This window comes from Aotus nancymaae, unplaced genomic scaffold, assembly GCF_030222135.1.
Source record: "Aotus nancymaae isolate 86718 unplaced genomic scaffold, 86718_ANA_hifiasm-v0.15.2.pri h1tg000058l, whole genome shotgun sequence".
Lineage (NCBI taxonomy): Eukaryota > Metazoa > Chordata > Mammalia > Primates > Aotidae > Aotus > Aotus nancymaae.
This window is the reverse complement of record NW_026988472.1, coordinates 20,367,352-20,439,440: the sequence shown is the minus strand read 5'-3', so window position 1 is coordinate 20,439,440 and position 72,089 is coordinate 20,367,352.

The window sequence follows — 72,089 nt, the reverse complement described above, 5'->3', positions numbered from 1 at the left end:
TTGGAATTGAGTCTTCTTCCTGTATAGCTATCTTTTTCCAAAATAGTGTAAGAAATGCAGATTAACTGTAGGAGAAATAGGCAAAATAGAGACAGGATATCAGTCTGGGATATGTTATGGATCCATCCTTCCATATTGTTGAATATGAGATGTCATACCAATCCTTGTTCACTTTTACTATTGGCGCTCTGAATCCATGACCATACCACTTTTGAGTTTATTTTATAAGAACTACAGAACTTATCATTTATCAATAGTTGACAAGTTATAACATCATTTATCACTCTAGTTGATACAGTGAAATGTATGCTTGGAACCAGACTGTGGTAGACACACTTCTAAATGGCTCCTATTGATTCTCACTTCTTGGAATTCATGTCTATGTATAATCCTCTTACCTTGAGTGTGAACTGGATCTAATGACTATTTTCAACTACATCTAATGACTATTTTCTATCCAGTAGAATATAGCAAAGATGATGACAGCACACTTCCATGATTATGCTACAGAAGATTGTGACTTTTCTTTTGCTAGCACACTTTCTCTCTTGCTGGCCTTGATGAAGCTGTCATGTTGGAAAGGCCTGTGTGGCAAGAAATTGAGGATGGCCTCTGACCAACAGCCAGTGAGGAACTGAGGCCCTCAGTTCAACAGCCCTCAAGGAACTGGAGTCTGCCAACAAATATATATATGAGTTTGGAAATGGATCTTTCTTCAGTTGAAACTTGAGATGAGACCATAGCCTTGCAATACCTTGATGACAGACTCATGAGAGACTCTAAAATAGAAGACCCAACTAAGCTGTTTCCAGATTCCTGATCCATGAAAATGGTGAGATAATAAACGTGTTGTCTTAAGCTTCTAAAATTTGGAACAATTTATAATGCAACAATAGACAACGAATACACCCACAAGCCTAGATTTTAATCTGGGATTTACCTGTAATCTATTAACACTGGCAACCTTCTAGTTTCAAACAGATAATCTTAGAGATAAATGCATGTTGAACTGTTTCTGGCACCCATGAAACGATGAACTTCTGGAAAAACTGCCCTATCATACCCTTCTGATTACCTAATCCATTATTTAGTGTGATGAAACCACTACATGTTTGTTTAAAATCTTAGTGATGTTTTAAATTGTTTCTGAAAAAACAAACAAACAAACAAAAAAAACAGGGAGAGGCAGACAGAACTAAAACAGGAGTATTGTGTTCCAGATTACCTTGGCTGGAGAAACCTGGAACTTTCTCCATTCACATGAAAAACAGAAACAAAAAACAAAAAACAAAAAAACAGATGCTCAAAGAGAAACAGAGAACCTCTAGAAAAGTTATTTGTGCCTTCATCACAGTCAGTTGTCCAGTTTCAGGAGATGAGTTAGGGTTAGTATAAAGAACATAAAGCAGCCTGTTGATGAAAGAGAGGAAAAGAGAAGTAAACACATTTGGAAGGTCTGGCAGCAATGAATTCACATTCCTTCAAGCCAGCTATTGATGAAAGCTGAGGAGAAGGTGAAACTTTCTGGATAGAGCTTGAACAATTAGTTGTTCAATTAACTACCTACTGACCCCCAATGCTGAAGTCATGTCAGTCACCATCTCTCATAGTGCTTATAATGAGTGATTCTTTTCCCTGTAATTAGAAACATTATTTTTTTTCCATGTATCTGCTGAAAGCCTTGTCTGTGTGTGGGGTGGGCATGTGGAGGGAGCTGGAACACAAGGACCACATGATTTCAAGAAACACAAGGTGGGGGCATATTTCATAGTGGAAGTGGAAAGTTGGGTGATTAAAAAGAAAATTCAAGTCCTGCTGTACTCATTGATGTTAGCTACTTGGTCCCAGAAGGCATTTTACTGGGACGCCTGATTTAACCTCTCTCCACTTAAATATCTTCATCTCAATAAAGTGACTAAGATAGTTGAAGCTTAAGGTCTACGCTGCCCTAATGTTTTATGACTCAGTGATTCAGAGAGTGGAAATTCAGGCCAGAAGAAAAGCCTGTTTAGAAGCTTTCCTTAAAAGAAGAGAGATGGCTGATTGGAGAAAAAAATATATATAATTAGCTTGAATGATGTTGCTGTAGGGCAAGTTAAAATTATGCTAGATGATGAAGATTCACTTTAATTGAGCCCTTAATATAACCCTGATATCATTCTTGTTTGGCTAAGCAAAACAGAACTTTCCCAGTTCTGACAGCTGAACCTAGTCCTAAGAAAAGATCAAAAGCTGGAATCAGCCTTTTCCCCAGTGACTTGGCATTTCTCAAGTGCTGAGTCACTTGGAAGAGACTGAGGGTGCTGAAAATATCCAGTACACCAGGCTAAGTCCCTTCTTAATTTGACACTCATCTATGAGCAGATCCCAACATGACTATATTTCCAAAAAGATTTTGTTGAAGTGTGTTATGGATCTCTTTATATTGCAACTTTATCCATGTGCCTTAAAAAAAAGATTCATGGTAATACTTTTGTATTTTTTTCTCTCAGTTTTGATTTTTACTTCTCCAAACAGCCCATTTTCACCTGACATTTAGACATATACATGTCTTTCAGTATTTATATTTAGTTGGTCAGAAAGTATTGAACTATTGATGTTCCTCACGGGACTCATTCTTGTTTCTCTTGTCTCTGCATTCAGCATACATTCCATGACTTATTTTATCCCATGGTTTAATTTACAATTTATATGCAGATATTTTCTGCAGGCTTACTTTGTTTTATTGAGCTTCACTTTATTGTGCTTCACAGATATTGCGTTTTTTACAAATTAAAGTTTGTGGCAGCTCTGCCTCAAGCATTCTATGGTCACTATTTTACCAACATCGTGTGCTCACTTCATGTCTCTGTGTCACATTTTGGTAATTCTCACAATATTTTAAACTGTTTTATTATCATTATATCTGTTAAGGTGATCTGTGATCAGTGATCCTTGATGTTACCATTATAATTGTTTTGGTATGCCATGAATTGGTTTATGTTATGTATATTCTCACTGCTCCACTGACCAGTCATTCTATGGTCTCTCTCCTTTTCCTCAGGCCTTCCTATTTTCAGAGACATACTAATATTAAAATTGGGCCAATTAATAACCCTACAATGGCCTCTAAGTGTTCAAGTAAAAGGAAAAGTCACACATCTCTCACTAAATCAAAAGCCAGAAATTATTAGGATTAGTGAGGAAAGCATGTCAAAAGCTGAGATCGGTTGAAAGCTAGATCTTTTGTACAGGTTAGCCAAGTTGCAAATGCAAAGGAAAAGTTCTTGAAGGAAAGTAAAAGTGCCATTCCAGTGAATACACAAACGATGAGAAAGCCAAACAGCCTTATTGCTGATGTGAAGAAAGTTTTAGTGGTCTGGATAGAAGGGCGAACTAGTCACAACATTCCCTTAAGCCAAAGCCTAATCCAGAGCAAGGCCCTAACTCTCTTCAATTCTATGAAGGCTGAGAGGATGAAGCTGCAGAAGAAAAGTTTGAAGCTAGCAGATGTTGGTTCATGAGGTTTAAGGACAGGAGCCATCTCCATAACATAAAAGTGCAAGGTTAGGCAGCAGGTGCTGATGTAGAAGCTGCAGCAAGTTATCCAGAAGATCACTGATGAAGGTGGCTACATTAAAAAACAGGTTTTCAATGTAAACAAAATAGCCTTCTATTCTAAGATGATGTCATCCAGGACTTTCATAGCTAGGAAGGAAAAGTCAATTCCTGGCTTCAAAGCTTAAAAGGACAAACGAATTCTCTTGTTAGGGACTAATGCAGCTATGCAGCTGGAGACTTTAAGTTAAAGTCAATGCTTATTTACCATTCTGAAAGTCCCAGAGCCTTAAGGATTAGACTAAATCCACTCTGCCTGAATAATTTTAGCCCACTGTTGAGACCTACTGCTCAGAAAAAAAGCTATTTCTTTTAAAATATTACTGCTTTTTGATGATTCACCTGTTCAGCCAAGGGCTCTGATGGAGATGTACAAGGAGATTAATGTTGTTTTCATGCCTGCTAACTCAACCTCCATTCTGCAGCCCATGGATCAAGGAGTAATTTTGACTATCAAATCTTATTATTTAAAAAATATATTTAATAAGGTTATAGCTATCATAGATAGTGATTCCTCTGACAAATCTGGTCAAAGTGAATTGAAAACCTTCTGGAAAGGATCCACTGTTCTAGATGCTATTAAGAAAATTTATGATTCGTAGGAGGAGGGTCAATCATCATAGAAATGTCAAAAGGAGGTTAAAAGTATTCCAACCCTCATGGATGACTTTGAACGGTTCAAAACTCCAGTGGAGGAAGTAACCATAGATGTAGTGGAAATAGAAAGAAACCAAAATTAGAAGTGGAGCCTGAAGATGTGACTGAATTGCTGCAATCTTATGATAAAACTTTAACAGATGAGGAGTTATTTCTTATCAATGAGCAAAAAAAGCAGTTTCTTGAGATGAAATCTACTCCTGGTGGAGATGCTGTGAACACTGTTGACATGACAACAAGGGATTTAGAATATTTCCTAAACTTAGTTGACAAAGCAGCAACAGTATTTTAGAGGATTTACTCCAATTTTAAAAGAATTTATATCATGGGTAAAATGCTATCAAACAGTATTGCACGAAATATTTAGTGAAATGAAAAGTCAATTGATTCAGCAAACTTCAGTGTTGTTTTAAGAAATTGTCACAGCCACCCAGTCTTCAGCAACTGATCAGTCAGCAGCCATCAACATCTAGGCAAGACTCTCCACCAGCAAAAAGATTAGAACCTCCTAAAGGCTTAGGTGACTGTTAGCATTTCTTTTAGCAATAAAGTATTTTAAATTAAGGTATATACATTATTTTTTAGACATAATGCTATTGTACATTTAATAGACTACCCTGTAATGTAAATATAACTTTTATAATTCACTGAGAAGCCAAAAAAAATCTATGTAATTTGCTTTATTGTGAAGACCTGGAATGGAACCTAGGTCCATTCTGAGGTATGCCCATAAATGTCTCTCTCCTGTTACATATGTTAAAATGTACCTCTACTTTAATCACCTCCAGATCCTTTGAACTTAACAAGCCTCAAAGCAGGATTAATCATCTCTCCATTCAACTTCCCCTTCCTGACATCTCTATTTCAGTGAATGGCACTATCTTTGGCCAGGTTGTCACCCAAGACTCTTCCTTTTCCCTTATTCTTTACACCCATTTCCCACACTCTGGCAGTTTTTCTTTTAACCATTTCCCGATTATGTCACCTCCTCCATTCTTGTTTCTTTGTTCCAACTCTTATCACCTCTGACCTGCATTATTTTTTCTTTCTCTCTTTCTTTTTTTTTTTTTTTTTTTTAGTGTTTTATTTCCATAGTTTTTAAGGGGAACAAGTGGTATTTGGTCACATAAATAAATTCTTTAGTGGGGATTTGTGCAATTTTGGTGCACCCATCACCAGAGCAGTATACAGTGAACCCAATTTGTAGTCTTTTGTCCCTCATCCCCTTCCCACTCTTTCCCCCTAAGTCCCCAAAGTCCACTGTGTCATTCTTTATTTTTATGCCTTTGTATCCTCATAGCTTAGCTCCCACTTATGAATGAGAACATATGATGTTTGGTTTTTCCATTCCTGAGTTACTTCACTTAGAATAATAGTCTCCAATCCCAACCAGGTTGTTGTGAATGCCATCAATTCATTCCTTTTTATGACTGAGTAGTATTCCATTGTGTTTGTGTGTGTGTGTATATATATATGCCACACTTTCTTTATCCACTCATTGATTGATGGGTGTTTGGGTTGGTTCCACATTTTCGCAATTGCAAATTGTGCTGCTAAAAAAATGCATGTGCAAGTGTCTTTTTAATATAATGACTTATTTTCCCCTAGGTGGATACCCAGTAGTGGAATTGCTGGATCAAACGGTAGTATTACTTTTAGTTCTTTAAGAAATCTCCACACTATTTTTCCATAGTGGTTGGACTAGTTTACATTACCACCAGCAGTGTAGAAGTATTCCTTTTTTTCACTGCATCCGTGCCAACATCTATTATTTTTTGAGTTTTTGATTATGGCCATTCTTGCAGCAGCAAGGTGGTATTGCACTGTGGTTTTCCAGAGCATTTCTCCGATCATTAGTGATGTTGAGGATTTTTTCAAATGTCTGTTGTCCATTTGTATATCTCCTTTTGAGAACTGTGTATTCATAGCCTTAGCCCACTTTTGGATGGGATTGTTTGTTTTCTTCTTGCTAATTTGTTAGAGTTCATCGTAGATTCCAGATATTAGTCCTTTATCAGATGTATAGATTGTGAAGATTTTCTCTCACTCTGTGGGTGTCTATTTACTCTGCTGACTGCAGAGTTTTGCCATGCAAAAACTCTTTAGTTTAATTAAGTCCCACCTATTTTGTTTTTATTGCGTTTGCGTTTTTGTTTGTTTGTTTTGTTTTTTGACCTGTATATCAATGAACTCTTGGACTTTCCTGTGCCACATACTTCAGAATGAGGGTAAAATTCAGGGTCAGAGTATCTGTCACAATACTGCCTTTATCTTGCGCTGTCCCCAAATTTCTGCTAGAATTCCAGATCAGCTCAATGGGTTTACATGATGTTGACATTCTTCAGAGAGCATTTCACATGGAACTGAAGACCTTCTTTGCTTCTTCTTGGTTTCTACACAAGAGTTTTGTAGTCTTCTTTGCTACTACACAAAAAAGTTTTCTATTTCTGTGCTTTGGCTTGCTCTAGTGATAATGCATTGTCATTGTTATTTAAAAAAAAAATCCAATCCAGCAGTTGCCTCACTGCTGCTGATACCCACAAATGCTGGAGACCTAGCCCACTAAGCCTATTGAAGTGTAGCCACTGGTACTGATGCCAGAGCCAAGGGCATTGCTCACTGCCTTTGTGGATATTCTGGACACTAGTGTTGCTGAAGGTCAAGTTCTTGCTGCCACATGAGTATTTTAGTGAACCAGATCTTTTCTAAGAGTTTACATTTTCCTTAATGTAGCCCTCTTACCTTCAGACTTGGGTATGAATCTATGGAGTCTGAGACACAAAGCAATCAAGTGACAGATTTATCTTTCCTTACGATCATTACCCTTTCCTTACAACTTTTTCCTATTTCTATTGAAATAGGAAACTTGGCACATCTATTCTTTTTTTTTTTTCTTCTTAAGGGTGGGTGGTTCCCAGTATGCACTCCAATCCCTCAAAGGTATCTTAGGTTAAATAGTCCCAACCCCTCTTACAACCCTCCAAGAAAGCAGGCCTGAGCAATGGAAGAACATAGTCTACGCTCAATCAGGGAGGCTTTTGAACACCCCATCACTCTCCAGTGTTGAGAGTCATTGTTCTAAAGATCAAAACAGCCTTTTTTTACATCCTTGATTAAAAGTATATCAAAATTAAAATCCTCAGTGACTTCTCAATGCCTAAAGAACAGTGTAAATTCTTCAGAAAAAGCATATAAAACTCTTCAGAATCCAGTTGTAGCCGTCTTATCCAGCATCATCCCTGAAACCAGAAAAAGTTCCCCAAACACAAAAGGTGCCTTGATCATTGTATGTTTGTCCATAAACAACCTGCAATATCACAAAGAGATTAAGAGTATGAGCTATAGGTTCAAACAGGTCAAGATTCAAGTCCTGCCTCTGCCTTTACTACCTGTGCAATTTTAAGAAAGTTACTTAACCTCTCTGAGCCTCAATTTACATATCTGTAAAATAAGGATACTAATAGTCCCTGTTATGTGGGGAATAAATGAAATTTATTCATTTATATATTGCCATGAGGAATAAATGAAATTGAAATAAATGCATATAAGGGCAATTCCTGATGCATGAAAATCACAATAACACAATAAATAATAACTAATGTGATTACCTGAAATACTATACTACTTTCCGTCTTCTTTAACTGCTGAGCAATTATTTATTCTTCATGATCCAATTGAGCAGACTTATCACAATAGTCAAAATATGGAAACAATCTGAGAGTAAACAAAATACGGCATTTCCATATGATGGAATATTACTCACTCATAAAAAGGAATGAAGTACTGACAAATGCTACATGAGTGACCTTGAAAACATTAAGCTAAGTTAAGGGGTCCAGGCACAAAGACCACATAGTTAATGATTCCATTTATACTGAATGCCCAGAAAAGGCAAACACATAAAGACAGAATGTAGATTAGTGGTTACCAGAGCCTGCAGTGATAGAGAAATGGGAAATGACTGCTAATGAGCATGGGATTGGTTTTGGGGATGTTGGAAATGTTCTGGAATTATATAATTTTCTATAATATGTAGAGGTGATGGTTGTACAACTTAGTGAATATATTAAAAACCACTGAATTGAGTAGTGTTTTAAAAGGATGAATTTATGAAATGTAAATTTTATCTTGATTTTCAAAAACAAACAAATAGATGCAACTGAAATACCACTTCCTTTTTGAAGCCTTACCCAGACATAGTCACTTCATATTCTGTGTCTGGAAGGATCTTGATACATACCCTTTCACAGCATTAATCTGGTAATTATTTGGCTTACATGATTATTGCCCTCATTAAACTTTAAGTTCCCTAAGGGCAGAGGTGCTACATTTCTGGAATTTGTCCACTTAACATGTTATTTTGTTTTGGGAACTGTCTCTTCCCTACCTGCCTGGCTGCCAATTACAATGCCCCATTTCTTTCACTGGGTTGACACAAGACCTTGCCTAACCTACTTGACTTCTCTATCCCACTGGCCATAGTAATTGGTTCAGGGATGAACATGTGACCCAAACCAGGCCAATTAGAGTTCAGCAGTTTTACTGGAATTGTAAACTGTAAGAACCATGTAAGTAAACAGTGAAAGTGCCTACCTTTGCCTCCTCATTGATATAGGTATGTAGGAATGAAGCCAGGATAGAGGAAGGCAGGGCTGAGCTGAGCAGTTGTGACTGGTATTCTACTCCCAGACTTTTTGGCCAGCTAAGACAATTGATTCCCATTTTTACTTAAAATAGTTTGAGTTCAGATTTAGTTACTTGAAACAGAAGGAGTTTCAATAAAACAAAATTACATATAATAGGTATTGTGTCTTAGTGTTCAACATAGCTATCTTAGAACCTGTAAGGAGTAGGATCTCAAACAACGTTTTCAGAGGAGTATAGGATGCTGTTCTCAAACACTCCTTTCCTTTCTCTTCATCCTAAGAAGAATGGGGAAATGTTTAGTAGCAATGATAGCTTCTGTCTTTTATTTTCTTTTGTCCATGCACCACATTCCCTGATATGGGAAAAACAGAGGAAGAGAGTGTAATATTTCTTGAAATTTTAGCATTATTTAGAGGCTTTCCATGTGACAAGTCAGAAAAGCATGCTTTCTTTTCCTTCATCATTGCAAATAATTCCCTTTGCTCTCCCTCTTCTTACCCCTTCTCTCTTCTGCTCAACCCCATCTATGCTTGTAGAGATAGGAATTTTGCTTCTCTTGAAAGAGGTGAAAAGGAAAAAATTGTCCACAGTCTGAAATTCTTTATTCTCACAATTCCTTAATACTCTGTCATTTTTCCATGGGGACTATGTTGCATTCTGTGATGGATAATACATTCTGGTGTCCTCTACATTCTACCAGCAAGACAGTTTGGTAATGCTCTCCCAAAAATAGGCCTACAAATCTCTATGATGCCACTCACGAAGTCGAATTGGGACCACAAATCGCCTACTATTTCTCCACAAGTTCTACTCTCCAATACTGACATTTTCTCGTGTCACAAGTAGAAGAAATAATATTTAATTATAGCCTCCTCTGCTGCCCCCTGTGGGGAAGGCTCCATTGCTTTCTTGGTTCTGGGGCCTCTGCTAGCTACTTAGGTAAGGAGGGGTGGAAAGAAGAATGACAGCACTATTTGTGAGTACAGATGGGGTAAGAAGAGAGCTGGGGAAGGGAGAGAGTAAGACAAACCAGCATAAGGATAAGGGATAGAATCGGGAGGGGTGGTGAGAGAAAAAGACAGATTTTGGAAGAACAGTGTGTAAGTTAGATATTAATTAGTATTTCTGTATGTTTCCTGATGTAATTCCCCCATCACCATCATCTCAAGAGATCGTCAGTACTTTTAAAGGCTTTAGCAATTACATTTTTTTTTTTTTGGATATATCACAGTGCTGAGACAAAAACAGGCCTCAAGGCAGCCCAATTTTATTTAGGTTACACTTAAAACAGTCAGGTCACCCAGGGCTGCAGGGTAAATGACCAGTTCCTCTCCAGGGGAGCCAAATTGTGACTGAGTTGAATATAATTTACATAACTTTCTCATTTAACAATTTTGTTAGTTGTCTTTATCTTTTAATTTAAGAATTCAGAAAAAAATTCAGGATGAGAGCCAAACTACCTGTGTTCAGATCCTCACTTTTCACTTAGAATATGTGAAAGGTTGAGCAAAGTATTCAAACTCTCCAGGCCTCAATTTCTTCATTCAGAAAATAGAAAAATAGTTTATCTTGCAAAAGGTTGTTGTGGGAATTAAATGAGTTAAAATATGTAAAGAGCTTAGAACATTTCTTGGCATATAGTAAGAACTCCATAAAAATTAGCTATCATAGTATTTTCAGCTATCTTCCAAAATAGGTAACTCAGTTCAGTGCATACAATAGGCACTGAAAGTCACTATATACACACTATATATTTGCATGGATATGGTGTATATATACATCTCTATACATATTATGTACGTATATATACATATATATGTGTACATACTATACATGCTGTGTACATACTGTATATATGTGTATGTATACACATATATAAGTATGTATGCTGTATATACACATCTCTATGGATACACATATATGCATACACACACACACACACACACACACATATATATATATATATGCAGACAGACAGAGAGAGAGAGAGGAGTGTGATACTTTAATAGTTACCCTCAAGAGATAGTTCCAATATTTATTTATTCATTCATCCAGCAGTTATTTCTAAAACAACTACCATGATCCTATCTAAAACGGCAAGACTGTAAGTATGAGCATACCAAGTGTTGCAGTTGCTGAGGTCAGCACCATCTCAGAGCTTAGAAAACACTTCATGATGTTATCAGAAACACAAAGAAAGATCCGGGGAGAGGATGAAGTGAGATGGTTTGCCCAGAGCCATATGTTTTACCAGCACAATTTTTAATACAGCAAGTCAATTTCCTAGTCCTTTATTCTCTCTTCTTTTCTACCTGTGCAATGGAAACAATCACAGCAGCTTCATAAAGGGATTGTGAGGATTTGTGAGTTATATATGAACTCTTGCTGGCTCAAGGATCATCTTCTACATTCCCTAAAATAATCTTGATTTTAAGGCAGAGGAATAATGACAGAGGACACATTTTCTTTGTGCCTTGCATAGGTGTTATAGTCACGTCCTGTTTTCTATTAGCACTCGTTCTGGAGTGCCCTTGGAACTCACCTACTTGTTCTATAGTTGAGGTGTGCTCTTCTGGGGACTGGAAAGCTACAATGAAAATTCAAGGGTGAGCACAGGAAAACAGGAATGAGAATTCTGTAAACTATTGATGTGTTGAAGGCCACTTTAATAATGTATGTGTGGAAGAAAACCAATCATATACTCCTCTGGCACATGAACCTTTTGTTCATCAGCATCCTGTCTCTTGAAGTGTTTGCAAAAATATATGTGAAGGCCTTGTGTACTCAAAATTTTTGCTTCTGCATGGTTAGATTGAGGGCAGCCGCCAGCCCTGGTTTATTCAGAATTAGACTTAACCCTATGATAGTGAAGGTGGGGAGTGAAAAATAAGAACTATCTTTATAAAATCTTGACTGTGGCATCCTCCTGAAAAGATTATATCCAGGAGAGCACAGCCAATGCTGCTTTTGCAATTTCACACCTGTAATGGATATTTTGTATGGGAAAGGGTGCTATCTATGGTAAAACAAACCTGTGGTCTCTTTCTTCTTTCAAACAATCCTCCTGCTGTTGCCTCTTGTCCTCCCAAAAGGACATCTCATCTGTGTTATTGCCTTGCATACAAACGTTCGATGGCTCCCTTTTTCTTTTGGAATTAGTATTTCTTCATATTGCATAACACATTGTACCTTTCCAATGCCACCTCCTGCTGTGCCCCTCATACACTCAGTGATCCAACTAGCCAGGACGACTTGGGAATTAAATGAGGCAGTCCCCACAGTGTCTCAGATTGTAGGTTTTGAAATCAGACTCTCTTGGCTTCAATCCAGGATCTCACTAGATGTGTAGCTTCAGACAAGTATTTACCTTTCTGTGCTTCAGTTTCTTCATCTATGAAATGGGGGAAATGATATTATCATAAGACTACTGTGGTGAGTAAATGAGTTAATGTAAATTAAGTGTTTAGGATAGTATGATAGTGCCTGACACATGGCAGGCATTATAAAAGATTAGATAGCATTAATATTATTTACAATTACCTGAATATGGCATTTTTTGACACCTCTGAGCCTTTAACATATAGTTACCATAGCCTGTAACACCCTCTCCCTCCTCTGTGCCTAAAGGCCAATTCATTTTCAACACCTCCTTCAAATATCAATTTCTCTGCTTCTCTTTGCATATCTTATCATATGGCACTTATCACAGCAGATTATTACAGCTTTTCAAAAACACTTCTTTTTTCCCTTATATATAGTGACTTTCTTGAGAGCAACAATTGCCTTCATTTTTGTATTTCTAGGACCCAGAAGTTTTGGTGTGAAACAGGCCTCAAAAATTGGTTGATTCACACAAAAAGTGTACAGAAATATTCATAGCAGCATTACTCATAATAGCTAAAAAGTGGAAACAACCCAAATGACCACCAACAAATGAATAAAGAAAGAAAATATGGTACATCCATACAATGGAATATTACTTGCCTGTAGACAAGATTGAAGGATTGATACACGCTACAACATAGATGAGACTTGAAGACATTATGCTGAGAGAAGCCAGTAAGAAAAGACCACATATTATATGAAATATCCAGAATAGGCAAATCTAGAGAAACCTAAAGTAGATTAGTGGTTGCTTAGAGCTGGGGGAGAGGATGGAGGCATTTGGGGGAGGTAGCTAAAGAGTATAAGCTTTTCTGGGGGGTGATGAAAATATTCCAAAATCATAGTGATGATTCTGTACATCTCTGTACAGATTCAGAGTACAACTCTGAATCATGAAAAAAATCACTGAATTGTATAATTTACTTGTGTGAATTGTATGGTATGTGAATCATATTTTAATAAAGCTGTTTCTAAAGAAAAAATATATTGATTGACTAAATGAGCAAATGAGTGAGAGTTATTTTGAGTTTGTGTTGAGTGTAAACACATCCAAGAGGCAAATCATAAGCTGCTGCTTCCTTGTGTAGAGACCAATGCTCGGCAAGCTCCTGGCCTTCCTGCTGCTGCTTCCTCCACTTCTTGAGGAATTACTTCCCTGTTTACGCTCTTGAATCCTTGCTTTCTTCCAGTTTATCCTCTTTTCTCCTAATTTTCTTTTCCTCCTTTGTGTACAGCTCCTCAGGACGGTTTGCATGAGACCTTGAAGGGAATGGGGACTTCTTTGGGAATCTGGAGCATGAAAGCTTAAAAGGACTCTGGCAAAATCTTTTCAGGGGAACACTTTAAACAAACAGATAAAGAAATGGAGGCTCAGAAGGGTCAAGGAAATGTTTTAACCTCTCGCAAATTCAGTAGGTGTTAGAACTGAATTTAGAATACAGGTCTTTTATTCACCTGTTCAGTACAATTTCTACCGACTACCTGCCCTCTTCACCTCTCCACATACCCACCTCCAGGCTGGAATGATTTGGATACCAAAACAAGAGGAACTAATGAGGATCCCAAACCATATATTGAATGGCTCATTCATATTAGGCTCATTTCATATTAGGTATTTTCTATACCTAAATTTCCCAAGAATATTGCAGATACCAGTAACATCCCATCACTTGGAATTCCAAGAGGTTTTTAAATTTTTCTTTTTTGCACTTTAGTTTTAGTAGTACAGAATAAATGATATAGTAGAGAAAACACAGGATTGAGAGTTTAGAGATCTAGACTCCACTTACCACTCTGTAACTCACTAGCTGTGTGATTTGTGTAAAACATTTAACCACTTTGGGCCTTACTCCTGCATTATAAAATTAGGGTTTGGATTAGATTACTTCTTTTCTTCCTCCCTCCTCTCTCTATAGTTCAATAATTTGATAATTGTATGTTGAAATAAAGAGACTCTCAGCTAAGACATATAGCTCTTTTCAATGTAGAGATTTTCTTTCAGAGAGACTTGTGGTAATTGATTCTGATCAGGAAAAACAGTTCTTCAGCAGCATATGAACACAGGAATAATTGAAGAAGCCTTTTTTTGTTCAATCTGTGTATCAATACTCTATCGTGGAACATGACCACGATGATAATAAGGGAATTAAAACCAAGACACACTGAAATGAAGGTAACAGATATATATATGGCAGGCACCTTTATTTCCCATTTAACTCCCACAACAACCTTATAAGGAAAGGAGTGTTCACCCACTGCACAGATATGAAAAGTGAGGATTGGAAGATAACTTGTCCAGGATCACAGTGAACTACGGGTGCCACAGGGATATAGCACCAGGTCTGTCTGGCTTTATTGAGTTAGGGATTTCTCTGTCCTGTTGGCCTCTCAGAACAGCAACTTTCTAAATAAGGGATCAAGGATGGAGAAGACCTCTATTTTGGAGTATGAATCTCTGCCACTCTCATTGATTCTAATGCTTTAGTCCTTCTGATAAGATCCTTAATCAATTAGGTATGTTCCTTGGTCCCAGCTAATTTTTAATTTGAGATAACCTCTCTGTGGCATTGATTGACCTTGTTTGGCCAGGCAGAGTTTGTAGTTTAAATGGGAGTTGGAAGAAGCTCACCTGATCTTATCATGAATTAGCATCTGGAATTCTTTGTGCCACTTGAGTCTGTTGGGTGGGCTGCAATTGTAGGCCTCATAAGAAAATTTCTAGTAGGAGACAGATAATCTTAATAAAAAGAGACCCTTTCCTAGGGAATTTTCTAAAATTTGAAAATTCTTTCTGAAAGTGCCCGAAATCACAACTCACAGAATTTGAGTCATTCCTGGCATCTGGTAGCTTAACCTGGGACCCACAGAGGGGCTTCAGATGACTTGTGAAGCTCTTGAAATGATATTCACTGTTCTGTGCATTTGAGTTTGTTTCTGGAGAGAGAGGATCCATGGTTTTCATGGGATTCTTAAAGGGCTTCCTCAGCCAAGAAAGGCTAGAAACCCCTGGCTAGTGTCATGAAGCCTTCCACATTCCCTTGTCTTTTAGAGCCCTTCCTCATACAGAGTCTGTGGCTTCCTTCCTCTTTGAGAAGGAAAACCTGAGTCTGCATCATCCAGGGTCCTCCCTGTGGTAGTCTGGTAATGGAAGTTTGAAGTCAGGCAGATATATACTCCAATCCCCATTGTACCTCTTTCTTTTGTGTCTGTGGACAAGTTGCTTAGCTCAGGGCCAACAGTAAGCAGATAAACATAGGTCCAGTCTTTCTGACTGATAAAACATCGAAGTACTTAGGATCTGATTTTACAGTGCTGCTTTTTCATCCTCCTGGGCTACCTTAGCTCCTCCCAGGACCTGATCCTAGTTCAGTAACTAAGAGGTTTTTGTAATTCAAACCTGATTCTAAGCATGATCCAAAAGAACATACTGGTGGGATAGACAAGTGGATGTCTTCATCATCAGTTTCTGACTAACCAGATATAACTCTTTTTTCATTGACACATAAATTTAATTATGTACTATACAGCACACACTGTTGGTGGCTGGCCTATGTCCCCCGAGCACTCACTGTCCTCTATACCCAATGACATCTTACTATTGGAAACAAAGGCCCTCTACCCAAAGGTTTCATCTCAGGCCTTGCTCATGAGGCATCCTGGAAGTGCTGGGAAGTTAACACCCCTGGAAACATCCCTCAGCCAACATTGGATGGCAGTTCGTTGAAAGTACTCTAGCTCCCTTCCTCTCAGACAGGGAAATTCTCTATACCATCTCCCAGAGGTCCCAAACAGGACTGAGCCCAGGTTTGCAAGTGTGGCCATGAATGAGTCCTGTAGTGGCTTCTTTCCTTTCCCTGTGTCACTTCCCCACTTTCCAACCAGTGGACCAGTACTTCCTGGGATCACATCCCAAATAAGCTACCTGCACCCAAATCCTTGTCTCAGGGTCGGCGTCTGGGGAAAGCTGGCTTAAGATACATTTAAAAATAAATGTTATATAAATGTTAGAAGAAAAATTTTCATATACAACCTCCTCCCCAACATCAATAAAAAGGAAAATTGAGAAATGTGAGATTTAATATTCCGCAGTGGACTGTCAGCAATTTCAAAGCCCAAAGATGGCTGATAAAACATGTAATTTATTCAACCTCATTTCCTGTGATCCTCCAATATTTGCTTAACTGTATTAATACTGTGGGACTCATCTGCCTTAGTTGGAAATCCTCTCCTTAAATTCTTTTTTAAAAATTAACTAACAAAAACCTCTGCTTCTGAAATGTATATCATCTTATATTATTCTATGCTCTGGAAGGAGTAGTCCCATATTCCTTTATAGCATGAGGTAGATTTTTTTAACAACTTTTCTCAACACTCTGCCTGCCCTTTGTGAACTCTCCCCAGCCTTTCCTCAGCAGCTATCTACTTGTTAGGAAAGATATGTAAGTTAACATTTTTCATCTGTGACTTAAGTTCCACATTACTCATGGTTGTAGGATACTTTTCAAAATTTGGCCATAGTCACAGAAACCAGCTTATTCCTCCTGGGGAATCCATCTCTAGCTTTTTATGGTTGATGGGGCTGCTGTGACTGTATTAGAGTCAGGACCATGCATGTGCTTTTTTCTGAAGGGGACATCAATTTTAGTAAAGAGCAACAAGAAAGGGAGATGTAGATTGGATGAAGTTTGGGATTCTAGTCCTCATTCTTTTTACTCTGGAGATATCCATGAAAGGTTAATACATGGGCCCCGCATTACACCAACATATTCCAAACAAAAGACTTATTTATAAGATTGGCAATGGCAAGAATTCCTGCAACTCTTCTTTGGAGTATGTGCTTATGTGTTTAGTGAAGGGTGTGTGGGAGAAAAATGCTGGCAGAGAAGAGCCACAATAAAGCGCTATCCCTGTATATCCCTGTCACATTCACCATGGCCTATCTCAAAGAGCTATTGCCACAATGCTGCATAACAAAACACCCCAAAACACATTGGCTTAAAACAATCAGTTATTTCTTGCTTAAGTGCATGTGAATTGGCTAGTGGTTAGCTAATGCAGGCTGGGTTCAGCTGGGTTTGGTTCCCAGCTGTTGGTTGGATCTGAATCTGCTCCTCACACCTCTCATCCTGCTTGGACCTGTGAAAGATACTCGATATGTTCTTTGCATGGCAATGAGAAGCACAAGAGTGTAAGCTCATTTCAAGCCTCTGCTAACATCACATGTATTCATCATTGGCGCAAGTCAGTTGTATGGCTAAGCCCAAAGTCTAGGGGCAGGGAGGTACCCCACTCACAGAGAGACCATGACAAGTTTGATAAGAGTAGTGAATAACTGGGGCCAACAATTCAGTCTGCCAAATGTCTTCTTCTGGACACCCAAGCACTTTAGACAGGCCATCTAATGGCACCATCACAGTGCCTTAGCACTATGTGTCCACATCTCTGAATCAACTACTGGATTGAAAGGCCAGGGCTGGGCTTTTTAAATCTTTGATCCCCAGGACTTAGCAAAGTGCTCAGCACATAGGACCAAAGCAGTTTAATGTGAGCACGTGGATGCTCAATGAATGGGGTCTTCAGAGGAGAATAGAATTGAATTAAAATAACCTGAGAAAAGCTTCACAAAATGTGTCTTTTATCGACCCATTAGACATTTTCTCCTTAATACAGTATGCATGAAATACCTACAAGTTTCATTTGAATCTTCTTACATTCACAGTAAGATGCAATTTTAAATCATCTATCAACTAATCTTTCTTTTAAACACGAGATATTTAAATGGCAATATAAAAGAGTAATTGTGAATGTTGACTTTCCCAGTCTAATCTCATTATTCAGTTTGGCCCCCAATTCTCTTTTTATTCCCTTTTGGTTACAGCTATCATTTTTCGCTCCTTAATGTTCAAAATTCAATAGTTTATCCTTTTTTTCTTGCTATTCTTTTATTATGTTAAATTTGTTTTTAAAACATGAACTATTATATCTATCCCAGAATGCTTTGATACCTAGTACAATGATTATATATAATTCGTCCACACCCATCTATATTGGTTTGCATAATCCATATAGTCTTAACACTGTAATGGCTACATTTAATAAGAACCGATTTTGTGCCAGGCACTGAGCTCCATCATGTGCATGATCTCATTTTGGGATGAAAAATCTGATAATGGATTATGCCAGGTGCCTTCCCCCTCCCATAAGCAATGGTTTCAGCCTCTTAGCTGTCTGATTGTAAGCCCATGCTTAACCACTACATGATATTGCCCCTAGCTCTTTGATCTTCAGGGTGTTGGCAAAAGCAGGATCCATGATGTAGGAGACCTCAGCTTAAGTTCTCCTTTTCTGATTCCCTTTGTGACCAGGGGAAAAACATTTGACCTTTGAGAGCCTAAGTTTCTTCTTTTGTAAATGGGAGCTCACAATTACTGTCAAGAAAGAGTCAAACTTTGTAAAGTATCTGAAGACATTTATTCTCAGCTACATATGAGTGATCATGGCCCATGACACGGCCCCAAGAGATCTTGAAAACATGTGGCCAAGGTGGTCGAGGTGCAGCTTGATTTTATACACTTTAGGGAGGGATAAGGCATCAATCATTACACGTAAGATGTGCACTGGTTGGGTATGGAAAGGTAAGGCAACTTGAAGTGGGGAGTTCCAGGTCATAGAGGGTTTCAAAGATTTTCTGATTGTCAATTATTTGAAAGAGTTAAGTTATTATCTAAAGACCTGGAATCAATAGAATGGGGATGTCTGGGTTAAAATAAGAGGTTGTGTAGACCAAGTTCCTTTTTTAACATTTTTGTTTTTTTGAGACAAGGCCTCAATCTGTTACCCAGGTAGGAGTGCAGTGGCATGATCACAGCTCACTGTAGCCTTGAACTCCTTGGACTTGGGTGATCCTCCCACCTCAGCCTCCCGAGTAGATGGTACTACAGGTGTGCACCACTATGCCTTGCTAATTTTTGTATTTTCTTTTTGTAGAGATGGGGTTTTGCCATGTTGCCCAGGCTGATCTTGAATTCTTCGGCTCAGCCTCCCAAAATGCTGGAATTACAGATGTGAACCACCGCCTCCAGGTAACAGGCTTCAGAGAGAATGGCTTATAAATGTTTCTTATCAGACTTCAAAAGGTGCCAGACTCTTAGTTAATTCTCCCCTGAATCTGGAAAAAGACCTGGAAAGGAAAAGGGATTCTCTATAGAATGTAGATTTTCCCCACAAGACACAGAGTTGCAGGGCCATTTCAAAGTATGTCAAAAATATATTTTGAGGTAAAATACCTCAGTTTCTTCCAGAGTCTGCTATCCATAATATTCTTATTTTACTGCTATAAAGAGTCTGCTTTGTCAGTGTTAAGGTCTCTGTTTTAATGTTAGTGCTGGTCAGTTGTGCCTGAATTCCAAAGGGAGGAAGGCCTAATGAGGCATGTCTGACCTCCTCGCTTCCCATCATGGCCTGAACTAGTTTTTCAGGTTAACTTTGGAATGTTTTTGACTGAGAAAGGGGATCCAATCAGTTGGTTGTGGGGGGCTTAGACTGTTAGTTTTGTTTTACATTACCTTATTTACCATGCAAGGGAGTTGTATGTGGAAATACTTTAGAAATATAACATCCTACTCAAATTCTGAGAGATCTTTATTGTATTCTCTTCAAGTGTCCCCTAAACTCCTGTGCTGACCATCCATCTTTCCATCAGAAATGGTTTTGCTTCTTTGTTTTCGCTCCACATTTGCTGACAAGGCCCATCTGGTCTTCTGTCTTGAGAAATTTCATTTCCCTTGAGCCTTCCTATTTGTTTGTTGAACAAACCACACATCACTAGCAATGTCATATTCCCAGGCTTTCTCAATATTTCTCGATTAATTTCCCCCTTGTCCTTGCAGCTTCACTGTTTTCCCAGGCTTTCCCCTCAGAAGGGCTGCAGACTGTGTCTGATTATGTCTATACTTGCCGAAGACCAAATGGGAATTCAAGAGCTTCAGTTTTCTTTTCTGAAGTTGTTATTTTGTCTAATTGGCCCCAAATATTTAATTATTTTGAAATGATAATAGTCTCATTTTAAAAAATTGACTTAAGTATTCAGCCTCATAATTTCTATTTGGGGCCTTCATCCCTCTCTTCATCCCTCCCTTCCTGGAGATGTGAGGGTGAGACCAAACAAACACAGTCCCTGCTCCCCATTTTACATTTACATTCTCCGTGTGTGTGTGTGTGTGTGTGTGTGTGTGTGTGTGTGTGTTCATCATTGAATTGATGCTAAGTAGTTTTATTTAACTTGTCTTGGCCTAATAGGAAAATCACAAAGGCAGACCTTATATGTAAATGAAGCATTTGCACTGAATGCACATTGCTTGAGCCAAGGTTTCCTAGTAATTTGAAAATAATTCGCAAAGTACTAGGAAAATTAAGCCATTGTTTGACCTGTGGTTGTGTGGGCATAATGTCCTCTCTCATACTCTCAGTGCCAGTTTAGTTTCGTTTCAGCAAAACAATATTACCCATTATTTCAAGGCAATGTTGTTAATTGGAATTGTACTGGTGTTACAGTTCTATTTATATTAATTTATAAATATTTAAGAGCTTCAAAGATGTAGACAATTGATAATATAAGAATTCTGTGGTCTTAAGTTTGCATGTAATAAGCAATATTTTAACTAAATACTATTATTCAATAATGCACATCCAAGAGAAAAAAAATTTTCCTCAGAAAGGTCTGTAGATTACTCAAATTTGAAAAACATGAAAGCTTCAGATTTTTCTCTTAATCATCACCAACAGCAGATAACAATAAAGGTATATTCCCCACTCCCACCCCTGCCATCATCATGGTGGGTCTGAGAAATGCCCTGAATGTGAAGTTGACCTATCTTTGAATGGCTTTATCTCAACAGTCATTTTGCAAAGTTCTACTTTGTAACATACAATGGAATCACATTATACACTCATTTAAATTACTTAAGTTTAACTACATGTATTAGTCATCTTCACCCGTGAAAGAAGGAGATATGCAAACACAAAAATACGTAGGCAGGTACAGAGAGACTACCATTTGAATAAATGTGAATGATTTTAGAACACCTCCTGTGCATTACCGCAAATTCCTCTTGACTCCATATCTAGCTCCATCCTCTGCTACAACAACCAGTTTTTTTTTTTTTTTTTTGCTGCTTTTGATTGACTTCAAGCAGGGTCAAAGAGACAGTGCCTCTCTTCCTTGGCTCACAAAGTGTCCCAGAACCCACTCTGTGCTCCTACATGCACTGTGGGAAGTACAGTGAGTATTTGGATTACCTTAGTCAGAGGGGACAGGGTCCAACAGATCAATGCTCCCTTCTTTGTCCCCTGGGCAGGCAGTTCTGAGGTATACATGTCACAAAGCTCTGAAGAATGTTTAGCAGTCTAGAGTACTCACCACCTGTTGTGGTTGCCAACTCTTTCATGTAACCTTATTAAGGCTTGCCCTCCCACTATTTTATTCCATTTTCCCTTTACTCCTGTCTCACCCTCTGCTTCCATGCGGGGGCAAGGGAAGAAGGATTAAACTAAGACAATTGCTAAAAATAAGCCAACAACTTAAGCTGGTGCTCAAGAGAAGAAAAGTTTTTTTTCTTCATTTAAAAATTTTAAGTTTAGATTCAGGGGTACCTGTGCAGGTTTGTTACATGGGTATATTGCATGAGACTGAGATTTGGGCTTCTAATGATCTTGTCACAAAAGTAGTGGGCATAGTACTGGATATGTAGATTTTCAACCTTTCCCACCCTCTCCCTCTCACCTTTTGGTATCCCCAGTGTTTATTGTTTCCATCTTTATGTCTATGTGTACCCAGTGTTTAGCTCTCACTTTTCATTGAGAATATCTGGAAGCTGGTTTTCTATTTCTACATTAATTCATTTAGGATGATGGCCTCCAGCTCCATCCATATCCCTGCAAAGGACATGATTTCATTCTTTTTTCTGGCTGCATAATATTTTACAGTGTATATGTACCACATTTTCTGTATCCATTCCACCATTGATGGTCACCTAGGTTGATTCTATATCTTTGCTGTTGTAAGTAGTGCTGTGATAAACATACGAGTATATGTGTCTTTTTGATAGAATGATTTATTTTCCTTTGAGTATTTATTCAGGAATAGAATTGCTGGGTTTAGTGGTAGCTCTATTTTTAGGTTCCTTGAGAAGTCTCCAAACTACTTTCCATAGTGCTGAACTCATCTGCACCCCCACCAATAGTTTATAAGCCTTCCTTTTCTCTGCAACCTCACCAACAGCTGTTACTTTTGATTTTTTAATAATAGCCATTCTGACTGGTGTGAGAATGTATCTCTTTGTGGTTTTGATTTGCATCTCTCTGGTGATTAGTGATGTTGAATATTTTTTCATGTGGGTGTTGGCTGCCTGTTTGTCTTCTTTTGAGGGCTTTCTGTTCATGTCCATTTTTAAATGGGATTGTTTTTTCTTATTGATTTGTTTGAGTTCCTTATAGATTCTGGATATTAATCTTTTGTCAGAGGCATAGTTTGCAAATATTAAGAAAAGATTTGTAAACATTCATTCAGTTCTAATTTTTATTCATTATATTTCTATATTTTACTATATATAATTATATATAATATAATTACTTTATTAGGCTGTTCTCACACTGCTATGAAGAAATACCTCAGACTGGGTAATTTATAAAGAAAAGAGGCTTAATTGACTCACAGTTCCACATGACTGAGAAGGCCTCAGGAAACTCACAATCATAGCAGAAGGTACCACTTCACAGGGCAGTAGGGGAGAGAATGAGTGCAAGTGGGGGAAATACCAGATGCTTATAAAACCATCAAATCTCATAAGAACTCACTCCCTATCATCCATCCCACAACACGTGGGGACTATGGAGATTAGAATTCAAGATGAGATTTTGGGTGGGGATGTAGCCAAACCATAGAATTCCACCCCAGCCTCTCCTAAATCTCATGTCCTCACATTTCAAAACACAATCATGTCTTTCCAACAGTCCCTCAAAGTCTTAATTCATTCCAGCATTAACCCAAAAGTCCAAGTCCAAAGTCTCATCTGAGACAAGGTGAGTCCCTTCCACCTATGAGCCTGTAAAATCAAAAGCAAGTTAGTTACTTCGTAGATACAATGGGGGTGCAGGTATTTGGTATATACACCCATTCCAAATGGGAGAAATTGGCCAAAACAAAGAGACTACAGGCCCCATGCAAGTCTGAAATCCAATAAAGCAGTCATTAAACCCCGACTTTCCAAAAAGATCTCCTTTGACTCCATTTCTCACATTCAGGTCATGCTGATGCTAGAGGTGCCCATAACCTTGGGCAGCTCCACCCCTGTGGCTTTGCAGGCTACAGTCCCCCTCCCAGCTGCTTTCATGGGCTAGTATTGAGTGTCTGTGGCTTTTCCAAGCACACAGTGCAAAATCTCAGAGGATCTACCATTCTGGGGTCTGGAGGATGGTGGCCATCTCCTCACAGCTCCACTAGGCAGTGCCCCAGTGGGGACTCTGTGTGGGAGCTCCAAACCCAGATTTCTCTTCTGCACTGCCCTAGCAAACGTTCTCCTTAAGGGCTCCGCCCGTGTAGCAAACTTCCATCTGCATATCTAGGTGTTTCCAGACATCCTCTGAAATCTAGGTGGAGGTTCCCAAACCTCATTTCTTGACTTCTGTGTACCTATAAGCTGAACACCACAGGTAAGCCACCAAAGCTTGGAGCTTGCACCCTCTGAAGCAACAGCCGGAGCTGTACTTTGACCCCTTTTAGCCACAGCTGGAACTGAAGCAGCTGGGACATAAGCCACCATGTTCCAAGGATGCACAGAGCAGGGGGCCCAGCCCAGGAAACAATTTTTCCCTCCTAGACCTCTGGGCTTTTGAAGAGAGGGTCTGCTGTGAAGGTCTTTGACATGCCCTGGACATATTTTCCCCATTGTCTTGGTAACTGACATTTGGCTCCTTGTTACACAAATTTCTGCAGTGGGCTTGAATTTCTTCCCACAAAATGGGTTTTTCTTTTCTATCACATCTTCAGGCTACAAATTATCCAAACTTTTATTCTCCGCTGCCTCTTGGACACTTTGTCACTTAGAAATTTCTTCCATCAGATACCCTAAATCATCTCCCTTAAGTTAAAAGTTCCACAGATCTCTAGAGCAGAAAATGCCTCCAGTCTTTTTCCTAAGGAATAGCAAGAGTGATCTTTACTCCAGTTCCTAGCAGGTTTCTCATCTTCATTTGAGACCATCTCAGCCTGGACTTCATTGTCCACATCACTATCAGCATTTTGAGCAAAGCCATTCAACAAGTCTCTAGGAAGTTCCAAACTTTCCCACATTTTCCTGTCTTCCTCTGAACCCTCCAAACTATTCCAACCTCTTCCTGTTACCCAGTTCCAAAGCTGCTTCTATATTTTAACGTATCTTTATAGCAGTGCCCTGCTACCTCGGTACCAATTTACTGTATTAGTCCATTCTCATGCTGCTATGAAGAAATACCATAGTCTGGATAATTTATGAAGAAAAGAGGTTTAATTGATTTACAGTACCGCCTCGCTGGTGAGGCCTCAGGAAAACTACAGTCATGGCAGAAGGCATCAGGAGAGAGAATGAGTACAAGCAGGGGAAATGGCAGATGCTTATCAGATTTTGTGAGACTCACTCATTATCATGAGAATAGCATGGGGGAAACCGCCCCCATGATTCAATTACCTCCACCTAGTCCTGCCCTTGACACATGGGGATTATGGGGATTACAATTCAAGATGAAATTTTGGGTGAGGACACAGCCAAACCACATCAGTTACTTATTACTATAAATAATATACAGGTACAGTTGCATATTTTTGAATGTGCAAATATGCATGCATACTCGCAGCACAGAGCTGCAAACTCCTAAACATGCATATGGTATTTTGGTAAATTCCTTGAGAGATTTTTTTTCCATAGGAAATTGAATATTGCTCACATACTGAATGTAGAACCCCCATGTGTGACGTTGCTCAACTCAATTTGCATTTAATATAAGTCATGGCCAGTGGGAGTATAAAATGATAGAACCACTTTGGAAAATAGTTTGGTAGTTTTTAATAAAATTAAACATAGATTCATTGTAAGACTCAGTAATCATGTTCCTTGATATTTACCCAAGAGAAATAATACATGTCCACACAAAACTTGTACACAAATATTCTAGGAACCTTATTCCTAACAGCCAAAACTTGAAACAACCTAAATTTTTATCAACATGGTAAATGGTTTTTAAAAATTCTGCTATGTTCTTACAGTGGAATACTACCTAGCAATAGAAAGGAAAGAACTGATGCACGAAACAATATGGATCAATCTCAAAACTTATGGTGAAGAAAAGAAGTCAGATGCAAAAGACAACATTGAGGGGGTATTAACTGTGAATAAGCAAAAGGAAACTCTGGAGGATGATGAGGAAATTTTCGGTGTCTTGATTGTGGTGGTGTTTGTACGGGTATTCACATTTGCTAAAACTCATGTACACTTAAAATTTTGTTTTCTATTTCACAAAGTTGATTTTCAAATTAAAAAGAAGCCTAATTTAAAGTTTTCAAGACTGATGCTTTTGCTATGCTTATTCGTGGGGTACATGCCAATTTGACATTTCACTGCCTTCCCTTGTTTCAGAAGCATAGGCCTGGTGCTTATCTGTTTTTTCTCAAGCAACAAAACGGGTGGCCAAGGTCAGTCTAGGATCCCTGCTACTTTGCTTCCAGCTTTGTTTATGGATTTCTCAGTGCCGTCTTGGTAAGTGGTTTCCCTGCTTTCTCAACTAATAGCAAAACAGACCTTCAACTAATTGCTCATAATACTAAGGTTGAAATGTTTACCATTTCAATTCAGAGCCAGCATCCAAAGAGTGCTTTTGTATATCTATCTACTTATTGTATCTTATTTTAGGGAAATTTAGTTCATAGATGTATCCATATTTTAAAACCCAGATTTTCATCAGATTAATCAGGACAAATGTTAATCAATTTCTTACATTTGCCATTCTATACCAGCCATATTTTGCAGGAGTCCTTAAGCCCAGGGTAACTTGCTCCAGTGTTCCTTGCTGCTGTGTTTGTCAGTGAGCCTAGCCCCATTGGAAGCTGTTCTGATATTCCTGTCCCTTGGCATGAGAAAGTAAACTGCTTGCTACGTGTTGTGTGCGGTCTTTTCCCTTGTTTGCTGTCGTCTTCAGCAGGGAGAACTGCTGACAGCTGAGCCGGCTGCCTCATTAGAATTCACTGGGTGAGCTGATTCTCCATTTAACTGATGAGGGAATTCTTACACCAAAGGGGTAGGGGAGAGGTTCATTCTCTCAGAAATCTGCTTTCTTCCTGCTTTGCTGTTAGGAGGAGGGGATGCCTGATATACAATCTAAAATGGCCTATATAGGAGATGCTAGGAAACCCCAAACAACTCCACTAAGGAACGTTGAAAATTATTTCCAATATCTACTTATTTCAGGGTGTCACACATACATCATATTCTTTTGAAAAATGGTCAGTACACTTTATCTCCCTCAGAATACAAAGTCTATGCCAAGTTGACATTCCTTTACTCCTAAAACCTTCTTACACACTGGAATTTTGGACCTTCACTAAAGGGGATGGAAGAAGGAGAAAATGTGCCTATAGGTTGTGCTGAAACATAAGCACTCTGCCTGTGATCACATTACTGAAACTCCTTCCCACCACTGATTTATCTGACATATTGCAAAGCAAGACATGGGCTTCTGCTCTAGCTGCAAGCATTAAGCTTCATAACTACAAGAGGTCTTCAAGGCCATAAGACAAATTTCTTCGTTCTATGAAGGCAGAAGCCAAGGAGCGACATGAAAAATCTCCCAGTTGCAGAACAGAAGACTTCCTGAGATCTCTTCTGATCCCAGATCCTAAAGACCACATTCCCTAATTGGAAAGGTTGACCCTCTCCTAAGTTGCACTGTAATGATTCTAGGTTCTAGACTCTAAAGTAATTGCTCCCCTTTGTTTTTAGCTAGATTCGAGTCAAATCAGTTTATGAACGATGGCATTGCAAAATGCACATTGGGACATGTACGAAATGATTTATCAACCAGGAGGGAGATTGAGCTCTTGTCTCAGAATCTCTGAAGGGCTTTGTCCTGTGCTTGCAGCTGTTTGGAACAGAATCTATTTTCTATGAGATGACAGGAGGCATCAACTGGTGGTTTTCTTCAGAAGAGGAAGCTGAATCGCCCTTGATAATCCAAGTTAACTAAAGAGTAGGGGAAGGTTGTTGGCGAGGCTAGTGATATAAGAAGAGTGCAGGAGAGATCTCCTCTCCATTTCTAAAATAGACTTTCTTCTCCTTTACATTTCCCTTTCAGTTTTCTCCTTTTATTTTCAGGCTAAAAGAGAAACATGAATTGGCTGTAAAAAATTCAGATGATAAAGGAATGTATTTCCTACCAGTTATGTATTGTTATGTAACAAACCACCCCAAAACTTAGTGACTTTAAAAAGCAACATGCATTTTGCTTTTGAATCTGCAATTTAGGCAGGGCTCAGCAAGGGAAACTCAACTCTCCTCATTGCGATGTCTGTGACTTCAGCTGGGAATGATCAGAAGTCATAGGGGATGGCGGGGCACTTCTCTCTCCTTTTTCATGTAGTCTTAAGGCACATGTCTCAGTGCCACATGGTCATTTTATGTGTCCTCTCCAGCGTGGTAGCCTCTGGATAGTCAGATTCCTCATGTGACAACTGGCTTCCTCCGCAGCAATCATCCTAAGAGACCTTTGCAGAAGCTGCAAGGCTTCTCATGACTTAGCTTGGAAAGTCCCAGACATAACTTTCACTGCATGCTATTGATCAAACAAGTGTAAGGTGAGCCAAGATACAAGTTGGACATTAGACTCCACCTATTCATGGGAAGAGTAGCAAAGAGTTTTGCACCACCTGTAATTTACAAGATCACACTCACCAATGCTTAGTCACACACAGAGAGGTGACTTCTGTTAACACTTTGGTGTGCACTTGCATATGTGCATTCTCTGAAAGTGTAGATACCACGAGTCTACATATAGAAATCTATGCATTGGGATATGGGCTGAATTTTGTTTTTGTTTTGATGGGTTGTAGTAAGGGATGATGAGGGGGATATGCTGTAAATTCTGCAATTCTGCTGGGGGCTTTGATTCGCCAACCCAAAAATTCTGTTTCAAGTGTATGGTTCCCTCAGGATTTTTATCCATAGCAGAACACTAAAAAATCCATGACAAATGTTCTCAGTGGTCTTCATGGTGCTCTAACTCAGAGAGCTATAATCACATGCAACATCTCATTTTGTCTTCCCAGCTGTTCCATGAGATCAGTATGGTAGAATGGTATCCTACCCACTTAAGCAAATTCAACTGCTAATATTCTTATTCCTATTTTCTAGATGAGTTCAGAGAGGCTAGGTAACTCACCAAGGTCACTTAACTATTCAATAAAACACCCAACTTCAATTCCTAGACAGCCTGGTAACCAAACCTATGTCCGAAACCCCTTCCATTCATCTTAGTTTTCTAGATGAAAAAAAAATTTAAAGGTCAGAAAGCCATCTGGCATATTTCATTTCCCAGAGTGGTTACAACAGGCACAGAAACATTTATCTGATTCCCATATTCTGGAGTGTTAACCTCTTATGAAGAGTGTTTTGTGTTGCCCATAGCAACAAAGTTTATTGCTGCTTCCACTTGCGGAAAATACTTCCACAGGCTTAACATTTTGAGTAATCTAAGAGCAGTGGGAACATTAAAGCGGAGAGGGTTGGAAAAAATCCTGTGAATTTTCTAGCAAACTAAAAGATAAACTGAGAACAACTGGATCCTAAATTTGAAGCATGATTTCAAGCCATCATGACAGGGTGGTTTTTTGGATTAATTGGTACTTCCCTTTCATTAGAGGGATGAAGAAGCTACAGATGCATCATCATTGCACTGATTCTGGAATAGGTCCTCTTTATCTTTTGTCATCTGTTCCCGTATTTGGCTTTGATTTGATTCAGCATTTTTATGCCACCAGTCTTAGCCAAATAGAAGCTGGACTGGCCATGTCCCTACTGACAAGTCAAGTCATTGAGATCAGGCAGCTTTCTGGCCCTCTGTTAGCAACTGTGAAACATTCAGAGCAGAGACCTTCTTCTTTGTCCTACATGGACTTCTCCAACAGTGTTTCTGTTGTCTGAGCTCTTTCTGTTTCCGTGTGCTCGTGCTTAAATCCATGCAGAGTTGGCGTGTAGCTCTCAGTGCAGCCACAATTTACAAAGATAATGAACTCAGCTGGGGCCTTCTGCAAAATATTTTATTGAAAAAAAGTCTGCTGCCTCTGGATATCTATAAATGGCCTTGACCCATGAATAACTGTCATTGCCAAGGTGGAATGAGTTTTGGTGGATATCTTGGTCTTTAAAAGAGAGAAGAAAAACTTTCATCCAGAATGTTGCCTGGAAGACTTTCCTCCATTATGCATTAAACGTTTTACCTATAGCTTGTTCTTTTGTTGCTGCATTCATTCAATAAGCATTTTTTTTGAAGTCTTCTATGACAGGGACTGATTAAACATGCAAGAACATGCAAGGTCAAATAAAAAATGGTCGCAGGATCTACTCTCTGGGAGGTTACAGCACAGTGGTGAGGCTTCTTTACTCATTTCAGGTGTTTCTTTGTTCCTTTCCCTTTTTCTCTCCTAGCCTCTTCCTGCTGCCCATTTCTACAGAAACCTCACTTAGATTTTGTTGTTAAATTATTAATGTCATTCTAAATTTTATAGTTCTTAAAGCTATTATTATTTTTACAAGTTTATCATTATTATTACATTATAATATCTATTCTTTTATCTGTTTAATAATTTTCTGGGTCTTTATTTTATATGCTCCTTCATATTTTTCTACTATTTCCAATGGTCAGGCTGTATTTTTTATCTTTGTTACATCTGCTAACTATCCCTTATGGTATTTACTTTCCTTGGGCAGCTAGTAATATTTTTAAAAAATTTTTGAACTTATCTGTAGCTTTTTTTACCTCTGTGAGAGTCCTCTTCAATTTTACCAAAACCCTAGGGTTTCCCAGGCCTGCCAGTTTTTGTGTTAATTTCTCAACTTGAGTTTTCTATAACCACAGGTAGTATTAACTAAAACTTTATATCTTCAAGGAATAGAGGCCTGGGTTACTTCGTTTGCATAGATGCCTTTTTAAAAAATTTATCTACTTAAGGCCCAGACACACAGCAAGTGTCCTTACTGCCCTCACTGAACCAGTGGACAGAGTAATTCTGTACCTTTCTAATGGGCATGGCATTTCTGTGGTTCCAAGTTCTATGCAGGTGGCTCAGTTTGAGCTGTCACTTTGCATGAGCCTGTGGCCACAGTTTCTGTGTGTGTCAGGTTGTTAAAGCCCCTATCTTAGTCCCTGGAGTCTATATCTGGGTTGAAGTTCTTGTGGGACACCATGGTACCAGTGTGTATGTATTGCTCTGGGTTTCATTTTCCTCTTCTTATCTAATACTTGGATGTTTCTCTTTCTTTCATGCCAAGCTCTGTGTTTTTCCTAAAATTTGGGAAGAATAGTGCTATATTTTATCTAGACTTTCCATGTGTTGTAGCAGGAAAGTTTCTTTTTATTTCGTTCTTAGTATTTTTAAAACATATTTTGAGTACTTATAATATTTCAGGCACTGTTCCCACTCATATTGTCATCACTTGGAGCCTTTGCAATTTTTCCAACATGTTTTCTTAGAAAAAACAAATTAAAAAGTAGAGTGGCCAGTAATGCTGCAGATGGGTACAATGACACCAGCAAATAGAGCTGATGACTGATAACAACGAAAAGATGAAAAAAAGCTCTAAACACAAACAAATACACTAAAAAACCATGATGTTCTGTCACCAAATAGTGTGAACAAACCCAACCACCATGCCTGTATCACATGAAAGCTTCATCTTATTATATCACAATAATGTAATAGCTGATATTCACGATGATGTCTCTGTTGAGGAATCTTCCCATAGTAAAAACTGTATCTGCTGTCCTCATATGTTTAAAGCATTTTGATATTCTATAGCAGCCACCTGAGGACTGTGAGAGCTCATACAACTAGGGGTATGGAGATGGAAACTGTGTGGCAGTGGTGGCTTGAACAAGTCACCAGGGAGAACACGGATGGGATATGATCAGTTGATGATCACATTGAGTGTGCCTGAAAATGAACTGAGAACTAGATGGCTCCAATTACCAGGAAACTAAAATTGAGTGGGAGGCCCTATGGGGGCATTGGTTTTAAAATGGGAAGAGTGGAATTGGAGGTGAGTAGGCATAGTGTTGTGAGAAGAAGCTGAAGGGAGCCTCATGGAGTCTAGGAAACATGGCAAAGCTGCCATTAACGTCCCACGCTGTCAGAAAGCCTGGGCTGGTAGCTTAAAATAATGGGCAAGAATCCCAACTTCTGACGCTTCTTGAGGCCAGAACCCTCCTTGAAAGTTTGCAGGTGAACTTTCTTCAGGCAACAGGAACAAGACTGACAGAAGGGGTCAAGGGGGAAGGGAAGATTCCAGAGGCCAGAGGATTATTGACTTCCGGAGAGCAGAGATGATTCCTGCCAAGGCATTGGCAGCCTGTTAAGACAGTGCCTTTCTCAGTTGGGGCAAGGACAAGAGAAGGATACTACAGTTCCAAGCTTCTGCAGAAGACATGGGTGGTGCTATTCTGAGAGTAAGAGAAATCTGAGGAGGGTGCCAAGCCTCTCACTGACAGAGAAGTAGAGAGAATACAGCCCTGAGTCCTGAGTTAGTGACCAGTCTGGTTTGACTCTACGTGAACTTTTAAAGAGGGTAAAAATAGCTTCTAGAAACTTCCTTTTCTGCACCTCCTTCTGCCTTTTAGGGTGCTTTCTTCCTATCCTTAGCTCAATTTCGTCCGTTTCCTTCTGGCCATATTAAAACTTTACCCTGGCTCCACCACTTCATGAAACTGTCCTCTTTAACATCACCAATGGATGTTAAATCCAGTGGAGACTTCTCAGTGCTCATCTTATTTAATATTGGCAGTGGGACTGTGGTGCATTGAGGAGAAAATGGGTGGTAAGGGTATAGAGATGATAAAGGTATTTTATGTATTTTTGAGACAACAGAAGAGGTTTCTTCAACCAGCAATTGGAGAATTGAGACCTCATGAACACTAGGGTCTTGAGTTTCACTTGGCTTTAGGTGAGACGGCTTCCTTCTCTAAAACCTGACCCAGTGGAAAAAATGAGAAATACAGCAGTGGGTAACTCTTTGTCCTGGTGAGCACAGAACTCAGAGGCCACAAAAATGTGTATTCCCTTCTCCCAGGCCCCAGGTGACATTAAAGACTAATAACTTTCATTTATGTAAATTACTTCTATTTTTGTCTCTTAGTTTATGAGGCAATACAATTGACACATATACGCTCAATGAATGAGAGTCAGATTAAGTTGAAGATTGTTTTGGATTTCAACTCTAAACTCCATCAATTAACAGGGTCAGCCACTTGAGAAGGTTCACCAGGTGATAGTGGGAAGTAGAATGTATGAGTCTATTCCACTTATACCTGTAAACTTATATATTTCCATCAATCCAAAAATTACTCATGGTAGCCAGAAACTCCCTGTAAACAACCAAAATATCAATCAACAGGTGACTGGATAAACAAATTGTGATATTTCATATAATGGAATACTATTTTTTCAAGACAGGGCCTTGCTCTGTTTCCCAGGCCAAAGTGCAGTGGTGTGATCACAGTTCACTACAGCCTCGACCTCCTGGGCAATCAAGCTACGGAATATTATTTAGCAATAAGAAGAAATGAGGTACTGATATACATAATAACATGGATAAATTGTAAAAATGTTATGTTGAGTGATGGAAACTTTGCACAAGATTGAATACAGTATGATTCCATGTACTTGACTTTCTAGAATCCACAGAACTAATCTATGGTGGAAAAAAAAAATCAGAACAATGATGTCTGCAACTCACTTCAAAATGCATCCCAAAATAAGATAGGCAGAGAGTTGAATAAAGGTATGGATATGTGATAAAGCAATTGTAGCAAAGTGTTAATTATAGAATCTAGTGTTGAGTATATGGGTTTCACTATGAAATTTCTTCAGCTTTAAAAAAAAAATTTAATATTAAAGGGAGAAATGTAAATCAAATCAAATCAAACCTCATTCAGGAATTCTGAATCCATCCCTGACTGAGTTACCATCATGGCTCAGTGCTTGTGAGGCAGAAGAACAGGGTCTGGAGGCAGGGAACTTAAGGCCCATCCACACTGACTTCCTAGAACTAAATCAAACGGAAATCCCCAACTTTCCACACCTAAGTAACAAAAGGACTGAAGGCTACTCCCTTTGCAACCTCCCCTTACACCTTTTCTACATGGCAGATGGAAAATTGAAAGTATCTCTGATTGGTGGCTTTCTGCAACCAATTGGGCATTTGTGTAGGAGTGTAACTTTGTAACTTCCCTTCAGCTTCTGATTGGTTGCTTTCCACAACCAATCAGTTGCTTGCATAGGGTGCAAACTTTGTAATTTCACTTCAGTTTCTGATTGCGGGCCACTACTTCATTTACATAGGATGTACACCAAGTAACCAATGGGAAACCTCTAGAGGGTATTTAAACCCTGGAAAATTCTGTAACAGGGCTCTTGAACCCCTATTCTCTGCCCATCCCACCCTGTGGAGTGTATTTTCATTTTTTAATAAATCTCTGCTTTTATTGCTTCATTCTTTTCTGCTTTGTTTGTGTGTTTTGTCCAATTATTTGCTCAAAATGTCAAGAACCTGGACACCTTCCACCAGTAGCACTTGTGTGCATCGTCTGCCTTCCTTTCTGTTATCCTTACAGCCCAGGTGATTCTTTTCAACCACCTAGGCAACCTCTTTAAGCAGATTTTTAATCACCAGGCCTGCCTGCCAGAGGTGGGGGGAGGGTCATCTGTTCTGCTTATCCTTCTTCCAGTGAATTTATAATTTACAAATGTACAATTGTTGATTGAAAATTATTGGGAAGCTACCTATGATTACAAATATTTCCTTGGAAACTATAAAAGAGCAAAGATTTCATGGTGAAAATACCAAAAGTAATTGCAACAAAAGCAAAAATTGACAAATGGGATCTAGTTAAACTGAAGAGCTTCTGCACAGCAAAAGAAACTACCAAGAGAGTAAACAGACAACCTACAGAATGAGAGAAAATTTTTGCAATCTATGCATTGGACAAAGGTTTAACATCCAGCATCTGTAAGGAACTTAAACCAATTTGCAAGGAAAAAAAAAACACCTCTATTAAAAAGTGGGCAAAGGACATGAACAGACACTTTTCAAAAGAAGTCATACATATGGCCAACAAGCATATGAAAAAAGCTCAACATCATTGATCATTAGAGAAATGCAAATCAAAACTGTGATGAGATAACATCTCACACCAGTCAGAAAGGATATTATTAAAAAGTCAAAAAATAAAAGATGCTGGTAAGGTTGCAGAGAAAAAGGAATGCTTATACCCTGTTGGTAGGAGTGTAAATTAGTCCAACCATTGTAGTAGACAGTGTGGTGATTCCTCAAAGACCTAAAAACAGAAATAACATTCAACCCAACAATCCCATTACTGGGTATATGCCCAAAGGAATATAAATCATTCATTATAAAGACACATGCATGTATATGTTCATTGAAGCACTAGTGACAATATCAAAGATATGGAATCAACCTAAATGCCCATCAATGATAGACCGGATAAAGAAAATGTGGTACATATACACTATGGAATATATGCAGCTATAAAGAGAATGCGATCATGTCCTTTGTAGAAACATGGATGGAGCTGGAGCCCATTATCCTTAGCAAACTAACGTAGGAACAGAAAACCAAATACCTCATGTTCTCACTTATAAGTGGAAGCAAAATGATGAGAACACAAGGGCACAAAGAGGGGAACAACATACACTGGGGCCTATCAGAGGGAGGAGAGTGGGAGGAGGGAAAGGATCAGGAAAAATTACTAATGGGTACTAGTCTTAATACCTGGGTGACAAAATAATCTGTACAACCAATCCCCATGACACCAGTCTACCTATATAACAAACCTGCATATGTACCCTTGAACTTAAAAGTTAAAACCAAAGAAGGGGATTCCTTCTCTTAGCTTTAGAGTCCCCCGCCATGTGTCTGTATGGGAGAGCTTCTATCTTCTGCCTTCTCCTGTCTTTCTTGCCTATTAAACTCTCCGCTCCTTAAAACCCAGCCCAAAAAAAGTTAAAAACAAACAAATTAACAAAAAAACAAATATTTCCTTGGAAACTATCTTTTTTTTTTTTTTGAGACAGAGTCTTGCTTTGTCACCAGGTGCCAGGCTAGAGTGCAGTGGTGTGACGTTGGCTCACTGCAACTTCCGCCTCCTGCTTTCAAGCAATTCTCCTGCCTCAGCCTCCTGAGTAGCTGGGACTACAGGGGCGCACCACCACAACCAACTAATTTTTGTATTTTTTTTAGTAGAGATGGGATTTCACCATGTTGGCCAGGATGGTCTCGCTCTCTTGATTTTGTGATCTGCCTGCCTCGGCCTCCCAATGTGCTGGGATTACAGGTGTGAGCCACCATGCCTGGCTCCTTGGAAACTATCTATGATTACTCATGATTGCACAAAGAGAGACATGCAGGGACTTGGAGCTGATAAACTGGCATACACTACTTCCACTTCCCTCCTTCCCTGTCCCCTACCTGAACTCTACTGAATTTGTAATGATAGGATCTGTCACCTCCCCAAATTGTATTGTAAAATCAGAAAACACACATTCTCTGGAATAGACATTCCCATCTCATGACCTCATTTGGCCAGAGGCTCAGCTGCGATTTGGCTGGAGGCTCACATCCCCTGTGTGGGCTGGGCTGACACCACATGACCTTCCCACCATTGCAATCTCTTGCACATGTACATTACACAGAAAGTGAAGTGTAGGTCAAAAGAGGCTGCCAGGATTTTTTTTTAAAGCTCCCTTCTTCTCCATGCTCATTAGCTTGGAGACAGAATACTGCATTTGATATTTTTCTGTGGCTGCCTTAAAACTTCTGTGCAGGGAGCTGAGGCATAAATAAATGAACATACAAGTAAACCCTTTATTTGGAGGCAGAGAACTGTAAGTTAACTCTTGCCATAGCATGCAAAGTTGTTGCTACCAAACAATTTAGTTGAGATGGAGGACACCAATTTGTTTGATCTCATCTAGGCCAAAGCCACTTGAAGAGAAAGCTAATGGCCTACAATCTCTGTTTCTAAGGTAATTAGAAAGCATTTGTGCTGACAGTTAAGATGTAGTCTGGAGTGCCTCTCTTTCTTAGGGTCAGAGTTGGTCTTCAAAGGAAAGCCAGGTTTCATCAAGGAGGGCCAAATGCATTTGTATTGTTTAAGATCTGAGAATAGACATGAAATCCCGTTTCTGTGGGAGGGCTGCTTTATAGTCATGCATTCAACAAATATTTATTGAGCACCTACTATATGCCAAGTATTCTTCTTGGACTCTCAGGTTCTTGTACGTGGTCCCTTATGTGGTGGTGGCTCATATAGCTCTGTTACTTCTGTGTAGTTCAGCTCTTCTACCGGGCATTAGCACTTTTTGTTGGGTTTTGTTTTATTCAGTCCAGCAGTTTTTTCACCTCTGTTGTCTCACTGGATGAGTTTTCAGGCCCTTCATGGTTGATTAAATGTAGATGTTCTGTGATTATATGATTGTGACTAGAGCATAGAAATGGCCTGACTGACAGACCCTTAGTTGGTGGAAGGAACAGCAGCTGTGAACTTGGGCTCCTGCTAGCTGAATCAAAACAGCATGGTACTGGTACCAAAACAGAGATATAGACCAATGGAACAGAACAGAGGCCTCGGAGGCAACACAATGAATGTTCATTGCAGCACAGTTTACAATAGCAAAGACCTGGAACCAACCCAAATGCCCATCGATGACAGACTGGACAGCGAAAATGTGGCACATATACACCATGGAATATTATGCAGCCATCAAAAACGATAAGTTCGCATCCTTTGTAGGGACGTGGATGAACCTGGAAACCATTATTCTCAGCAAACTGACACAAGAACACAAAATCAAACACTGCATATTCTCACTCATAAGTGGGTGTGGAACAATAAGAACAGATGGACACAGGGAAAGGAGCACTACACACTGGGGTCTGTTGGGGGGAAATAGGGGAGTGACAGCGGGGGGTGGGGAGTTGGGCAGAGATAGCATGGGGAGAAATGCCAGATATAGGTGAAGGGGAGGAAGGCAGCAAATCACACTGCCACATGTACCTATGCAACAATCTTGCATGTTCTTCACATGTACCCCAAAACCTAAAATGCAATAGAAAAAAAAAAGCCAGGCAGGGCATGGTGGTGCCAATCCAAGAGACAGCAGGCTCTGGGGAGAGATGAACTTTCTTTGCTGTAACCTTGGATGTTGAATAACTACCTATGGTTGGCCAGTCAGCTGGCATCTCCATACACACATATTGCTGGCTTACTCAGGTAGTGGATGGTGTCCTTTATGCTTGCTAGCCTGAGTGAAATGTCTCAAGTTGACTTGTTGACAGCAGTTGACAGAGACTATGAGACTGGCCCTGTGTTCAAGCCTGGGGTCTGAGAATGGCCAGATTCCCCAGGTGAGAAACCTTTACTCCTTATTGTTTTGCCATATCCTTTCTTTGCTTACCCACTCCAGATTTCGCCACAAAACCAGTCGCCAATGATGCAAGAGACCGTCACTAGCTGGCTGTAAACTAAAACCAGAGCAATACTTGAGATCTTTCTTTCAGGACCTAGCTCCTCTTCAAGCCAGCTTCATGTGTTTAAACAATTTTATAAAAGCTGGTGTTCTTTGTTTATCAAGAGCTTAAGTCAAAGGATGCATATGCATCTGTGTACATTGGTGTGCATTCTAGTGTGTGCATATATGTTTGCATGAGGAATTACTTTTTAAGGTTAAGTGTGAAAAAGTATAGTTTGGCGTAAAATAATAAACACAAAACCTTAAGCACTGATGGTGCAATGATGCTGCTTGTATCAGTTAGCTCTTTGTGTGTAACAAATCAACCCCAAATTTAGTGGCTTAAAGCAACAATCATTTATTTGCTGAAGATTCTGTGGCTTCTGCTCTAAACTGGCTCTACCGGGACTGAATCGTCTAGAATGGCCTCACTCAAATGTTTGGTGCCTCAGTGGCGATGCTTGGGACAGCTGGGATTGTTGGAGCCACTTTTCTCACATAGACTCTCATTTTCCAGTAGGCCATCCTGGGCTTCTTCACATGGTAGTGGACGTGTTTCCAACAGCAAGAAAGAGCAAGCCCCAATGTGCAAACTATTTTTCAAGCCTCTTCTTATGTTGTATTTGCCAATCCTCATACTTCTTATCATACTTACCATACTTCTTACATCATACTTGCCAAAGCAAGTCACATGGCCAAGCTTGGGATTCAGTGGGTAAAGAAAAAGATTCAACTTCTTGGTGGGGGGAGATGCAATGAATTTGTGGCCATTTCTTTATAATCTACCACACTGAGGATGATGTCATAGGGAGTAGGCACAGGGTTAGAGATGGGAAGCCGCAATAAAATCACAGCTCATCTGCTTAATAGACAAGTGACCTTAGACAATCACCTTCCTCTTCAGAATCTCAATTTTCTCATCTGGACATGGGAAAACCACATCCATCTCACTGTATTAAATGGGATCTTTCATTTATCTATTTTTGTAACAAGCATGTGCCAAGCCTATGCGCCAGGCCCAGGCTATGTCAATCATGGGGTACAGTAGTAAATATTGTGATCTCATCCTTATGGAGATGCCGATATGGATCTTATTTGTGAAAGTGTTTTGAAAACAACAAATTGTGGTACAAATTATCAGTAGTATGTCTCATATCCTGATGGGTTATCTTCCTTTCTCCCCCGTTTTTTTGTTAACATTTACTCTGCCACCTCTCCTGGTATATTATGGAACCATGAAGTCCCACTTGCCTAAGCAGACAGTTGGCCTTTGTTACAGGGTTGTGGACAGAGTGTGAACTGGCCCCACACAGCTTTTGTGAGTTGATTCTTCCATCATCATTGTATAGGGGAGGTAACCACTGTGTCAAGCCTGACTGTGAAGAACACCATAGATATTGAAAGTTGAGGAGATGCCAGAGATTACCTAGTCCAATTTGTTCATTTTACAGGTGAGAAAACTTGGGCCTCAAGGGAGAATATGACTTCCACAAGGTCACACAGCTAGTTGGTGCCAATACCAACATTCACAATGATAGTGATCTCAGTGGCTTTACGCTTGTTTCTGTGTCTCCCTCTTACACTTTTACTCTCTTTTTGTTCCAAATAATTACACACATGCATATGTCCCCCCAACACACACACATACACACAATTGGGCTTTTCATGGAAAAAAATAATGAATGAAGCCTGTTCTCTTTATCTTCCACATGAGTTTAAAAAAAAAAGTTTTCAATTATCTCTCCACATCTAACCAAAAAAGAGTAAAACAAATATTGGTTGACAAAAACTTACCTATGCCTTTAGTTAGGAACTTATGGATTACTTTCATTTATTTTTCACCAGAAGGGAGGACAGTGAGGGAGTTGGGCCACATATTTAAATTCCTATTTTAGAGATGTGGAAGCAAGGTCCAGAGAGGTTGAGTGAGTTGCATGAGGTTGCAGAATCAGTAGCAGTAGTAGGCCCAGGACTGTGTTCTTCCAAATCATGGGTCCAGTGGAGGATAGCTGGCCACCACAAATCTGTATATTGTGAACGGGTTTTCCTGGGGGCCAAATGAAATGTACAACACCTTTTTTTTTTTTTTTTTTTTTTTTTTTTTTGAGACAGTCTCACTCTGTCTTCCAGGCTGGAGTGCAGTGGCACAATGTCTGCTCATTGCAACCTCTGCCTCCTGGGTTCAAGCGATCCTCTCACCTCAGCCACCCTAGTAGCTGGGACTACAGGTGAGCACCACCACGCCTAGCCAATTTTTGTATTTTTAGTAGAGATGGGGTTTCACCATGTTGGCCATGCTGGTCTTGAACTCCTAACCTCAAGTAATCCATCCGTCTCGGCCTCCCAAAGTGCTGGGATTATAGGCATGAGCCACCACACCCAGGCTAAATGAAAAAAAATTTGCTTAAAAATTATAGTGTTTAGGTGAAATAATTCTGGAATGGATGCATGTGATCTACTATTGACACATACACAGATAAATGAAAAGAATTCCAGTTACAGTAGTAAATATAATTATTAACAGAAAAGAAAATGTATTTAGGGTCACTGATAATTCTTTTTGTTTCTATTTGCTACACATGCTGGATCTGTGTTCTCTTTTATCTGAATTTATCACTGACACATGCATTATGAAAAAATCACCAAATACACCTGATATTTTATGAAATTTAAAAGAGTTTTCTGTGCGAAATAATTTAATGTACCACCTTTAAGAATTGCACTTCAGAGAAGACAGGATGAAACAAAACAGAGGAAAACAATTCAAATCAATTCTGAATAATCTGGAAGACAGAACTGCTTCTAAAATCCTCTTCCAAAGTGAAGATATTTGTTTTTCAGTAGTTTTCCAACCTGGGGGAAAATGGGGTCTCTAACTTCAATTGCTTTTTAACAACTATTACACTGATTGGTGATTCTGTCTTGAGATTTAGTAACACACAGCAAATTCCAATACAGCTAGGAAAATTTCAGAGTTACAATTATAAGGCGAAACTAAAACTATCTATAACCACTCCTCATAATAGTTAAGATTTACTGGGGTGAGTATTAACTATGTGTTCAGCATAGCCCTGAGTATTTCACATGACTTATCTCATTTTGTCCTCATGCTAACCCTATAGGCTGCCCCATTTTACACACATCACCATTTGATCCATATAGAAATGGAGGTTTAGAGGGCCTAATGACTTGTCTCACTAAGTAGGCAATGTGAGATATGGGGCAGAAGAAGGCTGACTGCTTTTGAAGTCACATTCTCAATCACTGCTGCTGTAGGGCCTTGGGAAAGAGAAAGTAGAAACCAAGGAAATATTTCTACATACCAAATTCATAAGCTCTTCCCTTTTGGAAACATAACTTTTCCATAATAGCAAATGCTGGCCACCCTAGCCTGACAATGCATCTTTGGGAATGGCAAATATCACTTTTGGTGCATATAGAGGGGAATTTAGCTTGGCAGATGCCTAACCTCAGCGCAAGCAGGCAATCATAGCTTGACAAAAGAGCCACTGATGATCTGGGCTGAATAAGACATTGTTGTACCCCTCTTCCCCCAGAATCAGGGTACTCTGATGTGCACACAAATCCCCTGGAGATCTTGTGAAAATAGAGACCCTGATCCAATGGGTCCAAGAAGGGTCCACAGTTCTGTATTTCTAACAAACTTCCAGCTAATGCTGATGATTCTGGTTAATGGGCTATATTTTGGGTAGCAAGGTATTAATAAACCTCCACATGCTTCAGTTGATCTTATCCAAACCTCAGTTTCTTCCTCTGTAAAGCAGAGTTAGTAATAACAACCTCAAAGGATTGTAGTGTATTTAAACAGGTAAAGTACTTAAAACAGGGATTGGCATGTGGTAAGTGCTCCATAAATGCTAGTTATCACTATTATTATTCTCTTATGCCTTCACATTTGTCTTTTTGAATTCTATTCCAGCTTATACCCACAGGCCATATATCAACAGTAGCTCAGCTTTCAAATCGCATTATCCTGGCCCTTCCCCTCTGCTGTTGGAACATCTGTGCAGCAGTGAATCAAGGCAGCTCTCAGACTTCCATACACACTCCTTACATGTGTGGCAGGCCCTGCCACACTGCCCACAATTCCTGCTGTTCCCACCTCAGTGTAGCTCCGCCGTCTGTGTTCATAGGTTTGTAGAACCTTAGAGTTGGGGTGGGTTTAGGTGGTCAGTTAGTCCTACTTAATAGGAAGGGTCTCATGCCATACTTACCACCTAAGTCAAGGACCTGGGCACAGGGAGAGGGACAAGATAAAGTCCCTCACTGGAAGATTTAGAATGATTGATTCAAAGCAAGCCCGTCTTCTCTCTTCCCATTTCTGTTTGCTGTGCTGAGACATCTCAGGAAAACCCTCATGCCCCAGGAAATTTTTCTTCCCACACAGAAAACTGCCTCTCTCTGGGAAGCACTCTAAGCTATGAAACAGGGATCTTCAGAATGGGGCATAAAATGCCAGGGGGCCAGGTGTGGTGGTGTGTACCTGTAATCCCAGCTACATGGGAGACTGACACTGGAGGATCACTTCAGTCCAGGAATTTGAGATCAGCCTGAGCAACATAGTGAGAATTCATCTCAAAAAAAAAAAAAAAAAGTCCAAGGAGTAATTAGACAATCTGTTGGGGGTAGAAGCAGGAAATAATTAAACTTATCTTTATATTTATTTCTTTACCTAAAACATAAAGAAATCAAGTACAACCAAATATATAATACCTAAATTGGCCTAAGTGAACGCATATACTTTCTATATAATATATATCTATTGAAATACGGACCTAAAATATTTTGCCATTAAGTGTGAACAATCTAAAATGATTTAGATATCTTGTCTAGAAATTATATTGTTCACCTCTTCATGGATGGGAAGATAAAATGTCTCTGTGGCAGAGACAATTCTGGCATCTACCACCCTTTCATTTTCTCCCTGGGAACCCAAGAAGGAAAGGCTCTTTTCCAGCTTCTTTGCAGTGATGTGGGGTCATATAATTAGTTCTGACCAATGGAACATGGGGGGGAAGTGCTTCACTCAGCTCCCAGACTTGTGCCCCTCAAATCACTTGTGAGATCCTCCACTTGGTCTGAGTCTTCTCCAGTCAGCTGGTGGGATTCTGATAGTCTCACAAGCTGCCAGCAGAGGGTGGAGCCATCAGTGGAAGATACCTGGGTTTGATCTAGGTGGGAGGAGTGCTCCCCATAAATGCAACTCACCTAGTAATACCTGTGATAGACTTTGCGTGAGGAGGCAATGATCATTCATTGGTCTAAGACACTGAGATTTCAGGGGTTTCTTGTTACTGCAACATAACCTAGCCTATTCTGACTAGTACATTTCCTGTGTAACTCACCCTTCTCCCTCAATTCCATTGCCTGGGTGTCTCATTGGCACCAGCCAAAGACCTTCTAGATCCTGGACATTTAACTTCTTAAGGTCTTTAACACCAAGGAGGTTTTAGCACAGAGTAGAAGTTAGAGTCAAACTCTGAAGTCAGACTACCTGGGTTCAGATCACAATGATACCACTTATTAACAGTGAGATGTTTTGAAAAGTCACTGAGCCTCATTCTCACTTTATTTACTCATCCAAAATAAATGATGATATTAATGATTTTATAGTATTGTTAGAAGAATTAAAAGAGAAAATCCTCGCAAGGCAAATTAACATGTTATTTATATGGCTGACAGTTACTATATGCCTGACATATAGTAAATGTTTAATAACTGCTAACTTTTGGTAGCAGTATTATTTCACCTGCAAAGTTCCCTGCCTTCTCCAGCTACAAAGTCCTTCTCAATTAAAACGACAAATATCGGTGCCCTCCTCATGCCTGTGTCACTGCCTCCTAATCGTCTTCTCCCAACCCCCGGCCCTCAGAAGGACCCTCTAGTCCCTGATTCCACATATCAGAAATCAGTGGGGAATTCCTGAAGGGTTTAGCTACTCCAATCTCTGCCTCTAGGTATAATACCCCAACAGAATCCTGATGAAAGTTTATACTGTCTCTTCTGGAACCTGTAGAGCTGCAGGAAACTTAGTGGACAGCCTCTTTACTACAGTTTGAATGTGTCTCCCCGAAATTCATATTTTGAAATACTAACTCCTGAGGTGATGCCATTGGGAGATTAGGTTCTGAGGGTAGAACCCTGATGAATGGGATTAGTGTCCTCATAAAAGAGACCCTGGGGAGTTTGCTTGCTTCTTCTGCCATATGTGGACACAGCAAGAATACACTATCTACGATCCAGAAAGCTGACCCTCACCAGACATCAAAACTGCTGGCACCTGGATCTTGGACTTTCCAGCCTTCAGAACTGTGAAAAATGAATTTCTGTTGTCTATAAGCCACCCAGTCTATGGTATTTTCTTATAGCAGCCTGAATCGAGTATGACACTCTGCCATTACTGTGATAGACTCATTCAGAATTTTTTTATACGTTAAAAAGAAAATTGTCTCCTTCTTAACTGAGAATAAGCTTATCAGTTAGTACAATGCTTCTCAAACTTTAATGAACATTACAATTCCCTGAAGAGTTTGTGAAAACAGAGTGCTGGCTCCCACTCTAGAGTTTCTGATTTCATAGGTCTGGGGTGGACATACAAATTAGCATGTCTAACAAGTTCACAGTGATGTGATGCTGCTGGCCTATGGACCATGCTTTAGATAATTCTGTGTTAGTCTTTTGACAGCCTTTCAACTATTTAAAGGTAATGAGTGAGTCCCCACCACTTTCCTCAGTCATTTCTTTTCCAGGTTAAACATGTTGTGGCCTTCAGTTTTCTCCATCCTGCATTAAACTCTATTCTTGGTCCTGGGTATGCAAAGATGAAAAGTACTTAGACTTTGTCCTCAGAGAGCTTACAATTATGTGTAAAAATAGAGAGAAAAGTAATCCACTATACTGACCACAATAAATATTTGCTGTGACTACTATGTGTTGTGATTGTCCCCAGAGTCTGGTGATTCAACAGTGAGAAAGATATCATAGTCCTTCATGGAGTCCTCAATCCAGTGGGGAAACTGACTAGTGGACAGGAAATTACAGTTGAACATGATAAGGGTGTGGAGAGGAAAAGCCAGGGAGCTCTGGGAGCATAGAAGGGAGATCTCAAACCCCAGAATATGGCTGGAGAGTCAGGGCAAGCTTCCCAGTGGAGGTGATGGCTACGATTGGACATGGAAGATAAATAGGCATTAAGCAGGTAAGGGATGGGGTGGGAGTTTTAGGCAAAGTACAGAGATTCACAGGAACCTGCTGAAATTTAGGCTCAGTGGGAAGTGCTCTGTGGCTGAAAATAGAGTACAGACAGGTTCTATGGGATAGAGAGGAGCTGGAAGTCTGGTAAGAAGTGCAGAACAGGAGAGACTACCGCTTCCCAGGTGGATGTTAGTGGGCCCTGCCCTCTCCAAGATCAGCTGAAGTTACAAATCCAGACTGTATACCCAGCCCACTCTCCATTTGAAGGATGGAGGCCAGTTTTGCCCTTTGTGTTATCTAGACACTTGTAGGCATGACTTGCAGTAGAGGAGAGATGGCCCAGGGTTAAACATTGTCCAGAGCCCCAGCAGGACATGTCTGACTGCGGGACTTCCTTCCTGCAATAGGGCCAAGGGCACTGCCTTGAGTCATGAGTGTACCACAATGTGTAAGTGAGTGGGGTGGCTGGACAATTAGAAGAGATCAAGAGGAATTTAATGGGCAAAGTCACAGTGGAGTAGAAAGGATGAAGCAAATGCAGAATTCAAAGTATCCCATGATGCTCTACTCTAATTGAGAGGTTGAAGAGCCTGGGTGTCTGCAGGGGGGCAGGGGAGTGGGATGGGGGTGTAGATGGAAGGAGAAGTGAGGAGGGAGAGATAGAAGAAAGTGGAGAGTAGGGGGAGGGAGAGACAGAGGAAGAAGGAGAGGGAGAGAGAGAGGAAGGAGAGTCAGAAAGGAGTGAGCAAAGGAAGGAGGGAGAGAGAGGAAAAAGGAGGGAGGTTAGGGAGAGAAAGAAGAAAATACAGAGACAAGGAGATAGAAGAGTAAAGGGGAGAAAAGGAGTGAGGGTGTGGAAGAGAGAGTGAACAGGAGGAGAAAGAGGAAAGAAAGGGAGAGCAGAAGAGGAGGAGAGTGGAAAAGAGGGGAGGAGGGAGGAGAGAAAAGCAGTCTTCCCAGAGGCAGAGCTAAAAGATTTGACTATGTGGGTTAGGCAAAGGAACACTTTAGCAGGATTTTGAACATGAATGTTTTTAAAGGAAGTGACCCCACAGGTTGACAGAACCTGGTAGAGGGGAAGGAAAACACAGCCTCTACGTGCAAACAGGCCTAGATTTGAGTTCTATCTCTAGCACTGACTTGCTGTATGACCTTGGGCAAGTTGCTTAAATTCTCCTTGTCTCAGAATCCTTATCTGTGAGAGGAAATAATAAAAGCCAATTCGCAAGGTTGTTGGGAGACTTAAAGGAGGTTCGAATGTGTGGCTCCTGGCACTTAGTTAGCACTCAGGTCATGTATGCTCCTGTGCTATGTATGTCCTCTCTTGGAATCCAGAGAACTCAGCTATGACCCCCATCAAGCTGAGAAGAACCGAAATTTCAAGGCTGAAAAAGTACTGATGGAGGGAACTGTCTTTTGCTTTAACCCTCTGCCAAACTGAGTGTGTAAATGTTTAATTGTTCCGTGAGCTGACCGTGTGTCTTGGCTCAATGTGGCAGGCGGCCTAGGAGTGCTGGGAGAGAAGAAAGTCTGGTGCTCAGAGAAATGAACTTGGATAGAGGAAGTGTCCCCCTTTTCAGACCAAAGAACAAAGCTAAGATTCACTAATAGGAAGACAGGGCCCTGGGCCTTGTACTCAGCAAGAATGTAAAAAGATTTCTATTGCCTTTTTGAGGATTATACTGTAAAGGTGAGTGTGTTTACAACATATCACAGACGGGGGATAATGATTTGGCCATCATTTTATACTTTGATATAACTTTCACTGACATCATTTGTTCAGCCATTCAATAAACATTTACAGAGTGCCTACTTTGACCTCCACACTCATTGTCTTGGGTATTCACCAATAGCACTTTTAATTTGGCTCTCCTTTGGGGATTCTCCTGACCTTTTGTTGATATGAATAGTTAGGAATGACCCTCATTTCTTTCCCACTTCAGCTAGGCCTGAGGAAACTTCCATTTGCATTCCTCCCCCTTTGGTGATGCCTGAGTGGTTAGCTAGCTGTGGATAGTCAATCTTGTTGGTTAATGAGCTGAGCAAAGAGGTTAAGGTCGCAGTTTTGATCCCTGGGGGCTGATTTACCCTCTCCACTTGTGTGCACTGTCCTTCTTTCTCTACCCTATTCATGCGTGCTTCCTCCCACCTCAAGGACTTTGTGTAAGTTTTTCACTCTGCCAGAGTTGTCTTGCTTCAGCTCCTAATTATTGACATTCAATGTCACTTCCCCAGCCAAGACTGACTCACTTCCTAGACCTAGTGAGGTGCCTCAGTTTATATCCCATGGTGCCTTGTATTTCTCTAGCATGGCATTTATTAGTGCTTGTAATTATACATTCATTTTTATTACTATATGATAAATGTGATCTATTGTTAGCATAGAAAGCTAACAGGAAACAAATATTGAGTGAGTATTTATATCGTATCTCTGTATTCTCCAGCCACATGTCCTTGAGTATGTTACTTAATTTCTCTGGGGCCCAGTCTTCTCATCTGTAAAACAGGTAGGATGATATTAGAACTTACTGCCCAGTAAGTCCTTGTGTCACTTAGGGTAGTGTTCAGCTGCAAGTAATACGAAGCTTGGCTGATTGTTCCTTAAACATATGGAGTTTATTTAACTCCTATACCAACATAGGCAGTCCAACACAAGTCTAGTGGCTTGACGATGCCATATAGAGCTCAGATTCATTTTCATTCTTTCTCTGGTATCTATAGCAAGTACATTTAATCCTCATGTTTACAAGATGACTGCTGCTACTCCAGGTATAGCATCTGTATTCCAGTCAGAAAGAAGGAGAAAGAGGAAAAATGAGCATCAATTAACTACTGTTAATATCTCATTGGCCAAAACTGGTTCACATGGTCACTCCTAATAAAAAAAGAGTTCAAAAGTTGTTTCTGTTGTTATTTTGTTTTTATTTAGCTTTTACAACCATAGAGAAATGGTAAGCTAACTAAAGTAGACCGTATGCTCTTACTGAACTTCAATATCTAAAATGGAAGGAAACATGCTCCTTTTGCTCATCATGATAGGTTCACCTTGAACAATGTCTGTCTCACTGTAGGCACCCAAGAAGCACACTGTTAAATGTTAATGAATGAAAAAATGAACTCCTGCAGAGACTATCTCCCAGTTAGGTTTTAAGAGGCACTAGACAAGGATAGATGACTCAGTGCCATCTTAACATCACAGGAAGGAAGGATTTAAAATAAACACCACTGTCAGACACTAACACCACCATCAGGGGCCCCACTAGCCTTTACATTGCCTCTGCATGAATTACAAAAGGGCACCCACCCCCTTCCTTAGGACACATTACTGCCATCTACTGGAAAATTTTCTTAATAAAATTATAAGTCTACCATATCTAAGATGTGAATGGTGCCCCCTTAGATGCCGAGAGGTCGTTAACCACAAAACCTACATAGCCCTCTGTAACCACTTTGCAAGAAATTTAAGCACACCGCACCAGTAGGGTGGATGTAGCCAATGAAGGAGCCATCACATTTGTCTCTTGAAGATTAGAAGGCAGAGCAGGGGAGTGTATATTCATGGAGCAGCCTGAAGATTTTAGCAGGGCTGATGGGAACTTGCCTTAGGTAAAGACTTATTCTGACACAGTACGGGTTTGATGAGAAGAACAAGTGGTGTATTTGACTCTTGCTTTTCACTTTCTGCTTCTATAATACTAGAAGAATAACTTAAACCTTTTAAATTTTGGTTTCCTCATCTCTTTACTGGGGACAAGAACGCCTGCCCCAAGAGATGTGTTGAGTATCCAACAAGGTAATGTACACAAAAGGGTTGGGAATGTGATCTTGATTAGAAAATGTAAGCTATTGTTAGCATGGATAGCTAACAGGAATCAAATATTGAATGACTATTCAAATCTTACCTCTACCATTTATTAGTCATGTGACATTTGGCATGTTACTGAACTTTTCTGGGGCCCGGTCTTCTTATCTTTAAAATAGAATTAGAATTTACTGCCCAAGAAAGTTGTGAGGATTAAAGGTAATACGTGTTCAATAAATGTCAACCATGAACTTTAAGGCAGTTGTGCCTTGCATTATGGTCTGCATTTTGCATTCAGTATTACCTTGAAATACTTGTTTAAATTACCCTTGACTTTTTAAAAAGAGGGAAAAAAGTGAAATGAAACAAAAGAGTTCCTAGACCCTTTTGTGAAGAGAGCTGAGACTGTGAGAAAGGAAGGATTCAGTACATTTCTTGAACTCTGGATCTGTTCTGATGTCTCTGAGGAAAACGTTTTCTTCCCTTCCCCACTTCATGCCACTTCCAAACACGTTTTGGCCAAATCTAGAGCTCGTCCTGCTAGATTATAGCTGGAATTTCTCATGAAGTGGTTAGTAAGATTGATTTCATGAAAACTTCACATGGTTTATAAAGCAAAAAGGAACCAAGGAGAAGAAAAGGACAGCCAGGTAGGCAGGCAGAGTGGGGCAGATAAGGCAAGCAGAATGTTGGTTCCCACATGTTTTGGTTCTCCTTTATGCTACCCTCCTCCCTGCAGCCCCTCTGGTGATGAGTCCCTGTGACTGCTGAGAAAATCCATTCGGATTATAATGCAGTGAAACAGGAGCGCAGACCAGTTTGAAGCAGAAAGGAAGTAACAAAGTTATTAATTCAACTGTTATCCAATGGCTGACTTTACCATGCACAGTGTCCCAACCCCGACTGGCCTAACCGTCTAGTGACTACATTTTGTCTTCTTCACCACCACCCATGTCACTCCCCCTAATCTTCAGCGTGTAAGGCTACGTAGGAAACAAGATATTTTTCCTTCATCTCTCACGTCACATTTCAGTGGAGTAAACAGCACCTTTTTTTCCTTCCTTCTGCCCCCAAAGCTATTTTAGAGAAACTATGTTGAACACCACAAGCTCCTGGGCTTGGTTGCTATGTGGCCTGAAGCTGACATCTTTTGTGTGTGTGTGTCATGGTTTGTGGTAGAGTAGTTAAAAATCAGCTCCCATTCTGGTGACTAAATTTTGTTGACTTTTCCAGGGCCTGTGGTGGGACTGACATGTCCCCTATTTAATTACTTCCTCCTTCTTGACAGCAGATTGAGTTAACCAGAGGACATGCAGGTGGCTCCGGGGCCAGGGAGCTTGGAGTGGCCGTGGCTTGGCAGCTGAGAGGGGCCAGGGCGAGCATAGGCCTGGGGATGTAACAACCTGCTGGCAGTTGTGAGCTGTGGGTTTTATGGCTGCACTGGGGGCAATAACCGAACAGTGGGGCTTTTGGACTAATTTGAAGAATACTTTGCATAAATCCCAGCTGCTAGCCATATGTCCAACCCTTGTAGAGGGGAGGGTGTGTTTCCCTGAGCTCTTGTTTCTTTCCCTGGAAGTCAAGACTAACCAAAGCTTTAAATGCCCAGCAGGAGTCTTTAGGGGAGGAAGGTTGGTCACAGAACCTTGAGCTGATTTAATAATAATCTAAATTTATATTATATTTTACCAGATTTTCTCTTCCAATAATGTTATGTCATTTTGTCCTTACAAAACCCCAAAATATATTGCCAGGCAGAAATCCTCTATTTACCCACAGGAAAGCTGAGACCCAGAGAGACTGAGACCAATAATAAAAGCAGACATTTTGGGGCTCACTATATGTTAGACACTTTTCTAAACCCTTTATAGGTGTTCATTCATTTCATACTGACATTAGTCCTACAAGGCAGGTACCATTATTATCATTACTTCATTGATGAAGGAGATGAGCCCAGAGAGGTTACTTAACTTGCCCAAAGTAACACAGATAGTTAGTAGTGGAGATGGAATTCTCCACTAGGCAGTCTGGCTCCAGAGTCTGTATTTATAACCACTATACATGCTGCCAGATAGCTTGGTATTGATGGAGCTAGAATTCATATGCACGTACTCACACTCCAAGCTCAGGTTTTCCCCAATGCCACACCACTCATCTGAAATTTGCTCCTTAAAGATCTCTTATTACTGCAAGCATTAGCCACAACAATTTAGACTTGGACTCTTTTCATCTGGTATTGCAAAGTCTTTCACTTAAATTTATTTAATTAGTCCCTCTCTACCTACTTACTGTGGAGTCAGAGGCATACCCAGTCCAAAGGAGTTGTAATGTGTTAGGAAATTACTCCCAGACTAAGGCTTTGGAAAAATACAGGTATAAAGGTGTTGGGAGTTGCTAAAGCCTCGCAGGCTCATACCTGGAACAAGTATTTTCTCTCTCCCCGTTTCTTAGGAAGAATGGGCGTGGTTCTCACAGTGCTGATTTTGTGAGCATGCGCACTCCAAAGTTTCACACAGTCGGCGTCTCCCTTTGGGAAAAGGTAATTCCAGCCAACTCTTCTGACAATTATGGGGCCTCTTAGCCTGTGGTAAGTGTGAACAAATCAGGTGAAAGGGAGGGAGTTGTTTTAATGTGCTAATATCTCTAGCTGCCCAGCTTCACTTTCTCACGGGAGGAAAAACCAGTAAAAGTTTTGCTCCACATTCACTGGTGCCTCAAAGAAAACCTTGGGGGAAGGCCGGGCACGGTGGCTCTCGCTTGTAATCCCAGAACTTTGGGAGGCTGAGGTGGGTGGATCATTTGAGATCAGGAATTAGAGACTAGCTTGGCCAACACGGTGAAACCTCATCTCTACTAAAATACAAAATTAGCCGGGTGGTAGTGGGGCATGCCTGTAATCCCAGCTACTGGAGAGGCTGAGGCAGGAGAATTGCGTGAGCCGTGGAGGCAGAGGTTGTGGTGAGTTGAGGTCGTGCCACTGCACTCCAGTCTGGGCAACAGAGTGATACCCTGTCTAAAAAAAAAAAAAAAAGAAAGAAAGAAAGAAAGAAAGAAGGAAGGAAGGAAGGAAGGAAGGAAGGAAGGAAGGAAGGAAGGAAGGAAGGAAGGAAGGAAAACCTGGAGGAGCCTCCAGATATTTATATCTCATAGCCAAAACCAATGTATACAAATCCCAATTCGAATTTGGGTTAATGGCCAAAAAAAAAAAAAACAGTATGACTCTCATTTTCAGATGTGAACAGCAGTTTTCTTTCCTCATTTGCAGACAAACCCTGTAGCCAGGCATTGGGAAACACGAAACAAGGAACACGACATAACTTTGGCTGAGAAACCATCATAGGAGAGTACTAGAAGGGGAAGAACAAAATGGTTTGAGTTGTAGTGATCATTTGTCATATTTACTTAATTTATTTGGCGACTATTTCTCTACGTTGGATTCCCCCAGATGCAAATCCTGCCACAAGAATTTGGATGCAAGTTGTTTATTTGGGAGGTGATTCCAGGAAGCATCATTAGCAAGGGGAGAAGTGAGATAGGGAAGAGAAAAAAGAAAAACAAAACAATTCAGAGTGCCAAAATAGATTACCACTGTGGGCAACTGAGACTCAATCCTGCTGGGGACCTCAGGTAGATGGTATGGAACATGCCTTAAAGTCTCACCTGAGCAGCAAGGAGGCTGAGGTATTTATCCACAGTCTCCTGTTTGTCATTGCTTTAGGGTTGCCCCTACGTGTGTTGATTCGTTAGCACTTATGGCCTCTCTCACCTGAGAATATCTCATTTGCTTATAGTAAGAAGGCATCAGGCTACATGGGGACAGTAAGTGCCAAGGTAATATGGGCAGGGCACTGATGCTCTCTACTTAAGAACCAAACCAGTTTGTGGAGGAGTAGGATATGAGGGAAAACAATATATTGTAATAAAGATTACTTCAGTTGCAAGAGATAAAATCTCAACTCAAACTAGCCTGAGTTACATCACTGAAAAGTTCAGGGGTAAGTAGTCTCACACATAGCATAGCTAGCTTCTATCCATCATTGGTTTAGGGTTTCTCCTATGTGTGTTAACTCGCTAGCACTCTGTCCTCTTCCACCTATGGGTATAATAGGTGCACAGGCAATGCCATCAGGGCTCTGTCTTCTTTGTATCTCTTGTTCTGCTCTCTTCTGTGTTGGCTTTATTATCTGGCTGGCTGAAAAGAGGTGGAAAAGATGGCACCTCTAGGCTTATATGATCCTTATTCCTTCTGATCCTAGAGGAAAAGAGCTTTTTTTTTTTTCTAATAGCACTGGTTAAAACCTTGGGGAACAAAGGTAATGGAATTGGCAAATTGAAGAGATGTCTGTACGCCCATATTCATTGCAGCACTATTTATAATAGCCAAGATATGAAATCAACCTAAGTGTCCACCAATGGATGAATGGATAAACAAACGTGGTATACATATACACAATAAATATTATTCAGCCTTAAAAATGAAGGAAATCCTGTCATTTGTAACAACATGGATAAACTTGGAGGACGTTATGTTAAGTAAAATATGCTAGATACAGAAAAAAATACTGCATGATATCACTTATATGTGAAATCTAAAAATGCTGAACTCAGAAGCAGAGAGTAGAGTGGTGGTTCCTAGGAGCTGGGAGAGGAGGAGGGTTGGGAACATGTTGATCAAAGGATACAAAATTTCAGTCATAAAGGATGAACAAATTCAAGAGATCCATTGTGCAACGTGGTGACTATAATTAATAATAATGTATCCTTGAAAACTGCTGAGTAAATTTTAAGTGTTACCCCAAATAAATGATAAGTACATGGGGTAATGTATATGTTAATTAGGTCAATTTTAGCTATTCTACAATGTATACATACTTCAAAACATGTTGTATATGATAAATATGTATAATTTTTATTTGTCACTTAAAATCTCTGTATATGTGTGACTATATATAATATATGTGTATGTATGTGTGTGTGTGCTTATATACATATATATAAATCCTGGAGAAGGCTCTGATTGGCCTATTGTGGTTCCTGTGCCTATTCCCCTACCAGTTGATGTGGCCAAGAGGATAGTGCACTCAGGTCATGTGTTGGGTAGAGAATGGTATCATCTTACACAAACAAGCAGAACTTCTGGGACCTGAGGAAGGGGTGGCTCTAGTAGTGTGCTGCCAAACAAACTTGTAAACAAATAAACAAAGCCCCTGATTTGTAGCTGATTTCCTTTGTATAGATACTCCCATCATGGCTAATTTGAAGCTATCAACATGATGTCACTAAACATGGAATTGAGAAAAGTTGCACACAATTGACATTGAGCCAGTATGAGTTGACATCAGCACACCACTGGGTGATTCCCCATGAAGAGGAACCATGGGCAGTGTGACCATTATAACTATAAACAAAAAGGCCAATGTCTTTCTTGTGGAGTCTTGGTAGCTACAAAGGTAAGAACTGATAGGACAGCTTGCTCTGTTTGGCATGTATAATGCTTGGGATGAACTGGTGTATTAAAGCAAGTGGTCTTCTTCCCCCACACTCCTTATCTGGCAACCACCTTCAGGAAACACTTAGCTAACAATTTGATGACGTTAAAGTAACATTCAGCAACATTTATTCCACTACTCTAAGTTTCACAAGTACAGGGATTTTGCCTGGTTTGTTCAGTACTGTGTCCCCAGGGTCTAGAAGAGAGCTCAGGAAAACACATAGACACTGAATATTTGTTAGATGAATGCATGAATGACTGGACAGTCCATAAAGTTAGATGCTTTTCCCAACAACACAAACAAACCCACCTCATGAGTAGCCATCACCTCACTTTGCATCTCACAGCAGCCACCCAGGCCATCCAGACTTTCTCTTCCTAATCCTGGAAGGGCCACACTACTTCCTGGTATAAGGAAAATGCAACATTGGTCCTTTGTCCTGTAATGAACACTTTGTTCTCCTTGTTCCTTGATTTCTTTTACTTGGTAGTTCTTGTTCTTTTAGGTCAGGACGGGTGGCTCTCTCTTTCTGACTTGGGGCTCATCCCTTCCCAGACAGGGGCAGACCAAGATGGCATCTCCTCATTAAGTCATGGGAGCCTGCTGGGACTTTGTCTGATTAGAGTCTCCTCACACATTGGTATAGATAACTTTCTGCCTTTGCAGTTCTTTTGTTTCAAAATAAAAAAAAGGATAGCTAGGAAACTGCAAGGTTGGAAAGTTGTTAAACACCCACCCACACACACACACATACTCACGCTGAACCAGATTTGCTGATAACAGGAGAATAGGAAGGCCTGAAACTGAGGGAGCATTTCAAGGTCACAGGCAAGGAGGGGCCTGTGGTGGTGGTGATGGAAAAGATGAATAGACAACAGTTGAATGCATTATTTAGTGTGTTCCACATTGCAAAGCCAAGAATGGTTCCTTTGCACCAGAAGATTTGATGTATCAGGCTGGCTGTCTCCTCAGAGGACACCCCCCGGTCTCCTCTTGAGTTCATGGAAACATGGTTGTCTTGGTGACAACTGTCAGGCAAGAAGCTGCAAGCTGAAGAATAAAATCGCCTTAGCTAATAGAGCGGCGTGCTATTATGTACCTGAAGGTTTAACTGCTATATTACCCTGAAAGAATCATTTGGTGGGAAGGAAGGAGCTCACTTTTCCCTGGGCTACATCAGTGAATTCAATTTCTATTGAAGAGAGACTAGCATTTTAAAAACCACTGTGTGTGGAGCTTTGAGTCCTTTTCTTCTTTCGGTGAGAAATGATTTAATAATGAACTTACAACTGCAGGGCCTCCAGTCAGCCCCATGGAGCCCTGGAAGAGGGAAGAGGCCAGTGTGCAGGCACCAGGGGCTGGCAGGCTCCTTCCTGTTCTGTCCCTGCACAGGCCCAGGCTCTGTGACAGAGGTTACCCCAGAGCAACTTGGTTCAGAAGCATGTAGCGTCTGAGCGATAATTTTCCTTTCTCACAAGATTGCTGGGTGCCTCTAATTAACGGTTGTGAATTCCTTAGATGGGGTTGTTATCAGATGGAAAGGGGCTAATTGTACTGGTCATAATAGTTAACCTCTTCTAGAAGGAAGGGTGTGTGTGTGTGTGTGTGTGTGTGTGTGTGTGTGTGTGAGAGAGAGAGAGAGAAAGAGAGAGAGAGAGAGAGAGAGAACTCTGGTCCTGGTTCATTCTGCAAATGAGGCAGAAAAGCTTGAGAATCATTGAAATTCTTTGACATTAAGATACCAGAAAATGAAAGATTGTATTCACTGAGACTTTTTTGCCAAGCCACGAGTGGCCAACATTTACTGGGCTTTTTTTAGCACTACGTGCTTTACCAACTTGATTACATTTAACCCTCAGCATTCTTCAGTCTTAAATGTGATGGTTATTATTTTTGGTTTACAGATGGGGAAACCAAGGCTTAAGTGAGTTAAGGAGACTTGTCAAAGGCTTGACCCATACCAGCAACGAATGAAGGCCTTTAGATTCAGAAGATCCTGCCAAAGACGGAGAGTTGAGCAGAAAAACTTGAGCTCCCTGCATTAAAAGGCAAGTAGGACCCCTCATGCAGTGAGCTGTGACAACTTTGCCAGGGCACCCTCTGGGCATCAGGGCAACCTCCTGCCTTACCTTCTGCTCTAGTTATCAGCTCTGATCTGTGTTTTCTTTGGCTCCTTTCTTGCACTACAAACAGTATCTCTAGTCTATTTCTCTGTGACTCAAGTATTTGGCCTTCAAATTGCCTACACTCCCTCAGAAACAATTCTAGTAAGACATGCCTATGTTGATCTCCTACTACGTGCTGGACTGTGCTGGGTAGCTGAGGAGGAAAAGATAAGTGGCATTCAATACACTGCTTTGAGGAAGTTCATTCTGGAGAGGGAATGAGATATAAAACTATGCAATCAACACAGTATGATCAGTACACTGAGAGTAATGAAAATAATAACAACAGCTATTTTTGGAGTACTTCCTTTGTGCTAGGTCTTGTGCTAAACACTGAAAACAAGCCCATAAGGTGGATACTATTATTATTTCCATTCTAGAAATGAGAAAATGAGATCATAGAGAGGTTAGGTCACTTGTCCAAGGTCATGCAAGTAGTAAATGGCAGAGCAGGAATTTGAAACTCTATTTCCAAAGCTGATCCTATTAACCACTGTGTTGTATTGCACATATATAGACCACCATAGAAGCATGTATATATAATACAGGAAGCCCAAATGAAGAGATATAAATTCTCTTCTAAGTAGAATGGCTCACAGGAAGATAGACAAAAGCTGTAAATAAGAAAGGGAGAATGGTTGTGTGTCCAGAATATTAAAGGCACAGCCCAGACGCTGGCATGTGCTTTTGATCTCATGCCTGTACCTAAGGTTGCATAACAAATTAAGTTTAGTGCCTTACAATAACATAATTGTGTGTATTATCTTTCATGACTTCTATGGGTCAGGGATTCAGGAGTGGTTCAGTTGGGTGGTTTTTGACTTAGGTTCTCTCATGAGGTTGCACTTATATATCAGCTTGGGCTGCAGCAATTCAATATGGCTCACTCATATGGCTTGTAAATTGGTGCTGGTCTAAGTTCTTAACATGAACCTCATTCCACAGGGCTGCTTGAGTGTCTCATGACATGGCAGCTGGCTTCCGCAGAGCAAGAGATCTAACAGACTAAAGTAGAAGCTGTAGTGCCTTTATGACTTACATGGAGGTTATACACTGTCACATTGTCATATTCTATTGGCCATTCACACCAGCTCTACTTTTATATTGGAGAGAATTACAAAGGGATATAAATACTAGGAGAGATCACTGGGGACCATCTTACAGTTTGCCAACCTGGAATTAAAGTCTCAATGTTTTAAGTGCAAAAACCTATACAGTTGCCCAAACTTGCCTTAGGTTTGCTGTTCCAAGCTATAGACCTTTAGGATCAAGGAGCCCAGTATTTTATGAGGAAATGGTATGTTTAAGATCTTAGAGGCCCTGTGGCTCTGGACAAAATGGTGGCTTTGATAAGGACAATGGAGGTGAACTCATAGCTTATAGGGAAGCTGGGAAGAGAGGCCAGAACTGGGGACAGTTGTAGGCCTTTTGGTAACTAAGCCCAGGTGCCAAGCACTCTGGAAATTCACTATCATTTAGACCATTGGACAGGAATGTGTTCTGGTCCGTGAACACTCTGGAAGCAGAATCTATCCAACCAGAGTCTCCTGCTTCCAGACTGGAAGTCTATCTATTGATCACATGCAGAAGGAAGCCACCAGCATTTTCTGTATAAGAATTTGGATCTTGCTTTCTTCCTTCTACTTCAGTGCTTTGCAGAGACCTAGGCTATATGTATATAGAAGTATCAAAGCCATTGCTTAATAAATGGCTATTCAATTGTAAGTTAAAATATTTCATGGGAATAAAGTAAACATGGATTTAATAGACTGAATATTTTATGTCATCCTAATATGTGCTAGGTTAGACACCACACTGGATACTGGAGGAAAGCAGTGAACAAAAAAGACATAATCCCTGTTCTTATGATGCTTATGAGAGAGATATTAATCAAATAATAATACAAATAAATGTGTAATTATGAACTCAGATAAGCACCATGAAAGAAAGAACGTGGCATCAGGAGATTAAAAACAGAAAACACTGAAGAAGTAGTGCTTGAGCTGAGATGCGAAAGATGAATAGGTTAAAAAAGGAGGAAGAACATTTCAGGTAGAGAGAAAAGCATGTGGAAAATGTATTTGTAGAACTGAGAGTACCCTAGTGTGGCTGAAGCAGAGGAAGTGAAGAGGAAGTATGGTATAAGATGAGGGTAGAGAGGTTGTCAGGGACCCAGATCATGCAGGACTTTATTAGACATGCTTAAGGATGTTGGTCATTATCCTAAACAATGGGTAACCATTAAAAGGCTTCAAAGCAATACAGTGGCATCATCAGATTTGTGCTTTGAAAATATCCATGCCTGTCATATGGAGACTGGATTAGAGATACAAGACTGGAGGCAGGGAGAACAGCTAGAAGGCTGAGTCCAGAAGAGTGATGTTGGAAGTGGAGATAGTGAGAACAGAGTGGAATTGAAATATATTTACAATGTGGAACTGATAATTTAGTGTACCCTGGAAGGTAAAAACAGACATCAAATGACAGTGGTCAGGTGACAATGTGGGAGGTGGGGGAATGGAAAGTCAGAATGGGGTTTCTAAGAGGTAAGAAGAAGAAGGTGATCTGTGCAAGACATGTTAAGTAGAGCAAGTTAAGACTTAGTCTGTAGAAGAAGGGCTGTGTAGTTCCTGAGGTGTTTGAGTAGTTGTCTTTGTTGCTAAGAGGCATTGGTCATTCCTATGTATGTTCCTGGTACATAAGTACCTGTGGTGCTGTAAGCAGTAAATTTGTAATGATCAATGTTACTATTCTGTTAAAAAACAGCCATGTCATAGCACCAAGTGCTCTCCTTGGAGGCTTTCATTGACTAGAGCAATTCTACTTAAAAAACATATATATATAATATATAAAATATGTATATATATATATATATATATATATATACACATACACACATATAGATGGTTTGTAAAACAGAACAGATAGTTTCAAGAGTGGGTTTCTAGATGGGGGCTTTAAGAGTGGCCAGTCTTTGAGAGTGACTTTAGACTGGACATCTGAGATAATTTAATTAAAAAATATAGGCAGATGTCTTAGTCAGCTTAAGCTGTTACAACGAAATACCATAAACTGGGTGACATAAATAACTGCAATTTATTTTTCAGAATTCTGAAGGCTGGGAAGTCAGAAATCAAGTACTAGCAAGTTCTGTTCTTGGTGAGGGCCCTTTTCCTGGCTTGCAGACACTCATAATCTCTCTGTGTGTTCACATAACTTCTTTGTGGACTTGTTGAGAGAGAAAGCTCTGGTCTCTCTTGATTTACTTATAAAGACACTCACCCTATCATGGAGACTCCACCCTTATGACCTCATCTAAACCTAATTAACCTCCCAAAGGCTCTGCCACTTTGAGGGTTAGGGCTTCAACACACAATCTTTTTTTTTTTTTTGAGACGAAGTCTCACTCTGTCACCCAGGCTGGATTGCAATGACGTGATCTTGGCTCAATGAAACCTCTGCCTCCCAGGTTCAAGCAATTCTCCTGCCTCAGCTTCCCGAGTAGCTGGGATTACAGGCACACGCCATGATACCGGCTAAGTTTTGTATTTTTAGTAGAGACAGGGTTTCACCATGTTGGCCAGGCTGGCCTCGAACTCCTGACCTCAAGTGATCTGCCCACCTCAGCCTCACAGAGTGCCGGGATTACAGGTATAGCCACCATGCCCAGTCTGACATATGAATTTGAGAGGGATATAAACATTCAGTCCACAGCAGTCAATGTTCAAATAGGAAGACTCATGACCAATGGGATGGATTAGGAAGTCTAGAGATGGAACCAAATAGATACAGGTTGTAAAGGTGGAATCTTTTATTAGTATGGGAAAAGATGGTCTGATTAAAAAATAGTGTTGGAACAACTAGTTAACCATCTGAATAAAATACAAATGAATCTAGTCCTCATATAATATAAGAGGAAAAAATCCAAATTTTATCCCAGATTCAAATGCAAAAAGATGAAATCTTAAAACTTATTAGAGGGAAACATGGGGAAATATTTGTATAACATTGGAGTAAACAAGGTCTTTCTAACTATGAGTTGAAATGCAGAACCCATAAAAGAAAAGATTGATAAATTTAACTACATAAAAATCAGACTGAACACACCACATGGAAAAATGTGCGATAAACAAAATAACATTTTGTAAGGCTGAAGCAAGAGGATTGCTTGAAGCCAGGGGTTCGAGACCTGGGCAACATAGTGAGACCCCATCTCTACAAAATATTTTTTAAAAATTGAAACACTAGCTGCGTGTGGTGGTGTGTGCCTGTGGTCCCAGCTACTTGGAAGGCTAAGGCGGGAAGATTGCTTGAGCCCAGGAGGTTGAGGCTGCAGTGAGCTATGATCATGCCACTGCACTCCAGCCTGGGTGACAGAGCAGGACCTCATCTCTAAAAACAAAACAAAACAAAACAAAAAATCCCAAATAACACAACAACAATAAACAAATGACAGACTAGAAGAAAAGTTGTCACCCACATCACAAAGCACAAATATCCTTGGAAAAATCAATAAGAAAAACAATAACATAATATAAAAATGGACAAATGATGTAAATGAGATAGTTCACTATAAAGGAAATATAAGTGACTCTAGAAGTTATGAAAAGAAGTTCAACCACACTCATAACTATAGTAATACACTATTTGTTTTTACCTCTCAGATTTAGTAACAACAACAGACTACTCACTGTCTATTGACAAAGCTACAGGGAAAAGGCAAGCTCATAACTTAATTGTCCGGGGTAGATTTGGTGCTCTCCTATGGCAGAAAATTTGTCAATATTCATCAAAATTATGACTGCCTACTCTGTGTTGCCTAGCTATTAAATTTTAGGATTTTATCCTATAGAAACACTTGCTCTCTTGTGAAATGAGGGGCACACCAGGCTATTCACTAAAGCATTCTTTCAAATAGCACAAGATTGGGCACAACCCAGATGTACAACAGGAGAGGACTGGTGAAACGAATTTTATTATGTACATTCGATAGCTGTAAAAATAAATGAGGCAGATCTCCAACTACTGATATGGTAAGATCTCCAAGATATACTTAAAAGTGAAAAACGTAATGAACAGACTCTTGTACTCATTGCTATCTTTGAGATGTAGAACTGACAACTATACTCATATTTGTTTGTATATACATAAAGAATTGGGGAATGACTCTATGATATACATTTTTCACATTTTAACATCTGTGAAATTGAAATGTCTTCCATTATGTGGCATTTTAGAATTATAATTAGCCATATTATTTTTTTTCTTGGTGGTACATGAAATAATGATGCATCTTAAAATGGATGACGTCTTAGATTTGATGGAATACAATAATAACAGTAGTTACCTATGGTGAAGGGAGACTGGAGAAGGAATGAGGAGGAGCTTCTTCATGTATATGCCTTGTAATGGTTTTTATTTGAGCCATGTGAATTTATTGCCTACTCAAAAATTGAATAAATAATGTTCATAAAAATGAGATAATAGGAACTGATATATAAAGGGATAATAGATTATCCTGGGGTCTATGTCCTCCTGCAATACTGGTCTCAATAAGAGTTTCAGTTTTAAGATATTAAAATGTGACACAAAGTGCCCTGCACTTGGCACGTGCGGTATAAGCTGTTGTGACAGCTGTGCTTTGTTGACCTGGATCCTCCTGGGAAGCTATTTACTCCTTGTCATCACACCTGGTTTGACTAGTAGGCAGAACATATCATTTTTCCAGATGAGACTAGTGCAACTTTAGTTTGGGAACCAGAAAGACGTTGTGTCATCATAAAGCCTTATTAGAGGTGGAGACACACTGTTTAGGCATCTACTGTGACCTAGTAGACATTTTCAGAGCTCTCAGAAAAAATCAATGCTTAGGCAAACATGGAACTGAACCAAGATCTTGCTTTGACTTTTTTCTGTCTTGAGAAGACTAGGTAACCTCTAAGTTAGGTAGATTTTTCTTTTGGTTATGTATTTTAGTAGTAAGGGCAATTTCTTCTCTTTCCTTCTTCTCTACTTCCACAAACCTTTTCAGCCTCTTCTGGATTAAATATATTTTTTCTGGGTAAGGTGTTGGCAAGAAGCAGGGTAATAAATGCTACAGGAAGGGCCAGATGGATAGTATTTTGAGTTGTGTTCCAAATACTTTGTAATGAAAAATAGAACTGGGAGAAATCCCAGCAGATCTTTCTTTTTGTGAAAGGAAAGGTTTGTAGTTTTGTGAAATGCCTAGTTTAGGTTAAAGAAACCAGGATTTTAGTTTCAGATTCTTCAGTAAACACCTGCATGATTTCTGGGTATTGTTTTAGTGGCTCTTTTTCTCTGTTTCCTTATCTGAAAAATGAATGTGCTATTACCTTTTCTGCTTTTCTTAAAGGACTATAGGTAGAACAAATGTCACAGTGTTTGGGAAGACATTTAAAGATAGGTTTATCGAAGTGCTACAGGTAGAGCTAAGGTTCTATTTTTGCCATCATTTGAAGGGGATTTGTGTTGAGCAGCCATTTGATAGAGACTGGTCATGTCTCAGCTGGAGAGGTCTCTTTCCCAACTGCACTGTGTAGCAGTTAGGAAATACCTATGAACAACAACAACTGGGAGCAGGGAGGGGCTAGTCCTGTCACCATCTAAGGAAGTAACAACAATAATGACCAAATAAATGTTCTTTACAAAGTACTGTCTCATCTTTTACACCACATCATCCTCTCAGTAGTCCCTTGAGGTAGGTATTAGCATTATCATTCCCATATTACAGATAAGGAATCTGAAATTGAGAGCTGAGCTGGAATTTGGGCCTATGTTTCTGTAGCTCAAAAATGTGTGTTCTTTTCACAGCACTGTTCTGTCACCTGTCTCCTCTACTCTAAACTAATCTCAGCAACTTGTTGCAGAAACCACAGAAAGCTGGGGCGTCGACTACTCTGGGACTAGGAATAGAAACAGGGAAAGGGAGAGTGCATGGAAACTTTTTCTACTTGTAACACAGGCTATTAGCACACATGTACTAGAACATATGCTGACCATCTGGAACTGAAGCCACTTTGATCATTGCTGAAATTCAGTCTAACGACAATGTACTCAGGTTAGAGAGCGTTGCATTGCCCCAGTACCCTAAAATTTCACCTTTAGGGAGAATAACTTTGGCAAATCGTGATTAAGAGTAGCATTATATCTGTTGACACACAAAATAAAATGTCAGTTGACATATGGGGTCATGGTACTAGTTGACCTTAAGGTCAACATTTGATGTCTTCAGGCAGATTGTGTCCTAATCTTATCATACACGGCATCTTTAATAATCTGGCCATGCAAGATTATACAAACAAAAGGGACGCCCACAAAAGGATCCAACTCAGTTCCGTAAATCAGGTGTCCCTATTTATTTATTTATTTATTATTTTATTTTTTATTTGTATCAGGTGTCCCTATTGAAGAACCAGATAACCAGTTCCAGCTGGTGGTGGTTCGAGCTAGACTGAGGATAGACAAACTACAGTCCTTGGGCAAAATCTGTCCTCTGACCTGTTTTTGTAAATAAAGTTTTATTGGAACATGGCCGTACCTATTTGTCATACATTGTTTGCTTTTATGCTACAATGGCAATGTTGAGTGATTCTGACAGAGGCTATATGGTCTGCAAAGCTGAAAATATTTATGATTGAGCCCTTTACGAAAAAAAAAACATTTGCCAAACTTTGCTCTGTACAATGAATGTACTGGTGATCTTGGATTTGTGAGCATAGCCAAAAACCTTGGGCATGTCCTCCGCTGGTGAGACACAGGAAGAGAAGGATAATAGAAATCTCTAGATAACCATATTCAGAGAAATGCTCCAAGGGGCCTGGTTCCAGCTGAGAGGGGGCAACAGTCCCATGGATTCAAACCTCAGGGAGCCCAAATCAAGTGTATATAGTATGTCTGTTTTAGTTAGGGTTTGAAGAGCCTCAGAGACCCAGCTGACCACTCGGTTGACTGCCCTCTCTAGTAACTTTATGATGTTTGAATAAAACTGAGACAGAGTAAGCCCTTGTTAGAAGGTCATTGTAAGTGATGTCCCTGTAGCATTGAAGGCCTCTCTTGGATAGTTAAGTGGTTCTCAAAGTACTGGAGGAGCCTCTTGAACCAGGAACCCACACTAGTAGATCTTGAAGGAATCTCAGAGATAATCTAGGCCAAAAGAATGGAATGGCTTGTACAGAGGCTCACTATGAGTTAAGTGAGGAAGTCTTCTAAATCCCATTCAGGTGCTTCCCACCATGCCCTGCAACCTAACATCAATCCATGGCATACTGTCTCAAATACCCAGTGAGCCAGTGGAGTGTTTATAAGTTCATTATGACCTATTCTTTATGATCTTGATCTGCTAGGTACAGATGGCTATTTGAGGGAAGCCATAAGCCTGTGGTTATCCCTGAAGCTCAGTTTCTTATAAGAGTTGTATTAATCACTTCTCACGCTGCTAATAACGACATACCTGAGACTGGATAATTTATAAAGGAAAGAGATTTAATGGACTCACAGTTCCACATGGCTGGGGAGGGCTCAAAATCATGGCAGAAGATGAGGAAGAGCAAAGAGACATCTTACATGGTGGCAGGCAAGAGAACGTGTGTAGGGAAACTCCCCTTTCTAAACCATCAGATCTTGTGAGACTTTTTCACTACCACGAGAAGAGTATGGGGAAGACTGACACAGTGATGCAATTATCTCTACCTGGCCCTGCCCTTGACATGTAGGGATTATTACAATTTAAGGTGAGGTTTGGGTGGGGACACAGCCAAACGATATCAAGAATTAAGGGGCTATGTAGAGTTGTGAGAAAGCCTATGTGGATATACAAAAGAAAAATGAAGGAAGTATCTTTGATGATTGGTGTATGGCTCTTTCATAAATGACTGGAACAGTTAACTTGGGTCAGATCCAGTGGTGCAGGAGCCAGGACAAGTAGCCAAGACAAGGAGGGAAATAAATAAGCACATCCCAAGTATGGTACCAAGGTCTACACCCATGCATAAGAAATCTTCCAGATTAGCATCAGCATGCCAAGTCAGGGGGGTCACTTGGTAGAAATAAGGACAACCCAGGGAAGGGAAGAAGTTCCTTTATAAATGCTGGGACAAGATAGAAAGGCTGAGGTAATGACAACAACGTAGGCATGCTGGATTAGAGATGCCACATGTTGGTGACATACCAACTCTCCTATAATAGTGATCATAGTGCAGGCTCATAGGATTTCAGAATGCCAGTATTATTTTGAAGGAGACTCTGTAAAAGCCCAGAAGAAATATGTGTAACGTTGGTTTACATAAAGACCACTATTGCTATAACTGTGTAAAAGGATAACCAATTATAAACACAGACTCTCCAGTCAAGGAGTTTCAAGGTAGCTACAGAACTGCCTAGGAGTTGTGAGGGGTAAATGATTAAGTGCCACATTTCGTTCAGTGATAACCTAGGCACCCACAAACAAACACAAGGTCAGGTCAGTAGAAGACCTCAGCCGCATGGTGAACCAAAAGACAAAAAAGTGGACTATGGAAGACCTTGATAATAGGGTTTGAAGGGACTCCACTAAATGTGGAGCTAACCTTAGTTTTCCTCACCATAGGTTAATTTGAAAATCTGGCCACCCCTCTAGATCATGGCTTTTTGAGTAAACAAGAGAGAATATGTGTTCTCAGAAATAAAATCCTGAACAACTTTTATGTTAAAAAATCAGTCTAGTTTGTCTTTGGCATTTGTTCTAAGGTAGTTGAAAAAATTTTATTGCCTGCCTATGGGCACTGTACTTTGTAATAGGTACTGGGTTATGAAGATTAATTGACAGCCACTTCCCTCTAGGGGTTTCTTGCTTAATAAGGAAAACCAACTCATAAACAGGCAATTTAGATATAATTTAGTCAGATCCAGAGAGGTGAGCTACATGGTTCAGGATAGGATGTTATAGAAGCTTCTGGAAGGAGAGGATACTTGATTCCCCAATATGGTCAGTAATGGAACAATGAGGCAGGAGGAAAACCAGGGGACATGGAAACCAAGAGAATGGAGAGATTCAAGAAGCAATTAAAAGACAACAGTGTCAAATACAGCAGGTAAGGAGAAAAAGGTGTTTTGTTGGATTTGGAAATGAAAAGGTCATTGGTGATTTTAAAGATAGCATGTTTCAGTGAAGCAAGAGTGGGGTCCAAGAGCCAGTATGAGGACTGAATGGAATCGAGGAAGAAGAAACAGGCAGCATAGACTACCCTCTGAAGGGTTGTGACTGGGAGGGGAAAGAGAGCGATGAAGTGATTAACAGTGGTCAAAGGAAGTTAAAGGAAGGATTGGGGTGTGTGTGTGTGTGTGTGTGCATATATATGTGTATGTGTCTGGATTAGAGGGATATATATCATATCTATATAGTCTGAGGAGAAAGTGAATAGAAAGAACACAATGTCAGAAAAAAGAAGAGGTGTGAGTGAAGGAGCTGTGAGAGAATAGCTGACCTTGAACAAGAAGACTAACCTCATCCTCTGAGATTGGGGGTGGGACTGAAGAGGGGTGGGTGCCATGCAGTTAAGCCAGTAGGTGGGAAAGGGTGGTGATGGGGGCAAACCTCCATGGCTTCAAGTTTTATCTATTTGTAGAGGCACCAACATCCTCAGCCAGTTTAGGCTGTGGAGGGTGGGCCGCAGGCCTGAGAAAAGCAACACAGACCTGAAATGTCCCTGAGGGGAATGAGAACGATGCTAAACAGGGACCAGCTATGTGAAAGTCAGAGCTTGCCGAGGTCCCCAGGCACTGTGACGTGGTGCTGGCACTGCTTTGCTTATTTCCTTCTCTGTCAAGGTCACCCTGTGACATATAGCTCTGCTGTTTGTGATTATGCACTTGACTTTGCAGTCGTTAGTTCTATGTCTCCTTGGGGAAGGAGAATATCCCTAAGATTTTAGAATAAAGAGAAGGCTGGCCAGTAAGGCAGAAGGTGGAGTTGGAGGGATATCCTGACTCCCTGCTGTCAAGGTTGGGCACCTAATTAATTCTGCCATTCTTTAGAATGGCTCTGCCCTTACTTTACAAAGATTTGTTCCAGGCCATGCAACAAGCCAGAGTGGGAGTCCTGTATAGAATAGAAACTTCTACTGCAGCCATTGTCGCCTACTATGGCTCAGTTGCAGCCACTCCTTCCCAGGTTAATATCCACCTGAACTGTCCACCATCTTTCCTGCCCACCCCTGAACGCCGTGAAGCTGTCCATGCATAGTTCAATCCCACCCTCTTCATGACCTCAGGCTCACAGACATCTTGACTGTCCCCACCACAAACTCCATTCCTGTCCTAATGCACTTCACTTGAATTCAGTGCAGTCACTATAAATACCACTCTCTTGATTTTTATTATTGACTGCTTTTTATTTCTAGTTTTTCATATTTGTATATCTTATCCCCCTCTCCACCCAACAAAACAGTGACCCTGAAGGCAGGAGGGAATCTTGCACATTTTGTTTTGGCATTCCCCAGCACCAACCTAGAGTTACTGCTAAATAATTACTGGTTTATTTGGCTGAACTGATGGACAAAGCAGGTATGAGGTATGCTTTGCCTTGGAGTAAGCTGGTTCTTTTCTGACCCCTGGAATATCAGAGTTTTGAGAGAAATCTCCCTCTCTGGGTGGAACCAGGGAAAAAGTTACCAATAAACATGACTTTCTTATTGAAAAATGTGTGGCTGGTAATTAACAGCTGCTAGTTAGTATTTCCTGATTGTCTGAGACACTGTGCAGCAGGGCATTTGGAGAAGAATGTGGAATGGAAATCTGCACCCTCTGTAGCTCCCAGGTCTCCTGCAGACCCCTCAGCTACCCACTCCTCCTAAATCTTGTCCTTGTTTCCAGACATACATTCTTGCAGATTATGAGGGCTGCCAGTCACATAAATGACCCCACAAAGCAGAGGGCATGGTGACTCAGCACACCTTCTGCTTCTACATAATGGGTCCAACTGCAATGGCAAAAAAAAGGGCTTTCTTTTTTTCCTTCTGATTTATGGAGCAGGAAAAAAGATCGTGTAAGTAAGAATTACAGAGATAACTACTATTCCTTTTTGGGTTTTATTGGAGACTTTTCAAGATTTGTGCTTTGTGAACTTAGGCTTTGCTTGCTGAATTAGTTGTACCTGCTTACAAGGCTGAAACATGGAGAGTTGGGAGGCTGAACTCTTAAAACGTTGGTCTAAAGAAGGCCCTTCCTGGGATTTTCAGTGGTGGAACATTACTGGATGAGTAATGGTCTTGAGCATTCTGGTTAGATAAGATGTTTGGTCTTAAAACTGGGACAAATCAGAAGGCCATTTCATTGCTTCTTGTGGGTGAGATGTGAATTAAAATCATGGATTTTCTAATTCACTTAAGGGCAAACTATCCTTCATTGTAAGTCTTGATGTGTTTGCATTTATCTTGGTTTCTTAGGTTATTTCTCACACTACAAAAAAAAAAAAGTAACACTTGGGCAGTACAAAAAAAGGTTTCAAGGCATTTTTGTTATAACATATAAAATTCTCTTTGTTTGTCCCAGCTTCATTCCAGGCCACACGCCAGGTACTGTTTACGTTATACTGGACAGGTCTCTTATGCCACTCCTTCCAAAATAACACCAAATGCCACCAGTGTTAGAGCACAGGGTCATGTATTGTAAATAATGAGGGAACACCTAAAGGGTAGGAATGGCAATGTGCTCACTTTCACCACCCTAAGGGCTCTATCTCCTAATATTGAATTTGTGGATTCCAGAGCAGTGGTTTAGTTCTGTGACGGTTTAGTTCTCACTTACCTATCCTCTCAGATGCCATCAGGTTCTGAGATTCACATTCTCTTTACTTCAGGCTAGACCCAGCTTCTTGATTCAGCAGGGAATCACCTGGGTAGCAACTGCTGGTCTTTCTGTAACCATAGGAACCTCTTTTGGCCTGTTTTGCAGGTGAGACATCTTCATGCCAAAGATCCTGTACTATCGTCTCCATAAATATGTTCATACCTATCAGGTCATATATCTCATATTTGAATTGCAATATATGGCCATTGATAGCACAAGACAGCAACAAAGCCACATTTTTTCAACTCTAATGTACAACAGTGATTCTCAAATGTGAACACATCTGTGAACCACCTGGACAAAAGGCAGTTCTGGCTCAGTAGGTCTGGGAAAGGGCCTGAGACTGCATTTCTAACAAGCATCCAAGGGGCGCCACACATAGATTCAGTCTCCCTTAAGGTAAGTACATGTTTAAAACCAAAGACCCTAAATATGTATTTTACATTTGTCAGGACACAGCTATCTGATAGTATTTGGCTTCTGATCTAGCTTCACAGCCCCTTCTTAACTCTCAGTTCATCCGCTTTTGACCTTACAGGACTTGAGTTATTTGACTTTTAATTCCAGGAGACAGGAACCTTTGGGATCTGCTTAATATTAGTGCTTGATTATTGCTGTTTGTTCTTACTGAACCTGATTATGAGTGTCCTTTGAATGTTAGGTTCTATATCTGTCTTTCAAACATAATGATACCTAACTAATTTTGGTCCTGTGTCACCTCCATTCTATCAGGCCCCCCAAGGCATTTCATCAGGCCACAATATTTTCTTGGTTTTAGATTTAGCTAGTATCTGTACATGCTAAAACCTTATTCTGTAATTCACCTGATTCCCAAGTTCAGTCTCTCCCCACTTAATCAAAAGTGGAAACATAGCAAGTCAAGAGCAAAGGGAACATAGCGGGCCAGGGCCTGTACAGAACTCTTGTACATCATTTTGGAGCTTCCTTCAGACTTCTTCAGGTGACCTGGAGTGCTTCTGCCTCATGAAGCAGCCTGTTCCATGGTTGTGATGCTCTGATTCAGAGAGAGTTCTTTAGTATTTTAAGCTGCAGGTTACCTCTCTCTAACTTTTGCTGTGGTTTTTGACTTCTAGAATTAACCCCTCTTTTACAATATGGTTCTTCAACCCATTAAAAGCTACTCTTGTGACTCTCTGTTTCTTTTCTCCAGATACAAGTGTCCCATTTCTTGATTTATTTCTTGTATATTGGTTTCCTGACCTCTTACTCTCCTGGTCATTAGGCTGTGACATGCTCCAGTTTGATAATGTCCTCCTTTCCCTAGTTTCTCTGATACGATTGGGCCAAGCATGGTTCTGAACATTTATGTTGGCACCCATGTTTTGCTGTTGACTTATATTAAGCCAAAAAAATCCCCTGGAGTTTTTAAAAAGAGAATTGAGTCTCCTTAACCTCTGCTGTTGACTATTTGAATTCAGCACAGATGTTTACATTTATCTTTATGGATTTTACCTTGTTTCTTTCAACAATTCCTTCCATTCATTCGAGATCTTGAGTCCTGAGTCCTGAGTCTATCTGTTATAATAAGACTTCCTCCCAGCTTTGGCATCCACACATATGCTAGGTACATACTTTATAGCTTCATCATCGGAGATAAAAATTGAACAATACTGAATGCTGAGCCCTATGGCCTTTCACTCAATCTATTTGCCACTTCTAAACTCTCACCCATGATAGTCAACTTGTCATCAGTAGAGTCACATTCTGTTGTTCTTTTCTGATTCTACCTATCACCTGCCAGGCCAGCCTCCCATTCTTTTTATCACCCGTTTTCCTTATAAAGTGAGAACCAAGGCCCTAGAATTTGGAGGGGAAAGACCCAGAGACTGAGTATAATATATGCAGTAGGCTCTACAGTGAGGAGTAGAAATGGAAGAGGAAAGAGAGGTGGGTAGGGAGAGAAAGGGAAAAGAAATCCCATGTAGAGGAGGCTGGGAGGGGACCCTCTCGTTGGATGTGGTTGAATATGTGTGAGGTGAATGAATATAAATCAGGACATGCCTACGTAACCGGTACAGACAAGCAAAGCCTCTGACATGAACAAAGCAAGACTTGATCATTTGACTTTCTCCAGGGAGGGTAATTTTCCCCAAAACGGAATGCAAACTGAGCAAGTCTTATTTCTATACACTGTTAGGTAATAGAAGGTCACAACTGAGTAATTAGAATGTTCCATGCAAGATGTGGTAAGTCACAACTCCACGCTCAGCTTGCCATTAAATTTTCTCTGCCTGGCTCAGGTGTCTTTTAATCTGAAAGGCTGCAGTGGGGAGGTAGAGTAGAGGAGATTAGAACTTCTCCTCTCTCCCTATTCACCTCTTCCTTTATTTGTTAGCTGTCATTTTGCTACAGCCACTAATGAAGCTGGGAGAGGGAGGAAATTCCAGGAAGCAGATAGCTCTGACTCAACAGAGTGACATTGCTCTTTTGGGGCCTCATTTTCA